Source organism: Cupressus sempervirens, chromosome 4, assembly GCF_028749045.1.
Source record: "Cupressus sempervirens isolate cs-2001-9-10 chromosome 4, ASM2874904v1, whole genome shotgun sequence".
NCBI classification, from domain to species: domain Eukaryota; kingdom Viridiplantae; phylum Streptophyta; class Pinopsida; order Cupressales; family Cupressaceae; genus Cupressus; species Cupressus sempervirens.
The window spans coordinates 145,402,154-145,474,242 of NC_143121.1; the positions used below are offsets into that span (position 1 = coordinate 145,402,154).

General features: G+C 32.4%; 2 protein-coding genes and 1 pseudogene across 2 annotated transcripts; all 3 read right to left on the reverse strand.

Annotated features, from left to right (window-relative positions):
* Nucleotides 1–18,185: 18,185 nt before the first annotated feature.
* On the reverse strand, nucleotides 18,186–18,761 carry LOC149560368 (flavonoid-6-hydroxylase pseudogene; annotated as a pseudogene).
* Nucleotides 18,762–28,121: 9,360 nt separating this feature from the next.
* Nucleotides 28,122–30,842, reverse strand: LOC149560369 (putative disease resistance protein RGA3). The gene has a single exon (XM_089827596.1). It carries the CDS (start codon nucleotides 30,840–30,842, stop codon nucleotides 28,122–28,124), a length of 2,721 nt encoding a protein of 906 aa, XP_089683722.1.
* Nucleotides 30,843–59,252: 28,410 nt separating this feature from the next.
* LOC149560370 (xanthotoxin 5-hydroxylase CYP82C4-like) lies at nucleotides 59,253–61,390 on the reverse strand. The gene is made up of 2 exons (XM_089824661.1): nucleotides 60,337–61,390; nucleotides 59,253–60,203 (listed from the first exon to the last, which is right to left on the reverse strand). The coding sequence occupies exons 1-2, from the start codon at nucleotides 61,264–61,266 to the stop codon at nucleotides 59,580–59,582; spliced, it is 1,554 nt and encodes a 517-aa protein (XP_089680787.1). The 5' UTR covers nucleotides 61,267–61,390; the 3' UTR covers nucleotides 59,253–59,579.
* Nucleotides 61,391–72,089: the final 10,699 nt, after the last annotated feature.

A 72,089-nucleotide genomic window follows, 5' to 3' on the forward strand; every position in this document is an offset into this window, starting at 1 on the left:
AATTTCTCACAGCATGCTGGTAATATTTCTTCTAGCTTGTTATGGGATGGAAGCACAAAACTGTGTCACCCTTTGTGATATCTATAGAGGTTTTAGCTGAAACAGTTTCAGCCATAACTATTCCAGCCAAAACATTTTTGGTCGTACATACGTAGCACTTTCCTGAATCGACGTGGTAGCTAGGGTTCTGGCCAAAAGGGTTTTGGCCGTAACAAGTGCGATTTTATAAATACCTAAAAATTTCTCCTAGTAGTCATTTTCATTGTTGATGTCACTATAGTAGTCACTAGCACAATTAGAGTGTTTCGGCCATAATAGGTAGGTGAATTTTTTATTTTTTATTTTTTTTGTTTTTAAAAATGTTTTTTATTTATTACATGATAATATTAATTAAATGAATTATTTTAAAATATTTTATTAATTAAATTAATTATATTTTAAATGTGTTTTTTAGTAGTTGATAATAGAGCATTAGTCACATTTTACAAAACATTAGCATAGAGTTTAGTAGTTGATAATAAAACAATAGTTACATTTTAGAAAATATTAACATAGTAAACATTAATGTTTAACAAATAGGCATTAGTTATATTTAAATACAAAACATTAACATAGTAAACATTAATGTTTAACAAACCTATTAGTTACATTTTAGAAAACATTAACATAGTAAACATTAGTTCAACAAATCTATTAGTTACATTTTACAAAATATTAAGATAGTAAATCAATATGTCCTAAATAACATTACAGTTTACAAACCTATTAGTTACATTTTAGAAAACATTAAAATAGTAAACCTAGATGTACTAAATAACATACATGCATATTTTTTGTTCACATACATGAGCTAGATGTGCATATTTGAGCTAGATGTTCACATACATGAGCTAGATGTACTAAATAACATGTGCATATTTTTAGTTACGTTCAATTTTGTACATATTTTTATACATACATGTTTTAAAATAAATTTAACTTTCAGTTTCATATGGACTTATGTATGTATATCTTAACTCTAAATTTATAGATATCTAGATCTTTGCATATATATCATTATGGCATTCGATACTGGTGGAGCACCTACATCCTCGGGGGAGGCTAGTGTTCATGGAGGGGGTCCTAGTGCTAAGTCGGGCACAACATGTAGATGGACATCATCTATTGAGGAGAGACAACATTTATTTACAAATACTGTTGCTAGATTATCTCATGCTCTCGAGTATCTTGATTCTACATTGTTAGTTTGTACCACTCTCCCTAATAGGGAGAAGGTTGTATCTATTAGAGATGAGTTGTGCTAGATGATCGAGATGATCTCTAGGTACAACCCATTTTTGATGATATTAGTATTGAGACATTTTACTCTTCCCTTTCTCACAGTGTCAATGGCATTGTGAAGTATTCACATGTTGATGGTTAGGTCTCCACCACTATGGTGAAGACCATGTTTCCCTTTTATATAGATAGGCCTAGGGTTAGAAGTTATTTAGTGATGAAGTGTACAGATCTGCTTGTCACTCCATTTATATATTCTTGGTGGTTAGGCGCACATCAGAGGTGGCCATATAAGGATGAGTTTCCCCTTTATTTTTGCAAAAAATTGTTTGCAAAATTTCATTTACATTAGGATGTCGACTATACAAATTTTATAGGTCATGTTTGATAAGGCCAAGGCTGACTGTTAGAGAGATTTAGACCTACGAACACCCCTGCGCTCATTAATAAATGGGAAATGATGGGTCCAAACCTTTTGGTCATGTCGAGAGGTTCACAGATGACTGTTGCAGGTTTGAGTGTTCCTAATGATACAGTCAGGACTCAGATATATTCTAGCATTTCCACACTTGTCACACAGTTACAGGAGATATCTTCAGATAGATGTGGTAGATACATGTTACGATCTCATGGTCCTATTTTGACAGGTGCATCCTCTAGCATAGGAGTTGATGATCTATATGAGATGGCAGATCTACCATCGCTACTAAAGGTTTTAGCCATATCAGATATGGATCCATTATGGTGTATGGCATCTTATTTAGTATTTGATCTTCTTAGAGCATATCAGGCATTGTTGATAGTCACAGGGATTCCTCTTTGTGACATTGGTGGACACATTAACCATATTTTGTCACGCACAATAGGACCACAACCCTGGACATTCTACAACACCTGCTCCCATAGAGGACCAGACAACTCCTATCCCCACAGTAGTCCCCACACCTACTTGGGATCCTGTAGCACTTGCTCCTGCTTCTGCTCCTACTCCTGCACAGCTTGGCCTTAGAGAACCTAGATTTCATGATTCAAAGATCACTCTATGACTACATAACTCAAATATCAGTCAGATTGGTAGAGCATTACATGATGCTATGGTAAATATTGTAAATTTATATATGTTTATATTTATTTGTTACTATAAAATTTACACATACATATTCTTGAGTTATTCAATTTAACTTGTGTACACGTACATGTGTGTTCTATAAGGTCTTAGTGATAGTATGTTGTGTTTTGGAGATCTTCAAACCCTGACAGATCCTCCATGACATGAGTCACAGGTATGTTATGTATCTTTTATTATATATTTGGTGGATATATATATTATACACATATGATATTTAATACATGCATGTATACACATGAATATGTATAATTTTATAATTTTACAAATTTCTTTCATTTGACACAGGGCGCAAATCTAGATCATAGAGCCTTTTAGGGTCAAGGATTAGGAGGGAGATGTGATTGATGTTAGTTTACATGTATATATGTCTATTTCATTGATGTTTCCAAGATATTATATATATATATATATATATACATGTACATGTCATTTCAGATACTTTTATATCTAGAGATGTATGTTATCTCAAATACATGTGTTATTTTACAAATATTTTTATATGGATGTATATATGTTATTTTAGATACTTTTATATGAATGTACATGTTATTTCAGATACATTTGATGCATGTGGTATTTTAGAGATATTTGATGTCATATTTTGGAGACATTTTATATGACATTTGGATACATTTTACCCATGTATGTATACATTATTTTATAGATGTGTTATTTTACATAGATGTACATATTATGTTCATGTTGAATGTATACATATGCTTTCAATTTAATCACTAAATTTAATACATATTTAAGAATATAACTCAAGAGTATTAGAACTTAATGTCTTCTGTACACACATGTTAAATTGATCTTTTAATGTCTTAATGTTTAATGTTTATGTATGTGTTATTCATGTTTATGTATATGTGTTATTCTTGATATATATATTTCAATAAATTTAATACATAAATTCAATATATTCATGTATATTTTATTCCATAGATGTATGTAACTATGTTCATGTGTTAAATGTAGACATATATGTTTTCAATATTTATGTAAATATGTATATGTTATTGTTTTTAATGCCTTTATCTAAGTATAATTAACTATATTTAATGACATGTCTTAAGGGCAACATATACATGTACATGTGTAACATATAAAGAGTATAACATAGAATATAACATAAATACATAACAACATTAACAATCATATGTAAGAAAACATAAACAATGTATATAAATACATACAAATACTAAAGGTGTTTTCTTAAGGAGATGTGCTAAAAGGTGGTACTAAGGGGATGTCCTAATAGGTGGTCTTAAGGGGAGGTCCTAACAGGTTGTCTTAAGGGGAGGTCCTAATCTAGGTTGTCTTAAATGAGATATCCATGTCTAATTTAAATAAAAATAACAAAACATGTCTAATTTCACATATCCAAGATAAATGATCCAATGTATACAAATTAATAAAACAAATATTTTGTCAATGTTAAACATGAAAGTATAAGAGCTATATAGACATAGCTAAACTAAAGCTCCACAATAAGTACATAGGTAAACTAGAGCTCCACAAATAATGTATTGTTAGGTTCCTCTCTAGTTTTTATTATCTCTAGAAATTTTTCATGTTCTTCAATAGACAGTTTCCACTTTTGATTTCCATGGCATCCTCTTCTTTGTATTGCTTCAAATTGTAACTTGGTTGCTATAACATGGTTACTATAATGTAAAACCTTTCCTCTAGGCTTGTATTCAATAAATTTAATACCACTATCAGTTACCCTTGTTTGCCGATAATATGTTGCTTCAATAACAACTGATCCAATTGGATATGACTATTGATCAACATCTATAGTACCTTCTAGCAACTTGTTTTTTGCTTTTGTGCATCTTAAAAAATAATAGTCCACATTTTCCACATTATCTGGTAAGGCTTGAACTGCAAAAATATCTCCTACATGTATATAAAAATATAGATAAATATAAATTAATTTTAAAATGAATATACATGTATATTAATTTATATATATGTACTATAATATATGCACACAAACCTGCCATAACTAAATTAGAAATACGCTCATAATCAGCTGAATATATAGGATCATGAATGTCAATGTTAATGTCTGCATCTTCAAAAGGAGGCTTTCTAACTATCTGTGAAACATATCTATTCACAATATTTTCACATGCACTCACTAGATTGTCCTTAATGCAATCATCACAAAAACATGTTTTCTCTCTTACTTTAATTACTGGAGGTTTATGGTTTCTTATAGTCATCACTTGATGCAAACTTCTAATACCAAAGATTGTTTGACAATTGTAAGGATTAGATTGATCTATATCTTTTACAAATACATTAAAAATAATTGTCATATTTCAAAATATTTATATTTAATATAAAACTAAACAATTTGAAAAATACATTTAAAAATAAATATAACTTAGAACTCACCTTTCACTTCCCAAAAGTAATGCTTATTGTATTTTGTATCTCAAGTAGCAAAATGAAGTTTACAGCATTCAACAATTTGTTTTGCACTCACTATCCTATTCCCTGTATGTACATACAATATGCATATATATAAAATTTTAAAGTATAGATGCTACTAGTATTAAACATGCACATTAAATCCATATATTTACTTGCAAGTTCATGTTGTCAAAGTGCATGCTTTATACATGCTCCTGCTCCATCAAGCTCCCCTTTTCCATGTCCACTTTCAAAGAAATTCCATAAAAACCTAACATTGGTTCTAGCATGTTGCATTGCTAACCAATTAAATGCTTTTGCAAATTTGAATTGTCTTGTGAACATGAAACATGATAAGTATCTACAATTATCTATGTACATGTATCAAATTGAAATAGGCATGTACAAATAAATATAAGTTGAAATAAAGTTAAATAAATGTGTAAGTTTGTATATACTAACCTGCACATCCATCAGACCAAATCTAGTGCTCTGAAATATTTATTCCACAATTTTTGAGATCTTCAGAGAATATTGCAAAATAATGAGCCACATAACTCCTATCATGAACTCTATCATCACTAATATAGAAATAAACCTCTTTGATGATGATGTGTTCATTTTTATCCAACCTTTCTATTTGATCCACCTCAATTGTGCATGTCTATAGGTCACTTACACAAATATTGCAACTTGTTCAGAATGATAATATTGCCCTTGAAGCTCTGTTTGAGGTGCAAATGTATAATTCTTAGAAAAATCTACAACTAAAAGTATACAACTAGGTGGAAAATAATTTTTGGAATCATGAAACTGTTTAGCTTGCCATCATGCACCATGACAATATTGGATATAGGGATATATCAATGGATGAAACTTGGTCATAAACTCATTACAATGCAATTCACTCTCCTTCAATACAATTTTTTTGAATTCATCTCCTATCTTATTTTGGTATGTCTCATATTCATATCTCATCCATGAGACTGGTGTGGATTCATTAATATTCTCACTTTGCATTTCAGAAAAATTGTGTAAATCTCCACAATCTTCAGACTAATTTTTGATGCATTGCACTTTGAACTCATATGAATCTTCTAATTTATCACATAATATGAACTTCACAAATTGTGTTGTACTACTAGGGATGACCAAATTAGGATCAAGTACTGCCATAACTTTTTTATGTGATTGCAAGTGTAGACCAAATTCAACATGATTTTGACAACAACAAGTTTCATGCATCTTATTTATGCGTACAAAGGAAGGACGCAAACTCTCAAACATTCTCTAACATATTTTGACATTTAAAAATTCTTGCTTGAATGTTTGAAATAATTCACTTTGAGTTATATCTATGAAATGTTTTGGATGTTCAATTTTGGCCTTTGTCTCTTGATCTTTAATTTGTATAGTATCACACTTGTTGGAAGAAACACAAGAATGTGCGGTCCAAAATCTAATAGCTTATCATTTCACATCTTCAAAAATTATGTCTTTTCGAGGAACTCTACAAATATTCACCCAATTATTCTTAATGTTATCATTTAGCATATTTCTCCTCTTGATGTATCTCTGAACAATTCTTCTAGATATATGTAGTACATCAGCAATTGTACATACCTATTTTCTATGTGTCAATTTTCTACTAGATATAGTAGTCATCAATACTCTATTTGCATTACTCAAATCACCTCCTCAAGTTGTGTTGTCAATTTTGTTATAAGCATTTTGCAAGTTTTCAACTATTGTTTTATTAATATTATGCACATGGTTTTTCCTATTATCAACACCCAACAACTCTAAAACAAGTCTCATATCTTTTCGCCTAAATAACTTGACAAATAATTGTGCCCATCCAAATATACTTTTATCTTTGAAATATTCATCCCACATGTTTTAACAATGCTTTCTAATAGTGTTATCATTTATTAGATCTTTAAATGGAATTTGGTTAAAAAGTAGTTCCTTATCCAAATCCATCAAATTTGTTATACCTTCTAATTTGTTTTTATGATTAGAACTGCCAATTTCTTCCTCTTCATTACTTTCATTCTCTTCATGAATCTCATCCTATTTAGGAATTTTAGTAGGTTGGTTTTGGTTATGTTTAGTATGATCTTTCATTTTTTCATGTCTTTTCCTATCATATTTCCTTGATCTTTTCCTTTAACTACCCATTGAATGCTTTTATCTATAGAAAAAGAAAAAATGATTTTGAATAATAAATACCAGCTAATGCTTCAATTTAGAATACATAAAAATAAAAATAAGTAGATGGGAAAAAACACCTTAAAAATATTCAATCCTTTGTGATTCTGAGGATTTCTACGAATTAATTGCTGAAAATGACTTCAAAAATTGTTGTCTTCCAAAAATGCTCTTCTACTTTTTGCTGTTTTCTATATTTATTAAAATAAAGAAAACACAAATCTTGTTTGTTACATGAAACAACTTAGAAACTAACTTATTTTATACATGAAATTATCAAATGAACTGCAAGTGGTTAGTTGGGTTGACAAGAGCTCTGGCCAAAACCTTTTCGGCTAGAACAGTTCTGGCCAAAATGGTTTTGGCTGAAATTACCTATGTGGCATCCTAGGTGGTAGCCACACAACCAAAAATAATAACTTCTGCAAACTTCTCATTTTGAAGGCCAATTTGACCTACTAAATTGAAGTTTTCTTTAAAACTAAAAATATAGTTTTGTAGTCTTGGAGTCAAGATTACGATCATATATATTTTTTATTATTTTGATTATGGATAATATGTTATAATTTGAAAATATTACAAGTAGGTATTTTAAGATTCAAGAAGTTGTCTATTAAAAAATAAGAAAAAAATAGTATATCATGTTAAAAAATTATTATTTTTTAATGCTACACTAGAGGAGAGAGTCTTCTTACAGAATATGTAATTTGTTTAAAAAAATATGTAGATTTGATTAAAAAAGTTTGACGGGAGAAAAAAATTGTCAATTTCTGATAACTTTGACTTTGACCAATTATAACTTGAAAAATATTAACCGAATTTCAATTTTTCTTTTTTGGTACACTAGGTATACATGTTGACTCTAACATATTAAAAAATTAAACCAAAATGTGAACATTGGCATATATTTGTTTGATGGGGAAAAAACTCTATATTTTCAAATTTTTTTAAAAATTAAAAAATAGATAAAATTTTCACTCAATTTTTTAAAAAAAATTACAGACATAAACTTCATCTAATTTTACACATTTCACTAGTTTACATCATCTTCAAATTCTAAGCACGAATGCTACTTTTATGTCATTAAATTTAAAGACTTTAAATTTTGATATCACTTCTCCTTTATAAAAGGTGACATAGGTTTGTGTTTTTACCGTATGGCATGAAAGATTTGGTCACATTAACTATGATAGTATCAAAATTATGAAACAAAATGGAATTCAAGGACTTCCAACTATTCCAAAACAAATTTCTCAATGTGATGCTTGCATTTTAGGCAAACATAGTAAACAACCTTTTCATGATTCTATGTTTAGAGCTTCTAGAAGGTTGGCTCTCTTTCATTCATATTTGTGTGGGCCTATGCCTTTTCATTTAGAAAACAGAAACAAATACATAATGACTTTTATTGATGACTATACCAAGATGTGTTGGGTTTATTTATTAAAAGAGAAATCTCAAGCTTTTGATGCCTTCAAAAATTTCCATTTGTGGATTAAAAATGAGACTCAACTCAATATTAGAACCCTAAGAAGTGATAATGGTGGTGAGTATGTGCACTTCTAAAGATTTTGTGAAATATTTGTAGGAAAATGGTATTAAGCATTAGATAACCATTCCTTATAACTCACAACAGAATGTTTTAGTAGAATATATGAATCAAACACTCTTGAAGATGGTAAGATCTATGATGTTTAAAAAAAATGTTAAATTAATGTTTTTGGTAGAAGCTGTTCTTTGTGTTGTCTACATACAGAATAGAAGTCCTTCTGTTTCCCTAAAAAGAAAAACTCCCTATGAAACATGTCATGGGCATCTTCCAAGTGTCAAGAATTTTAGGGTTTTTGGTTGTACTTTTTATGCTTTAATTCCTGCTCAGCTGAGAAATAAATTGGAAGCTAGGAGTAGAAAATGCATTTTTTGGGGATATTCTACTACTTCAAAAGCTTATCATCTATATGATGAGGAGAATATTTGTTTTTAATTTGTAGAAATGTTATATTTTTTGAATTTGAAAAATATGCACATAGTATTGACAAACAACTTTCTCATCTTGATAGATTTCAATCACAAAAATTCTATCACGAATGGGATAATGAACTTCCAACTCTTGAAGTGTGGATTCCCTTTCTAGATCAATCTTTGGAAGTTACAAAGAATAAAGACAATATGAAAGAGATAAATTCTAAAGAATCTGAAATAGTTTGTGAAGACCCTGTTGAAAGAGAAGAGAATAGTTCTAAAAAATTTGAAATTGTTTGTGAAGAGCTTGTTGGAAAAGATTATGAACTAGCTTGTGAAGAATCTAATTCAAAGGCTCTTGAGATTGATAAAACACTAGAGAAATCAATCCGTAGATCACTGCATACCAAGAAAATTCCAAAAAGGTACGAAGATTTTGAATTAAAATTTTCTATTGTTGATGAACCTTCTTCATTTCTAGAAGCGACAAGTGATGCATGCAACAAGTGATGCATGGAGAAGTGCAATGCAAAAAGAGTATGATGATCTCATAAAAAATGGAACTCGGAGGTTAATGGACCCTCCAATTGGAACCAAACATATTGGTTGCAAGTGGGTATATAAGAACAAATAAAAAGCTGATGGTTTACTTGACAAACACAAAGCAAGACTTGTATCAAAAGGATATGCTCAGAGAGAAGGTGTTGACTACACCAAAACTTTTGCTCCTATAACCAAGTGGGTAACTATTCAAGCATTATTTTCTTTGGTAGAAAAAAAAAGGATCAAATATACATCATATGAATGTTAAAACAACCTTTTTTGAATGAATATTTGAAGGAAGATATCTATATGTTGCAACCTCAAGGTTTTGTTATCAAAGGCTAGGAACAAAAGGTATGTAAATTGGTAAAATCTTTGTATGGTTTGAAGCAAGCACTATGTGCTTGGTATGAAAAATTATCCGAGTAGCTCCTCAAATTAGACTACCAACTTTTTAGTCTAGATGATGCAACTCTCTTTGTCAAGAAAATTGGTAGATCAATTGTGTATCTAGTTATATATGTTGATGACCTTCTCATCATTGGCAATAATGATGATTATATAGAATCCATTAAGAGAGAGCTAAAAAAGTATTTTGATATGATTGACTTGGGATTAATTCATTATTAATTAGGTATTGAAGTCATTCAAAATACCAAGTTTATTGTTATTTCTTAGAAAAAATATATAAGAGAGTTATTATGTAGATTTGGCATGAAAGATTGTAATTATGTTTCCACTCCAATGGAGTAAAATTTGAAGATTTCATCCAATGAAGGAAATGCTTTTGAAGATCCAACCAAGTACAGGTAGCTTGTTGGAAGTTCGATTTATCTCACCACTACTCATCTTCACATTGCCTTTGTAGTAGGAATTTTGTCTAGATTTATGCATAAACCATGTGAAGGGCATTGGTTTGTAGCACAACAAATTTCAAAATATCTGAAAGGAACTCAAACTCTTGGTACAAAATATTCAAAAATTTAAGACTTCCATCTTACTAGCTATTCTAACTTAGATTTTGATGGTGACAAAGAGAATGAGTTATCTACTTCGGGTTATTTAATGACCCTAGGATCAGCTGCTATTACTTGGACATCAAAGAAACAAACAATTCCTATTGACTCTACGACTGAAGCAGAATATGTAGTAGTAGCTCAAGCTATGAAAGAAATTGTGTGGCTTAGACAAATTCTTCATGACTTGCAAGAGAAACAGATAACTTCAAAAACTTTATTTGTTGATAATAATTTTGCAATACAATTGGCCAAGAATCGTAAATTTAATGATCAAACCAGGCATATCAATACCAAATATCACTTGGATTCAACATCATGTTGAGGCCAAAACTATATAGCTGAAACATTGTTCCACTGAAGAACAAATTGCTAATATTTTTACTAAAGTAATGGGATGTGTTTAATTTGAACACCTGAAAATGCTACTTGGCATGACAAACATCCCTTTAGATTAAGGGAAGAATGCTAACTAATCCTTCAAGATATCTTTAGTTTTTTTTTTTTTAGGAAGTAGTTTTCTAACAATATACTTATGTAATGATTTATATAGTTGTAAACAACTACTTGAATAGTTTTTAGGTTGTAGATATTCCCTTATTGTTATAATAAATTTACCCATGTGCATTTCATTTTTACATTCTTTGGGCCTACTATTTTTCACTTTATAGCTAAAATTTATTAAATTGTTGATTGGAAACTTTTTAAATCATTACCAAAAATATATCTAGTTTGAACATCCTGATAATCTCATCATTGAGAAATTCTATGGAATAATTTTGGGCCATGATTTTCCATTTAGATTATAAATAAAAGGGGTTGCCATTAAGTCAATGAAGTAGTGGAGGACAACTCTCTTTTTATAGGAAAAAACCAAACAAATTACAAATATTTAAAAATCAATTATAGTTTTGCTGCAACCATCTTCGGAGTCTATTTCTAATGAGCATAACGGTAAACATTTTTTAATACAATATAGAAGGGTGACACAAAATTGTAGAGTAATATTTGTACTTCTATATGATATGTGCATGTTCAAGAAGGGTTGGGGCTATTCAATCACAAAACATTGGTTGGATGTTGCATGTCATCATGATGCATCCATCCCATCTTGATAGGGGTGGACCAAGATCTTAAATCTACTATGATACCAAACTAATGAGGGTGGATGGATTGGATCCATAATGATAATTAAATGCAAAATACATAGTATAGGCACTTGAAGAAATTATACAATGATTTCATTGCCTGATCAATCAAAAACCATTACATTGTGCCTCTTTTATAGAGGTCTTTGATTGTTTCCAGAAACATCTAAATTAACCAACACAGAATAACTAGACTTTTCTAGAGCTATCTATCTAGAACTTTACAAAATTAAATATTAATTTTACCTAACCCTATTTGATAATCCAACAAATTCTAGAGTCCTCTATTACACCTTTACATTTCCTTTGAGGAGAAATTAAATATTCCAACACTCCCCCCTAATTTCAACCCCAAATGTTATTGCATACGAATCTAAATCCTTTCTTTTCCTTAATGCCAAAATGCTATTTTCCAATAATCTTCATATCTATTAATGAGTTCATGAATAGTGTCTTCCAAGGCCACGACCTTTAATTGAACTATAGACATTTTTTCAACAATTGGCTGAATCCTTTACAAATAATTTCCTCTTTTCCGAGGACCCACTAGTAATCTTGTCTCATCTATCACAAATTTCAGTGATAGGGTTCACTAATAACCTTGATCAAATTCATGTCTTCTTTCAGCTACCCCTTGATTGCTTCATCTTTTACAAATTCTAGTGATAGGGTTTACTAATAACCTTTTGCCTCTTTGATGCCTTGCTGTAATCTATTTCACAATATTGTTGCATTCCTTCTTACACTTGAACATTTGTACCTAAATAAACCTCTAATCATTCTTGAAATTCTTTGCCAATTTGATCCATATCCACAATCCATTTTGATGCAACTTTCCATAAAATCTTTATTGCACTCATTATTCCAACATGTCTTATAACAATGATTTTTCAAGCCACACATATTACAAGGATGTATATCCCAACATCTATCCTTTGTTCGCCCTTTCCTATTACAGTGTGAACATTACACAATCTTTATGCCTTCAATTGATTCTTTGAAACCTTTATTCATCTTTCCACTACCTACATCATATCCAAGACCTGCATATTTTGCCCTAATTGTAATCTCAATCGGGTTCCTTAATCCCTGTTCACCCTTTCCTAGACCTTTACCTTTGAAACCTATTCTTTTCATAATCTTCAAAGAAATATTATTATTATAATAGCTAGAAGTTCTATTAATACAATTTTCATGTTCATCATTACACTTCTTTTTGCAAACAACTTTAGCAAAATCACATTTCTCAATCCCATAATCACTCAAATCATTTGTGTTAAAAGATACATCACATACAAATGGTTTCACATTCTAACATTCTTTCTCTTATTTTAGAGTAGTCAATTCCTTCTTTAACATACTATTTTCCTCTTCCAATTTTTTCACATTTTCTTCTAAAACTTTGTTCTTTTTTTTGGCATCATCGATTAACTTTAACTTTTCTTCTAATTCTTTATTTTTCTCTCTAAGGTTGCATGTTTCTTTCACTTCCCAATTATGTACTTCTTCCACAAATTTTAACCTATTTTCTAGCTCTTCAATTTCCTCTATGTAGACACTAATTTCATTTAACAATTTAGAGTTTTCTTCTCCCATTTCATTTCTTACTTTTGCCAATTCCTTTTGCAAAATATCTTTTTCACACAATAATCTTGCATTTTCTTTCTTCACCATCACTAATTCTTCTTTTAACTTATTTGTCTTCTCTTTTGGAACTCTACCAGTTTTCCCATTGAAATCAACAATTTAACACACCTTGCTCTTTCTTTTAGAAATTTCTAAATGCCTTTTTACTTCCAAAATTAAATCTTCAAACAACTTAAAACAAACCCTTTTGATAGCTAGACTCCTCACAATATTGTTCTACTATTATAATTTCTCAAATGCCATTAAATAATTATAAGAATTCACACCATACCTTTTGTTCTTTCCTCTGTCGTTTCTTCCATGCTTTACAAAAACTTTGGTTCTTTCATAATCTTCATGAAAATTCTTCTTTTTCTCAATAATATGCATTCTTGCCAACTTGCTCTCAATTGCTCAACACTTTCTATGTGGTCTTCTTCAAAACAATTTTCTTTTCTATAACACAAATCAATCCTCTACAATTTATTAAGACCAAAACATCACGTCCTGTTTAATCAATTTTTTTGTCCTTCCTAGCTCTAATACCAAATTGATAGGGGTGGAACAAGATTTTAAATTTTCTCTGATACCAAACTGATGAGAGTGGATGGATTGGATCCACAATGATAATTAAACACAAAATATATAGTATAGGCACTCATAGAAATTATAAAATGATTTCATTTCTTGATCAATCAAAAACCATTACATTGTGCCTCTTTTATAGAGGTCTTTTATTGTTTCCAAAAACATCTAAATTAACCGACATTGAACAAATAGAATTTTCTAGAGCTTTCTATCTAGAACTTTATAGAATTAAATATTAATTTTACATAACCCTATTCGATAATCCAACATATTCTAGAATCCTCTATTATGCCTTTACATTTCGTTTGAGGGGAAATTACATATTCCAACACATCTCAGCCCCTAGTGACACTAAGTTGCTAGCTTTTTTTCTTGCCATGATGAGCTAATAGATATATTATAATAAAGAAATTTTTAAAATATAATTTAATATGAATTAATTAAATTATACATAAAGAATAAATCAAAAAATTCTATCCAAAAAATCAATTATGAGAAGTTTATAAAATATACAAAATAGTGAAATGAAAAAGATAGAATAAAATGAAAATAAAAAATACAAAATTAAATTAATTAAAAAAACCCAATGACATGAAGTAAATAAAATACTAACTACATACAACATGAAGTACACAAAAACAAGATACAATGATGCCAAAAAGTTACAAGTGTCATTCAATGAGATTAGATAGAACACTAACTACATACAATATATTGTTGTTAAATCATACTCATTATAATGATTAACCTTCACCGTACTTCTGATAATGTAGTGTCATTCACATTTTGTTATATTAGTAGTAAAATCAAGCATTTTAAGTTCATTAAACTTAGTCCACTAAAATTTTCAATCTCTTTTATTAGTCCTACCTATGTATAGGCAGAGACTAAAGTTTTCATCTACTTCTTTCCAATTAATCTATGCTAGCAAGTTGTGCCAAAAACTTTTAAGCTATGGTACTCTCAAATAATTTAATTAAAACACAATTTTCTATTTTTATTGCTATTTTATGATTCGTTCCACCTAATTATGCCGATAGTATTTTTAATTATTTAGTTAAAAATTGGGAAAAGAAGAAGAAGGAAAGTCCACCTATTTGAGTAGCACAAATAGATAGGTTCATAACAATAGTTCACATGGTTGTATGCATGCTACTGTTATGTGACCCAATATAGGTGTCTTGCCTTGATTTTTTTCGCAACATACTATGGAGCTTGAAATTTTTATGTTATTAAAAAATTTCTATCTTTACAATATTTATCACTCATCTAATATAGAGCTGTATGATGCAGAGTTTTACAGTGAGAGAATATCTAGAGACAAAAAAATTCTAAATTGGTTGAGTGGATTTATCTTGTATAGAAAAAGTGGGGCTCTGATGTTTTGTCTCTCTAATAAGCTCTCCCTTTCCATGGTTGAATGTGCTATGTTTCTATTCTTTCCTTTCAAAAAAATGGCTACCTCTCTTTGCCATCTAGATTTTAGTAGGAATAGGAAAAGGGGGTTTTCAAAAAATATTGCTATCTCGTGCTATAGGTTTTCAAAAAATTGCATATGTTGGATCTCAACAGTTGTGCACTTTTGGGTAATATTTTTTAATTCATAATATTTTCCTCAACTTGACTTTTCCCCAACAATCTAAGGGAGGATATTTATTTTTATTTTTTTACAATTAGTCATTTCTCTCTTACATGTGTCTTGTGCATTTCACAGTCTCTTCTAAATGTGACAGCTCCATTAATTGAAAGCATGGATTCCTTCTCTCCATATTTGTTGAGCTACAAAAAACAATGTATATTTTAGGGTTGCAACAATTGTTCTTTCTTTTTCTTTTTGTTTACTCAGTGCTATAGATTTCATGTTGTTGGCTGAGAAATGAATTATAAATGATAATTTTAAATATTGTTCATTTTTCTGTTACATTTCCTCTTGGCTACTACTCTCCATCATACAAATCTTCCTTTCCTTTATTTCCATAGATGAACAACAAGAATATGATCATTGTGGTTTGTCATAGCTAGTTTGGTAGGTAGTTTGGTCAAGACGAATAGGCAATCTTCATCTCTCCAAAAATGCACAAAAAGCATCGCTATTAACAATAGTGTTTAAGTATTGATTCCTTGATTGTGCAAGGATATATAATCATCATTATAAAAAGCTATTCAATTCAAATAAAATGACACTAAAATATTACCTTAAAGATCACCACAATATACTTGTCCCCCCTTTAGATTTGACTTTGAAAATAGTAGAAGAAAAGAGGGTATTAAAGAACATAATATCAACCAATAGACTTTAACAATGCAAAGGTATGGATTCTAAATCTTTAGTCATTGTATATGTTTGGCTGCTTCATCTAGATATTCATGCAAACATCAAATTTTGAAGCTCAATAGTTTTAAGTTTTTCTACCATAGCACTAGGTAACATTTAAAATTATAACTTGCTAAACTAGAGACTATGCATGTAGATGAGATTCTATAGCACATAGATTCATTGATGAAATCATAGGTCTATTGAATTTTTTGTTACAACTGCTTCCCTCTAAGTAAAATAAGAAAACCAACATCCAAGTCCTCTATTATGACAACATATGCCAAAATTGTAAATTTATATATAAAAAATTATATGAGGAAAATAATCCATGTCATTGTTACAATTTCTATGCCATAATTGCAAAGCAATAAATCAAGAAAATTATTGGAGGACAGTGATCTTTTTCTTATTGTGTTATAATTGCATATTTTGAATATTAGAAGGATAATAATAATTTTTTAATAATATATCTTCTAAAATTTCATACCATTATATCTACCATTTTCAACTAATACATATGAAATATACCTTTTCTTCTACTATGTGCCATTTATTTAAAAAAAAATCATTTTTTCTCTGTTGATTCACATTTAAGTTCATTTAGGATTCATCCTAAAACCAATTTACTAGTAAAGTTTAATAATTTAACAAAATTAGTTTTATGCATCCATTCTTCCTTATTTTTCTAGATTCTAAATTAATTACTTATGATTATCCTATTCTTATTAGTGGTTTTCTTTGTTTTTTCTTTAATTCAAATTTTCTTTCATCTAGCCAGTAAAAAATGAGCATATAAAAAATATTTCAATGAATTTCTAATGTTTTTGATTTTTTTAAAATTTCACAAGGAAATGTGTTTATCCATGAATTTTTTTGAAAGCTAGTTCATCAAAGTGATAACTTGAAAATTCTATCTTTTTTTCCACCAGGTGCCTTCAAAATTACTTAGTATTAGACTTAGTATTATATTTAATTAACATATGTGTGAATTATTTGATGAATATTTTATTGTGTAAAATATGATTAAATTAAGTTAGAATTAAAATTAGATACTTATTTATGTTATAATTATTTAATTGAAATATTTAATATATAAAAACTAATTTTACAAAATTGTTTATTTTCAAAAATAAATAAATCATCTACCTATTTTTTCCTACCTTACCTCTTTCCATTTAATTTCCTCTTTACTTATTTGGGCATTTCCCAGTTTTCACCTCTACCTAGCTCTCTATCTTCATGTGTTTATTGGTGTAGAATGATACACCAAATTAAATATTTGTATTAAACAATCCTGCATGTTGTTGTTGCAATGGAAGAGAACACAAGATATAGGAAAACAATTGAGCACAATATGATGCTTTTGTTTTAGAATATCAAGCTTAAATTGTAGACATCGTTACATGATTAAGAATGAAGAAGAACTATTACTATAAATTATATGTCATACATATGTTCTTTAACTCACATTTATCATATTTTTTAAACAATGGATCATTTTATCTCCAATTATATTTAGTCAATTCCATATAGAGTTTAAATCCCAAACATGTAGTTGTATGTTTAAGATATTATTAGTCTCCTCTATTGTAGATTGTATAATATAAAAAGTTAACACGAGCTTGACCACCAGTTGTATGTTTACTCTAGCTTGAACACTATTAACTATAGAGAACTAGAGAGAAGGCTTGGTGCTTCACCTTTGTGTATGAGTCAATAAATTTGACTAAAAACTGCACAGTTACAAAAATTATTAAATATCCAAGGACTATAAACCTTATGACCTATTCCTAGTAAAGTAAATGATTGCAGACAGACGCTGTGATCAGATCTAAAATTCCTCAGTAAGTACAGATATCATGAGTAGAGATGGAAGGGTAGGGGAGGTTTGATAACAACCTCCAATGGAATTGATTTGGGCATTGTGAAACCAAACCCCTCTATCATGTCAATTTCAGTACCCTTTTAAATAAACCACTCAAAGCTTTGAAGTAGCCAACCAACGCTAGAGGCATGCCCGGGCATATTCTCCTCCCCGAACCGAATGGAATCAATTCAAAGTCCTGCCCTTTCACATCAATCTCTTTGCCGCCCTTGAGAAAAAGCTCAGGGTAGAACTCAGTGGGCCGCTCCCACAGGGCTGCATCCCTCTGAATTGCCCAAACATTCACCCACAGCTGAGTTTCTACGGGAACACTGTATCCTCCTACACCGCACGCCTCGGTAGATTCATGAGGGACCAGAAGCGGTTCAGCTGGAAAAAGCCTTAGAGTTTCCTTTACAATTGCTTCCAAATATTTCAGCTTGGGTAGATCTGATTCCTCCATTAATCTATCCCGACCGACATGCGTGTCGAGCTCTTGTTCGGCTTTATGCAAATTATGAGGGCGCTGCATCAGAGCTGACAGTGCCCACTTAATGGTCACAGAAGATGTTTCAGTACCCTCCTGCCAATAAATGAGGTTGGCAAAAAGAACAGAGATTTGTATGAACACGGCTTCGATATATGGGTGTGTCATGGTCACTCGGAGTCTCATCATTTTGAAATTCGATTTAGAAATAGATATCATGTGAACTGTCACCAGAAGGATTTTATTTGTATGAAATGGAGAAGATGATAATGTTGAGCCATGATATTCAATTTTGGATAAGAAATATATTACGTCAATTGACTAGTAGAGGACAGCTCTTTGTGTTAAATTGTATATTAAAACATTTTATAATTAGAAAGTGATCAGTAGAGGACGGCTCTTTGTGCTTAATTGTATATTAAAACATTTTAAAACTATGAATGGTATTTTAGTGGGCAATGTATATTTGGAAGGGTCATGGAAGTTCAATTAAAAAACAATTGGTATAATTTTACTTTTTTTGTGTAGTACATGTGGTGAGCTTTTAGACTATTTAGTAAATGAATGTGTTTGTTTAAAGAAAGTCTTAATAAAAAAAGTTGTAAATTTGAATCAATTGTGTCTCATTCATGATTAAAAATAAAAGGTTTCAATAAAAAAAATTTCGTTCTTTATTATCAAAAGGGAGAGATAGAGAAAGACGAGGATAAGGATATAAAAAGTATTATAAAATTAATTTTAAATATAAATAATAATAATAATAATAATAAGTCCCCATCTTCTAAAGGCAGGGATTATAGTTTTCAATTCTCAATTTTGTATTAATTCATATCTTGATAATTGTGCAGAGTTTTATATTTTCCCTTTTGCCTATAGTTTGTGGAAAATCTGTCATTAAATGAAATTATTATTTTTTATTTCAAATTTTTTGATTGGTTGCATTACTTTTTCTAGTGAGTCTTTTTATTTTCAAGCAAGAGAAAATAGAGAATTTTAGGCATTATTCTCCAAGAATTTTCCCCTTCCACATGTTTTGTCCATGCCTTGTATAAATGACATCATGCCTTGTATAAATGACATTATTTACAACAAACAAGTGTCTGAAATTGAGTTTGGCTACTATTTTTTTAATGGGAGGATGCCAAAGTAGCCTCCTTACTTTCTTCCTCCCCATTTTGTTTCTAACTTTTTGTTTGATTTATATGATCTACAAATTTGCGATGAAGCGATACCTTCTGCATTACCAGGCTTCAGTGTTGTACATATCTTACCTTTGGAAAGTTATTTCTTACATCATTGTAGACCCTCTACTTGAAAGGGTTTTCCAAGAGCATCAAATATCCTCTTAACCTATTCCAAAATGGGTGTTTTAGAATAGGATATGCACATCCATCATAATTTGAAATATAATTTTGCTAGATCTTATACTTTGCGATGGAGAATTGTTTGACAATATATCCCAAATAAATGTGAGATTCATTGACTGCAATAAATCCAAGATATGTAATTCTTGTTCTATGGTCAACTCATTATATGTCATACTTTTCTTAATTGTCTCGATTCAACATTTCTTTACATTTATTTGTTTTATATTTTGCCTCTGTATTTCAGAATTCATTAAATTGTTCTTGATTACTTTTGTTGATTTTCTTTGGATTTTCATTATGCAACATACTTCTCTTGGTATGATGGGCATCTACCCTGCATCCTTAATTCTACAATAGCTACATTATGAGTGCTAGATCTAATCTAAAGAGGATTTGCACCTTAGAAAGTGCATTTCTAAGAAAGCACATTTGCACATTATGATTAATGTGTGGTGGATTGACAAGTACCATCCACCACCGCTCCTAAAAATCCTTTGATATCTAAGGGTGTGTACACCATCTAATAGATACAGAGGGATTCTTGTCACTTATCTCTTCACTCATCTTCAAGTTCTTAAAATATCTTTGTAAATGATCTTTATTTATTTTGAAGTCATGGACTTGTTTATAAGACGTGTTGTCAAAATAAAATGCAAGTATGTCTTCTCTCCATGCTCAAAAGCTATCTATCTCATAGTCTAAGCTTTGTACAAAATGTACAATGTCTTGCATGCTATGTACAAGGTGAAGTAGCTAGGGGAGGACATGTCTCGTACCTAATGGTCTCAATGTCTTGCATGAGGTCGTGGATGTTGTGCTTCATGCTCTCCCAGAACTTATTGGGGGTCATTGGAGGAGGAGGACTAGGTGGTCGTGGAGGTGTGGGTGGAGATGGAGGGGGCAGGGGTGGGTCCTCATCAAATATATAATCCATGAAATATAATATGCATATATATATATATATATATATATATATATATATATATATATATATATATAGAACATAAAAATTCACAAAATTACTTTTTAACTAAAAAAAGCTAAAACATAAATCTAATTACATGTCTTTCAAACTATTTAAACATCTTAATATAGGAAAGAAAAAGAGGGAGGAGAGAGAAATCTAGAATCTCACTAATTTAAAAAAGGGAGGAGAGAGAAATCTAGGTTCAAACTCTAGTAATGTGACTCTAGTTAGATTAGATTATGGTCAAGGTTCAAACTAGGAATTGAATCTAAAACATATAATTATATTCTTAAAACCATTTAAATATCTAATATGTCTTTAAGTACAAATATATCAAAAAGGCGAGGAGAGAGACTAAACTATAATTCACTATATAATTAAATGAACATCCAAAACATTAATTCAAATGAACATCAATCTTATATGCTTATCGATCTATATTGTTTAAAGAAACACTAATATATTATTTAATTTAAAATGAAAGATATTGTAAGATAAATTTATCTTAAAAGGGGTTACGAAAATTGAATTTACTCATTTCTATACATGGACTTATATGAGAAGTTCATGGCTAATAATAGGTCTTAGGTAGGATAGAGAGGGAAAGAGAGATTCAGGGGAGATGAGAAAAAGAGGGAGTAGAGAGAAAGATGATAGTAGGAGAGAGAAAAGTGAGGTAGGAGAGAGAAAGAGGAAGGGAGAAGTGAGAAAGATGATGGTAGGAGAGAGAAATGGAGGAGAGACAAAGATGGAGGATAGAGAAAAATGATGGTAGGAGAGAGAAAGAGGAAGGGAGAATTGAGAAAGATGATGGTAGGAGAGAGAAAGAGGAAGTGAGGAGAGAGAAATATGATGGTACAAGAAACAAATAGAGTAGAGAGAAATAGGAAGAGAAGAGTGAGAAAGATGATGGTAGGATTATTATCTAGTTCACATTTGAGGTTTAGGGTTAGTTTTAGAATTAGGGTAAGGTTTGGGATTATGTATTATTTAGGGTTCAAAAGTTATTAATGTAACTCTAGTTAGGATTAGATTATGGTTAGGGTTCAAACTAGGATTTAAAGTTATATATTTAAATCATCTTTAAATCTAAAACATAAATATAATTGCATATTTAAAGCCATCTAAACATCTAATACATCTTTAACTACAAATATATCAAAAAGGGGAGGAGAGAGATTAAACTATAATTAATTATATAATTAAATGATCATATAAAACATAAATTTAAATGAATATCAATCTTATATGCTTATTTATCTATATCATTTTAAAAAAACATTAATATATTGTTTAATTTAAATAAAAGAGATTGTATCATAAATTTATCTTAATAATGGTTATGATAAATGAATTTATTTATTTCTATACATTGACTTATATGAGAATCTCATCGCTAATAATAGGTCCTAGGTAGTGAGGAGAGAAACAAAGAATGGTGAGAGAGATAGGGAGGAGAGAGAAAGTGGGGAGAGAGAAAGATGATGGTAGGATAGAGAAAGTGGAAGGGAGGAGAGAGAGAGAGAGAGGGAGGAGAGAGATAAAAGATGGAAAGTAGAGAGAATGGGAGTCCCTCCCTTTTTTCTTGCTCCTTCCTTTCTCTCTTTTCCCCCTCTTTATTCTCTCTCCTCTTCATTTTTCTCTCTTTCCTCCCCCCCCCTCTCTCTCTCTAAAATTATGAATGCAGATGAAAAGATGAAAAGAGAGAGAAAGGGAGGAGCACAAGGATATCATGATATGAACATGAGTTTTTGAATTTTTTTGGTTTTCTAAGTTTAGAATTTTCAAATTTAGATTGGTTTTGCACGATGAAGTTCTGTCTTTAATTATTTTACCTAATGTTAATGTGTTTAATATTTATTGTTTTACCTAATGCTAGTGTTTATGTTTTCTTTTTAAATTATATATTTTTCTATTGAAACTGAACCTATAGTTTATGTTTTTAGTATCAATTGAGCCTATCATTTCTATTTTTTTTTTTGATAGTTTATGTATTCTACGTTTAATACACTAATTTAAAAAAAAAAAATCAAATTTAAATTAAATACAATAAAAATATAATTATAGATATAAAATTAATAATGATGAAATAAAAAGAAATAAGATTAACCTAATGTTTAAGAAGAAGGTAGAAAATAGTGAAATAAAATAAAAGAAAAAAATAGATATACCTAGAAGGGTGAAAAAATAAATGTGGGGGTAAGTAGGGCTCTCCAAACTAGGCTCCCATCTCCAAATATTTCTATCTTGTAGTTCAAACAGTGAAAATGACAAAAATGCTAAAAATCAAGTTATAAGACTTTACAAATTGGGTGCCTAATTTGGTTTTGGTACCCTGATCCATACTCATAAAGTGGGTGCCCAATTTTTGAAAATGAATTGGGCTACCGAACCTAATCGGGTGCTCAATTAAGAAGAAGTTTCAATCCACACAAAGGACTTCTACAGAATTGAGACTCATCTTCTTGCTCTTACCCATGTATGGAAGTTGTCACATTAATTGATATAGAAAGATCATGCATACATAATCCTAAAAGAAGAAGAGACAACAAATGGGAGCCAAGGAAAACAAGAAACAATCACTAGATTGTTTCCTAGATTTGTAGCTATTTCTTCACATGAGTCAGGTAAATGGGTTGACTTTTTATATATATTAGAGTTGTTTCTCTAACAATCATTCCATGGTATAGAATGATATATTGTTCACAATGATGACTCCTTCATAGAAAATTAGGAGACATTTACCTACAATACTTGACATGTTGAACATATAGTGGCTAAAGATAATAATGAAAACCCAAGTGACAATGATTTAAAAATGATAATTGTTTTCATAGAAATACAATAAAACATGAATGGGAGATTATATCTAGGTTGAATGATGACAAAAATATAGAGTGCTTAGAAATAGACATGTTGGGGAGAAGAGACATTGGCAAACATACAAATTGGTCTACTAATTTTAAGGGAGAAGAGTACAGTACTATAAAAATTAATTTTATAAGTAACATGAAGAATCATGGTTATCTAATATATAATCAAATTCCCCAATGCATCAACTACATGACCCTTGGTGACAAATAAAAAGAGTCAATTGACATATTCATGATACAATGTCATAGAAATAAAAAAATAGAGCCATTACTCATGATAATTTAAAGAATGACAGGAACTGAAAGGTCATATGTAATTGGTGTCATTAGTCAATCTCTTGAAAATGTAGCAATACCCTTTGAATATCTTGTTCTATTATTGGCACCAATAGGAGTCTCAATAATCAATACAGGATCTTCTCTGGTTCATTCAAAATCTAAAATACCGATACAAAATTTTTATTAGGTGGAAGGAACAAGACTAGCCAGGTTTCAAGAAGATATGGCATATATCAAGTAAATTTTGATTGATGAAATGATCCTCATTGAGAAGTAGGAGATGATATAAAATATAGACTAATAATTTACTAAAATACTAATAGAAATTATTTCTTATGAAATAATTATTTTCATGCTTATTTTCAGGTGTATCTTTTAATTTGATAGGAGTTTGGGTTCAACCTTCTCCGGTTAAGGATAAACCAACATATGATAGTAATAGAAGAAAAAAATTACTATGGTACGAATTTAAGAAAGTTGTTATTTTGGATAAGATATTCAAAAAATATGGATAAAATCACAATCGACAAATATTTTGTCAACTTTTGATGAATGTAAGATATGCAAACTGATAGATTGATGATTGGAGGTTTCTAATAATGATAACCTCTATGAACATAGATGTTGCTACAATTTTAGAGTTTGAAGATGATGTCTATTTGTTCTCAACAAATGAAAATGTTCATAGTCATAGTAAAAAAATGCTACCTTCATTGAATTATCCTAGTGCATGTAGTGTTGCAACAAAAAGATAAAATGTTAATGCATTAGAAGATTATTCAAATGATGTGCTTGATCTTGGGTTGGTAATCTATAAGGATTTAAGGGTCATGAAAACTTCAAATCTATGGGTAAAAGTAGGTCTTGTAAATGGATCTCTAGTATATTTTCAAAAAATAGTCTTAAAATAAAGTAGTGCTCTATCTGAACCTCTAACATATGTGATGGCTGAGTTTAATTATTATTCTAGACAACCATTTGAAGATCATCATCTGAAAACAATTCCAATAACACCAATACAAAAGGGTAGAACACTTAAATTTCCTTTTAGATTGGTATGAACATTGAGTATACATAAACCTCAGCATTTGACTCTTCTAAAAGTGACAAATGACATTTGTGGCAATTCATTGTGTAAAATCATTACATTATATAAGAATAATACCTCTATTCACATATGAACTCTTTGAGAAAATAAAAAATGGTAGGCAAGTTGCCAAGTGCAGGATGAAAGAACTAGACTTAAGTTCTTGGAAGATAATTGATGTCATATGTTGTGTTTGAATTTTTTCCCAATGCATGAACAATTTTTTTTGGCCACTTCAATAATTTGTAATTTTTACTCAAGTATTGTTTACTTTGGCAATGTCTACATTGAAAAACTATAACTAACAAAAATATGTAATTATTTAAGTAGATCAATTTTTTTCATTTACTTGGATACTACCATAATATAAAAATAGATATTTAATATATCCTTGTAAATTACTTTTAGTATTCCTACATAAAGTAATGATCACTTATTTTCTTATAATCTGTAAATTTGTATCAGTTTATGTCGAATATAAAATTTTCAAACATTAAATATACTAACCTTTAAACAACGTGTTGTGAAATATTGAGTTGATAAAATATGTTTTATGTTTATTTCATATGATTCATTGTTTTAATGGTTACTATCTTTATGAAACAATTCTTTCATTTAAAAAAGTAATATTCTTTATCATGTTTCAAAATGATATAAAAGTTTTTAATAATCTTCATGCAACTAAATAGGATGTAGACAAATTACATTTAGAATGGGTTTACATTTGGTTGCAAGACTTCCATCCCAATCTTCCACAAAATGTCATCCTTCTTATAGAGGAGCTGAGTATATAGTATTGGATAAGGAATAGAATTGTTAGATGAATTAAAAACAAAGGACAAAGGAACATTCAAATAATTTTTTCTATGTTGTTTACTTCAACTTCTATCACAAAACAAAAGAGAAGATGAACTTAGATGTCAATTTTCACCACCTTTAGATTGAGATTGTAGATTTATGTGAATGACTAGATACATTGTACTATGAGATTCATGATCCTTATCTTGCAAGATCCATTTAAAAATTATTCATCAAGCCAACAATAAATGCCAAAAAGCATACTCTTTGATGAGCCTAGTCTAAAGTTTCTAAAATTTCTCAAAGGAAAATCTAAAATTACCTATCACAAAGACCCACTTGAGGAATGGTTGCTTGCTACCCTTAGGTTTGATTAAACTCTCACATTCACACTGCACAAAGTCATTCCATCTTTCAGGTTGTTGCTCCCACATTATGTGGTACCTACATTACTTGGTGTGAAGTCAACTCTATCAATTAAAGTTTGAAAAGTTCTTCTTGGAAATGTAGAGTTATTACCAATCCATCCATGGTTAAAAAATTGAAGTATTCTACATATTATTTGATAATGTATTGACAACATTTGAAACAATAGTATTTTTTGATTGTACCCAATTTTTAATTAACTAATAATAACTACACTATTAATTTTTGTGATGCATTATGTTCAAATTTATTTGAATAAATATTTTATGTATGAAATTATTAGATGATGTTTACAAATTCCCTACACTATTGCTTTAATGTGTACTAACTGTTTGACGATAAAATGTATAATATTTCTTTTAATTACTATAACATTAAATAATTGTCTATATAATTTTAAAATTTCCTTTCAAAATGACAAGTTATTTCTTTCACCCATATTTTAATTAATTAATATAATATTTATCTATTTTTAATTTGATTTACTTCAATTCTTTCTTTTTCAACAAATTTTAAATATTTGAATATCTTGATGATATTAATTATCAGATTTATTAGATATACTAATTTTTAAAACATTATATTGTATAAGGAGTTTCGAAAGTAGACTAATACATGATTTTAGAAGAAAGTTAAGCCCAAAATAGTGTTCAATGTCCATTAAAAAGAATTAAACAACCTATAATTGTAAAATATTGATAAAATTTATTTTGTTAATTAACTATTTAGAACACATAAAATATATCTTTTAATTCTTCAAAACTTATAAATCTCTGTATCTCCATTATGCATGTGGAAATTTATAACTGGCTCCTATGCTGCCGAAACTACAAATGAGAGCACATTATCTCAACCTGTAGTATAAAGCTATCATATTTACATCTCAGGCAACTCTAAAAGGGAGGTGATTTTATTAGAGCCCTTTGGCAATTTCTAAGTTCATTCTATTTCTTGGGGATTTAAGAGTTCAATCTGTTACTTAGGCATAGCTAGCAGGCATGTAAAATTGTCAAAAACCATTATGACATAGTAGCGTTTCAGGCATAAAATGCTCCAAAGAAAATATTAGTAGCAGATTTTTTGAGTGATGTCCTAACATGCAATCAATTGATAGCCACTTTCGGGCATGAATGAAGATAGTACTTGAACTTTTAGAAGGTGGTAACTTTATTTTACTTAGGAACAATAGGAGGTTTTTCTTTGAAATAAATAAATAAAATTCTTGGTGGTGGCTAATAGTTAGGGAAATGTTTCTACCCTTTATTTAGAATTTTTAAATTAGAAATTCAATTTTAATTTAGAATTTTTTTTATGTATCTTGTTATGTGAGTCAAAAATTTAAAGGTAAGATTTCAACTTGTAGATATTCATGGATATTCATGGATCTCTCTTTATTGATTGGTGAACATAACTAGTCAAAAAAATGACATTTTGAAAGTGTCTTCTCATATTGCTATGTTTTATATCAATAACCATTCACAAAAAAACGTCTTAATTTATTGTCAAATGTCCTCAGTTTCCATTAAATATCTCAATAATAGTGTACAAATGAACCACTTACCAAAAAAAAACCTAAAATATTAAACTATCAATAACTTGTGTCACAACTTCATATAATGTAATATTAATAATTAGAACTAAACCTAACAAAAACATCGCTCTTATTAGAACCCCTAAAAAAAATTGAACTAGATATTTATATTTAAACTATATAGCCATAAAGACAAACTATTATATGGACAAATCATACCCTTTTATGACCACACGCTGATTGTTAGCTTTGATATTTTCCCAGACTTCACCGCCCTCAGACAATTTCTCAGCGAACTCATTGGTTCCCGTGCCTGTGTACTCAAACCATTGTAGTCTTTTGAAATGTTCCAATCCACCTGGAACCTTCCTCACGCTCGGACACTCGCATAAACACAATTTCTCCAAATTCGCCATACCTCCCTCCTCCAAATCCGGAAATTCCTCTAAAACGGGGAAGTACTCAATATGCAAATACCGCAGCTTGGGAAACATGGACGCCTTTCCAAAATTCTTTGGTATTTCTCTGCATCTCTCATTACCCATTAATCTCAACACTACCAAGTTAGGCATTGATTCTAAATCTGGATAATTCCTACAACTACAATTCAATAACGTGAGATGCTTCAGATCTGTTAGCGCACAAACCCAATTTGGCACCACAAAATTGGCCAATTCAAGTCTTTGGAGTTCCATCAGAGCAATGAAGTTCTGTGGTAGATTCCATTCTGTTGAAGAGGAGCTTGATATAGACAAATGACGCATATTGAGTAAGTGAGCAAGGGTTCCTTCTTCGATACACTTCAACTGCTGTTCGTGCTGAACACACAAGCTTAGTTCTTGGAGGCGGTTTAGTTTGGCCACATCCTCCAACTTTAGCAACCCATCTTCTTCAACAGAAAACCTTAAAAGATCTGATCTGAGTACCCTCAAAGACACCAGCTCTGATATTCCTTTGGGTATTTGATTCCCCAGTTGATTATAGCAATCTTTTATACCGAGATGCTCGAGAGATTTCATTTCATTTATCCAGTCTGGCAGCCTTTGCAGCTGTCGGCACCAAGATAGATCGAGCATGATAAGACTCGAAAGTCTTCTCACACAGATTGGTACCTCCTTAATACTTGTCCATGATAAGTTTAAAAGTTTGAGAAGGTTTTGGTTACCAACACATGGTGGCAACGTAGAGATCTGAGTACGGCTCAAATCAAGAACCCTGAGCAATCTTATAGGGCTAAACAAATTTGCCTCAAATTTTTCAATTGGATTACTGTAAAGTGATAGAGTGCGAAGAGTATTGGGACAACAAACCATGTCTTTTGCAATGACTTTATCATCTATCTCCTTTTTTGCCAGTAGAACTCTATGCCAAACATCACTTTTTGTTCCAGATGTCAAGACGTCGTCAACAGAAAATGTACATCTGTTTGCTTTAGATATATCAATTGCGAGATCAAGCAGCAAGTCATGGATCTTGCAATACTTGATTAGATTCCAGTCCTCCCATACTTCAAGCAAGCACAGATTGGCTAACTTGTATAAATATTTCCAACCCAAATCCCACTTATCTCCTTCTTGGGGAATGAGTCCTTCCGCTATCCACAAATTTATGAGATAGTCACAATGTATTTTCTCATCCTCGGGAAAGAATGACAAAAAAGAAAAACAAGGCTTTAGAGCTGTGGGCAGGGAATCATAACTCAATCTCAGAATCTCTATGATGTGGTAGTCAGGATTACTGACCTCTTCACGTTGATGCAACTCAGACTCTCTGAGTTGATGCAATTTAGTCATCCACATTTTAATATCGGTGCAGTCTGAGAGAGAAGCGCCCAATGTCTTCAGAGCCAATGGTAATCTTCCACATTCCTTTTCAACTTGCTGAGCCACTTCTTCAAGGTACTCTGGTGGCAGATTTTGGGCATAGTATGAAAAGGCATAAGCACAAAACAACTGCCAACTCTCTTGCTCTGATAAAAGCTCCATGCGGTAAGCTAAAGCGCTGAGCTTCTCAGAAACCTCCATGCTTCTAGTTGTAACCAAGATTTTACATTGGGTATTGCTGCCAATTGGAAGACCAAGGCTCGTAATTATGTTTTCTTCTCTGGTTGCCCTCCAGACATCGTCGAGAACAATGAGAGACTCTTTTCCTTGTAGACCGGCATGAATCAGCTCTGCCGCTCGCTCCTCACTTACATCCTTTACTCTACCCTCTAAATCTCCCACATGGGACGCTAAATCACACTGTAATTTATGAAGAGAATACGACTGTGAAATGGGGAGCCAGATTGAAAGTTCATACCTTTCTTTGATCCTCTCAAAAAGGTTTTGGAGGAGAAATGTCTTTCCTGCACCGCCCATGCCCACCACGGCAATGACTGGAACAGTGGATTCATCGATCAAGGAGATGAGGTGTTGAAGCCTGGGCTCAATTGCCACAGGGTGCGAATCACCCGAGATGAGACTATTTCCCTTCCACGCTGCACTGCTTGATGGTTGTTCAGAGTTGGGTGGCACTAAGTCCCTGAAAAGCTTCAGCTGCTCTCCATCTATCATTATGGATCTGATTCGCTTTCTCACGTGTTCAATTCTTTTTCCCATTCTGTAACGGAAAATAATTTCATCCAGATTGCACAAACAAGAGTGATTTACACATCCATTACGGCGAGCGACACACTCTTCCACAATGTCTTCTGCATCCCACGCAATGTCTCTGACGTTGTGCAGCCATTCTTTCACGTCCTCATCTTGTGTAGCAACTGAATCCGCATATCTCAGACCGCTGCTTATTGTTCTGAGCTTTTTTCTCAACCAATCAAAGTCTCGGGTGAAGTTGCAGACCAGCGCCGCCTCTTCAGCGGCTTGTTGGATTATCATCTCAGTAATCTTGCTAATAACACCTTCTGCAATTGCACCCGCCATCCTTATTCTGTTATTATGAATACAAAATTTGGAGGTAAAAGATCTCTTGAATTCTTATACACGCCAAATCGAAATTGCTCACCAATGCAGCAAAGCAACCTCAACTTTGGATCAAAAGGTCTATGGGAAAATAACCCTGAAACATTCAACAGAAAAAAGTCTAGTTTCCGCGTGGAACGCGTTGAACAGAATGTAGCGACGAAATATTACAACGTATTACATTTTTACATTTGTTTTTAACTTCCTAATTATACCTAGAACACTGTCTTCATAAGCGACTTCTTAAGTTGTCCTCATTTCCTTAATCCTTGGGGCCTAAGATTTATATGAATCACTCCATTTTCCATAATGATAATTACGAGGATGGAGATAATGATAATTTTCCATCTCAACTATTAAATTACTCCAATTTTAAAGTCTTGAAGTTTCAGTAAATTAAAACTTCCTACACAGACCGTTCGCTTGAGTTTTATGTAAAAAAGACCAATTCCACGCGGTGCCTCAGTCTTAATCACTTACAAATGAACATATGCGATAAACAGATTCTTGAGCATGCTTCTTATGGAAAGAAAAAGCAAAGTTATCTCCAACAAGTGATCCTGAAATCAACTAATTGCAGAAAAAAACAAATTTACTGAAAAGTGTCCATTATCGAATAAAACTCAACCGTAAATAGCCAAAGATGGCAATTTGCACCAAAAGCACCGCCTTCTGATTTCCTTATAAGGCTTTAAAAGAAAAAATCAGGTACCGGCTTCTTTCAAATTACTACTGTGTTTTGTATAGTTCATATTTTCTAGTTGATTACTTTTTGAATTTTTGCAATTCGTAGATATGAGTACCAGATGTTCGAGATATTGTTGTTTTTCTTTCCATCTATAATCTCTGCTACAGTCTTTTTCTGAGATTCATGTTAACTATAAATGTCACTGTTGAGGAAGTCAAGGATAAGGTTAGGTTTAATTATGTCAAGGGTTACTTATATGAAATGCACAACCGACGTTGTGTAATGAGCGGTGATTATTAAGGAGAAGTACTGCAAAAAGACTGCGCATTTTTCTCATTCATTGCTTATTGTTTCTTAGTATATGTGAGTCTTGCCTATTGCATTATTTTCTACCTGTCGTTTTATATATTATTCTGAATCTTACAATGCAAATTTATTTATTGGATCTAAACCCTACTTTAATTCTGGCAACAGTGGCAAACATTATTCCGTTTAAGTTTGACAGAAAATATATTAATAAAAATGATAATGTTAGAAATTAATAAATATGTTTTTAGATTACACTGAATGTCTAATCTAATGGAATTTTAAGGACATCAAAATGACGAGGAGTAGATCATTCCTCCTATTCTTTTTCTTAGTCTTTTTCACTCTTAAATTATTCACTTTATAATTATCATTACAATTTAAATAAACATCTAATTTCACTATATGTTTTAAATAGAAAGAAGATTATTATTATTGTAAACAAAATAATACAAATTCACATTGAATATCTTAGAACACTTTAGAAATAACTATCAATTTATAATGAAAATACCAAAACAAATAATCATAATCAAATGAAAGATTTTATTTTTTTAAAAATTCCTATCACTAATGACCCAATTTACTTATATTATTCAACATAATTAAAGAACTACTAATTTTAAGTTTGAAAGGATCTATATATTTATTTCTTAGTATGATTTCCTAATAAAGATATAATGTCAAATATATATCAAACAAAGAAAATGAGAAATTGTTTCATACTAAGAATAAATTTAATGACATTGAAGAGAACTTAGAATTCTAAACATATTCAAATAAAATAAAAGATTTTGTAAATTAATTTATAATCTAAGTCATTTGAGGAAGGAATATTTAGTTCAAAATTCATTGAATATCTAACCTATATTGTTATAAGCTAAGATGGAAGTTGTGAAAGAGTGAACAATAATTACTAGGTAGAGAATGACAATGCCAAGAATAGTTTAGGAAATAAATTCAGATTTCACATTCAAGTATGGAAAGGTAGTCAACCTTACCTCCAATTGGTCTAGTCATTAATTGTAATTGGACATTTTGATTCATAAGCCTTAGAGTTTGCACTAGAAAAGCATAAATATAGTTCTAAAAAAATGGGAAACAAAATCTTCTAAATCAATAAGAATAAATAATTTTAAGAAAGAAAAAGAAAATTCAAATATTTTTATTAAAATAAAATCTATAATAAAAAAAATTAAAATTTTTAAATTATAATAAAGTCAAGTAAATTCTTTTGAAAAAATGTAAAGACTATTAAAAAAAAAAATTCTAAATACAAAAGGCAAATCATATATATTTTTTAAATAAAAAAATTGCAATAGAAAAGAAGATATTTTTTTATTAATTCTTAATACAAGTCTCAAATCTTATACTTTCTTAATACAAGTTTCAAATATTATATATTTTTAACCAATACAATCCTTGGAATGAATTCACAATCTTACTTTTCAGTTTCTAATTTTATTGTATTTAATCTCTCTAACTTTATTTTGGAAAAAAATAAAAATAAAAAATAACAACATACACAATCCTTAATTATTTAAAGAAATATTTCTATTTTATAAAGAACTGCAAAATAAAATATTTTTGAATTTTGTAATGTCTAACTTCCTTTGTGCAGACTCAGAATCAAACAACTTCCTAAGCATATCTAATTCCTCTATTGTAGGAGGATATTTCTTTCTCCATAATTTGATGGATTCATTAATACATTTATTTTCCTCACAATGAATACTTGCCTTCATAATTGAGGGAACAAAGATATTAGGAAACTCAATTTCATTGTCAAGCGATAAATAAACTATTAATATAACTATTGAGTAATCGAAATATGTTTTATTTAAAAGTAATTTTTAAAAATTGAAGACGTTGTTAGGGTTTTTTTTCATGGCTCAAGGCACTTTCATAGGGGGAAAATGATGCTAATGGTTCATAGAATTTAAAATAAAGGAAATAAATATGTTTTTACTAATTGATATATGAGATCCCAAGGCCTACAAAATAAAGATGCCATTTTTATAGTGCTATGTTTGAACGTAGACTCAAGGTGTGGTCCCATGAGGGGGGTCGCAAGATCAATTTTTATGGAGTGGGTGGTCCTATGAAACCAAAAAATAATTTTCTATAGGATTGATCGGAATCTTCTCCTAAATAATAGCAGCCCCTACTTTTTAGAGAGTAAATTTGAGCGGGTAGAAATGGTGGGGGCTAGAAATTGCTACACTAGCTCAGGCTTTTCTTTGCCACTTGTCAATCACATACAAATTTCTATTTCTTTATCAATAATCTTTCTAAAAAATTTTATTTATTTAGTAAGTGAATAAAATATGTTAAGTAAAATTTATTCATGAGACCACATGCTTCCATTAATTATGGAGCTCAAACTTTTCAAGAATTACGTCACTACAAAATTCATGGGACCTCCTACTTTAAAATAATCCTAAAAAGTCTCTAGAACACCCGTTGAACTTTTTTGGGAAGCCCTCATCCATGGGACTGCACCCTCAGCCATTCCTTGACATTGCTTTCAATTTCTATGACGTATGATTCACTTTTTTTGGTAATTCCCAAAAATCATTTGCGGCATTGATATCTCTTTCTCAGGCGTCCAACAACACCAAAAAGTCAAAACATTCTGATGCAAGTCTCCTAGGAAATAAGCCTATGGGCGTAATGAAGAAAAAGGAAAGTCAATGGGCCCTTGGTCTACTAGTGAAGTTGAATGGCTCACAAAGAGCCCACTAGGGATCAAGTCTTGCTAAGTGCAAGGTCTAAAGACATCATAAAAGATGAGGTTGGGATTGTGTCCCAAGTGAATTTGGCAGCATGGATGCTCCTTAGTCCTTAGCTCTTAGCCGAAAAGATTTCAGGCATGCGTGGGCCCGAAAAACAGAGAAAAAAGTAAAATACAAGAGAACACAGATTATACCGACTATCTAAATAAGCTTTTAACAAAATATTTATTATAAGAGAACGTCACATACCCATTTTTGGAGCATAGATCTCTAAACAGACATATAATATAGATGAAGGGGAAGCTGAGGATTGAAATTACGCTTTGTCACGAGCAGGTTAAACTTTAAGAAAGCTGCCTCCAAAAAAAGATATAAAATATTGGCAAATCTTTCATTATTTTGAAAAAATAAAATTATTTCTATTGGCGAATTTCTCAATTTTTTATTCTAAATATGATTAATATTGACAATTATTTTTGAATCATAATTTTTTTTGTATAAAATATTGACGAATCTCAATAATAATAGGAAGTTCATTAATCACCATAGAATATTACAAATAAAAATTGAACATTTTTTTACCTCGTGGAATATTATGAGAATCATTACATATACTTCAAATCCATAGTGAAAAATAAATATTGGTGATATATACCTAAAGTAACTAATAATTATGATAATTATTGGTCAGTTCAATTTAATTTCTTCAATAATATATTATATTTTGGTAACTCAAATCTATTCATGTAATGAATATTATGGCCAATATTTGAGGTTAAATTTTTTAATAAAATAAATTATTGAGCGATTTTAAATATTCTAGAACTGAATTTTATATAATTACAGCAATTTAGGTTGTATCAAATCTTAAATTATTAGCCAAATTACTAGCCAAAAAATTCTAAAATTAGCCAATTTATGAATATCAGCCACTAAATTATACCCTAGTCACGAGGACTAAGCAGACATATTATTAGTAGAGATAGAGATGGAGTGGAAGACGAGGTTTAATAACGAGCTTCAAAGGAACTGATTTGGGCATCGGGAAACCGATTCCCTCTGTCATGTCAATTTCAGTCCCAGAGACAAGCCCGCGCATATTCAAAGTTATGTCCTTTCACATCGGTCTCTTTCCCGCTACTGTTGAGAAAACGTTGAGGAACGAATTCCGTGGGGCGCTCTCACACAGAGGGATCCCGTTGAGTTCCTACAGGAACATGATATCCTCCAACAGTGCATGCCTCCATAGATTCGTGGGGGCCAAAAGAGGCGCCGGTGGATAGAGCCTGAAAGTTTCTTTTACAATTGCCTGCAAATATTTGAGATCATGGATATCTGATTCCTCCATTAATCTGTCGTGTCCAACATGTACATCAATCTCTTGCTGGGCTTTACCCAAAATGTTGGGGTGGTTCATTAGAGCTGACATTGCCGAGTCAATGGTCACAGAGGACGTTTCAGTACCTGCGGCTATCAAGCCCTGCAATAAAAAAAACAAAAAAAAATCTTAATTATTGTTGAGAGCTTTTCGATTTAGGGTCTTAAAATGATTCCCACTCAAAAGTATTCTTTCTAAAAGTGATAAACAATTGACTACTTATGACCAAATAGAAACAATGCTTGTAAAGTCGCATTGAGTGTTGGACACGCAGAGGAGATCTGGTTGCAGTACATGCCCTGCTAGTGATATGATTTTAAGGCCCTGAGTTTATAGAACAAGATTTGAGGGATGTACATACCTAGAACATTCTGGAAAATTGGATTTTGTTAGAAAAGTGATAAAAGAACATACCAAGGCGTTGGCTTTCACCACATCGTCGTTACTGTCAGATTCAATTTCATGGTTGTCTGTGACCGATATGAGAAAATCAATCAAGTCGCGAGTACGCGCACCTTTCTTCTCTCGGTGATCCTGCAACAATTTTTTCATGAACCCCCCGTCTTCTTCCTTAGATCGTTCATAGAAACCACTAAGCCCTGTGGATCAACCCACTTGAGAAAGGCCAGGTAATATGCGATATCCTCGTGAATATGTGAGATGAGATAGCCTCGACTTCATTTCCATTGGATTCCTCTGATCTCGCTCCCAACTCTCGAACAACAATTTGATTAGAGTGGAAATCTCCTCTGTGCGGACGTGCCGGAAGGATTCGACTCTGTGTGCAGAAAAGAAATGGACGCTGCAATTTTTTCTAATGTTTCTACTTATTAGAGGCAGATGCCAATTATCTGCGCTGCGGTGGCTTTACCTTAACACGTCTGAGAGTGTCTAGAATTATGAAAAGAGAAGCCACTGCTAGAATGAGAACAAAGAAAGCCTCCACTGATGCCATAATTGATGATCTTATCTTCCTCTATCATTAGTTGAGATCACGGGACAGAACCACCAGAGCTTTGCATGAGCGCGGCTTTGAGATTAAGTGCACTCCGTTTTCTGTGCTAAAAATTTGTCATCCATGACCACAGAAATATTTTCATTTTTCGTTTAAAATACCGAGGGAGCGGATTGACCTTTATGAAAGTATCGTTGACAAAGAGAGGTAGAATCATTTACTTATGTACTTTTCGATACTGAAAGCCACGTGGAAGAAAAATAAGCTAACAAAAACAATTTGTCAAAGAAAAACTCAAAAATTGGTTTGACATTTTTTTTAGTTACATTTCCCTCTCGTTAAGGAAGAGTCAATTTTGTAACACTCAAGGTTATTATTATGTGTTGAGATTAATTATTATTGTTATTTATTAAAACTGAGTAGACTCAAAACTAATGTCTCTCATATAAGAAATTCACAATTTATCTTTGAGTTGTAGACTCTTGTCTTTCTTGGTGTTCTTTGTTATTTAGTCATTCAATTTTATTTTATACTATTTTTTTCCTTAATAAACTTGTTCAATAATATTCTAATTTTGTGAGTTCACATGTGGACATTAATTATGTTAGGATTTATTGTTTATGTTGTACTATTAAATGGTGAAGTTTTCAATGCGGAGAGTTTAATGTCAAGTGTTCATTGGGAAGAATAAATTTGAACTACTAAAGATCAAGATATGTGATTTGTCAAGTCAAAAAGGATTACAAAGCATTTGAAAGATGGTTGACAATGACTAAGAGGGTCTAGATACAAGAGTTCTTAGCACAAGATGATTGTATTTTGGATAGAAAATAACACAAGGCTTATGAAGGTTAATGAAGTCTTTACATCAAAAAATAATGAACAAATTAAATGTACTTAAAGAGGTAGTAGAATGGTTCCCAAATGAAAAAAGGGTGCAAAAATTTGTACTCATTTCAATGTTTTCACGCTTTTAGGTTTCGTCATGTTATTATTATTATTTTGGATCCATAGTTGATGTGTTTCATCATGTTATTTCTATTCAATTATCATTACCATGTGTGTTATATTGGTAAACTAAGGGTGCATTCTAAGGGAGCTCATTGTTATTGTATGTAGATTCATAATCCCCCTAGTTGTGATAACACCTTTACCATCATGTGCATATTTATACATAAAGTTAATTTTACCAAAAAAAGAAAAAAATGGTCTTTTATCCAATTTTTATCTAGTTAAGGCATGTTTACTCCCTTTTTGAGACATTTGTATAATCTTGGATCACCACTTATATGATTACATGCCAATTTCTTAGAAGTATCATAGCTTTGTTAAGGTAGGTAGTAATTTTTTTCTACCTTATCTATCAACTTTATTCTTAAACAGGAAAACATTTGACATGCATTTTAGTCAGTTCTCCTAGCAATAAAATTTGATGACTATGAACATTTAGTTGTCTATTAGATCTTAAAAATTCTACAATAGTATGATACCCATGTATTTAAAAACTTCTACATAACTTGTCATAGAATTTCTCATAGACCTATTTTGTGAGCAATTGAGATACTTGTTAAAGATCAATTTTTTTAATTATTATTCTATTAAAATATTTGTACTTTCTTGTGTAATACTAATGCTATTTTGGCATGTTTGATTCAAAAACAAGAAAGTTGCATTCTTCTCCTCTTTATTATTTTGTCTCTTCTTTTTTATTTATTTTAAAATTTTATATAATTACTACTATGGGATGATCTATTCCAAATATATTTGGTTCAAAATGAAGGCATTACTCATCAAATCTATTGCCTCATTAAGAAGTTTCTTAAAGGATCTCCTTGGGATTCCATGAATAAAATTTTATTATTTATTGATACAAATACAAAAGTGGTTATCCTATTACCTAATCAACAAATTATCTTTGGTTGGTTTAAACGATCTCTACCGTACTCCAACTATAACTTTCTATATGTGCTCCTATTTACTTAGCCAACAAAATAGTACTTTACATGAACAACTTCTCAACAACATGCTACATTTTTTGTACTTCATTTTTCAAATTAGACATTTTAATTCACTGGGTTATTTTCTAGGAATATTCCTATGAAAATAATTATAATAGAAAAAAAAGACTAATAAGCTATAAAACCACTTGCATAAACTTTCATACAACCTTCAACATGCAACTTCAACATATCAAATCCAATCAATGGCTAATGGAGAGTAACATTAATAATTGTTGACATTCACTTGTATATCTATTTCAACAAGGGAGGTCTTCCATACACGATTATTTGGAATCAAAACATTTAAATCAATAATTTGAGTATATTATTTGAATATGTCAAATTTCAAAATAGTGATTTATAGTCATTTTTTTTTTTTTTGTAAAAGGATCCATTTCATTATATTTTGCCTTCACTTACACCGACTAAGAAAAATTTAAATGGTCTTATAATGACTAGAAAGCATTTTTTATGATGTTTCCAATGAGTATTCAAACATAAAGGTTTGTTCGCATGTTAGAGATTACCCTATTTTTAATTTTAAGACAAATACAATTGAAAATAGAACATTTAGTGATAAAGTGATTGTCAAGTAATTTTCAAATGTGTAGACTAGGGGATTCAATAACCCTAGGATATGAATATTGGAAAGAGAAAGTGTACCTTATGCTACTTTACTAAACTAGAAGTTCTAGGAGATAGGAAGATGAACTAATCAAGGAATGTTATCTGTTAGAAATATTTAGAATAACTGAGAGGAGGGGCAGGGTGAATCAATTACTCAATGTCCATAAGTAGTATTTAAAAAACTAAACATAAAGCATTCATTGGTCTAGTTATCTTGTTGTTGCTTGACACTTACTACGGCTTGGTTGATGCTAGCATCACTCAACATTCCTTAACCTTTTACTATATTCCTTAGCTTAGCTTAAATTTCTTGATATAAACAATCACTTGGTCTTGTTATAGTCTAACTAATCAAATTTCTATTGTAGCTTCCTTTTCACAACTCAACGATTCCTCTAGGTGCTATTGTTATGAGAAATTCCTCAAGTCCTCTTCATCAATAAAATAGACATGGCATTTAGATTAGGTAGAAATATGTATTATCAATACTTTTGACGTCAATGACAAAACAACAATTTTTCTAATTGTAAGTTTCGAACAATCTCCCTCTTTAGCATTGATGAAAACATCTCAATATTGAGAATATCTTAATATCTCAATGTATCTAACTTTGTTACTATCTGATCCAAAAAGATCTCACTATCATGAGTGATCAATGGTTGTAGTTTCATTTTGATTCTCTTTACTAATTTTGTCCCTATGAAATAACAGATCTCCCTAATGGATACATCTTTTCTTTTTTTCATATTCTCCCTCTCTGAATTTTGTATGTCTCTCCCTCTTTGTATATTTATTTTGTATATTCTATTTCTTTGACAACACCGCCAAAGACACATAGCTTTCTTGGCTTCAATTTCTTCATACATTTGAATTATGTAGATTTTGCACGTCTGGCTGATTTCTATCATCTATCTATGACTGATATGTTATGTTATACTTTCTATCTACCATTTCCCAAAGTAAAACTAATTTTCATCAATGTGTAAGATATTCTAATTAGCACATTTGATGCAATGCATATTTTCTCCTTAAGTATCTTCGTTTAGGTGAATCACCCCTAACTTACCTCTAAAATATTCATGAATATCTTTAGGTAAGGTATTTATTAAAAATGTGAATAATTTGTTCTTTGGTATGCACATATTCTAACCTCACTTATTTGTCTTGGACTAGTTCCCTTAAGTAGTGATACTTGATAGAAATATGCTTTGTCTTAGTGTGCATCACTAGATTCTTTGAATTATTAATAGCACTTGTATTATCATGATAGATAACTACTAGATCTATAATCTTCTTTTTTCATACCTTTTAGTAATTTCTTGATCCACTTAAATTTTCAACAGTTCACTATAGTTGCCACATACTTGACTTCGGTTGTTGATTCAGAAATTCAATTTTTTTTCTAGCTTGTCCATGACACCAATCTCTTTCCTATAAAGAATGCACCTCCACTAGTTCTTTTTCTATTAGTAAACTAAAAAATCCTAATGTATAGATCATGGACTTGGAGAGAAGAATAAGAAAAAATTATGATTAATACTTGGCTATTAGAACTAAAGAAGGAAAGAATATTGAAAATATTTTCAATATTAAGAGAGAAAGTCTTACGTTACAGTTAGATCATGTGCAAAGACAATTGGATGAATGCCTTTTAGCCAAGGCATCATATGAGAAATTTTCATATATAGATTTGAATGTAGTAGAGATTACATTATATGGATTATGTGCATTAATAAGCATATTAGATGTAAGAAAGGAAAATTTTGAAAAGGAATTCTCTTTGTTGAAGAAACAATTTATGGACTACATTACACAGATATCCACCCTATAGTTTGAAAGGTAGAAATTAAAAATATGGGTTTCTATATAAGTTTTGACACCACTTTTGTCATTGATGTCAAAGGGGGAGTAAAGTAAGAAAAATTTGTACATATTTAAAGGGGAATGTAGTAAAGAATTGTATAAGGGAAATATAAGTATAATGGAATTGTATTTTTGTCAAAGTTGATGAAAGATCAACCCCACAACTCCCAAGAATGACCTACATGCAAAGACCTATCACAGAAAGAGAGAAGCAAAAGCTATGGAGGTTGCAATTCCTATATCCATAGTTGAGACATTCTTGATGAGAAAAAGGAGAGATTGCCATTATCAGAAGTAAAATGAATAAATTATAAAGAGATAAATCCTTATAAAACGTGATCAAAACACTAATGGGTAACTAAATTAAGTTGCATGATAATAATTAATTATTACATGCCCAAAGATTAGCTTAAGTAAGCTAGAGATAATAAGTGACTTAATAATTAAATAAATATTATTTAATTAATAAGAAAATATTTCATTACTTTGACACCTCCCTAAAGATAAACTTAGGGAGTAGCTAAAAACCTAGAAACTACCACTGAAAGTAAATTTGGGTCCTACCAACAAAGCTCAATGAGGTACCCAAGCACAACCAAATATTTGAAAAGAGAAGAAATAGAGTAAACCACATGTGAAAAATCATACTCATAAAAGAGTTGAAGAAATGTTCCATAACATGGGAGCAACAGATGATTATGAAGAACACCATGAAGGATGAAGCTACAAACATTTCCAAACAGTTGATTTGAAGAACCTCAACTATATACAACATGAATAGGTAAAGAAGACTAAGTTTGAAGAGATGATCAATGAAAGATGGAAGATATCTTCAATGACTCCAAAAATATGAATGAAAGAATGTCTATATGGTAAATGATCCATCTCATCAAAATACATAGGTAGCCAGCCACTGCAATCGATTAGTACATAGGATCAAATACTTAATACATAGCTCACTCCATCAAACCAAGAAAGAAATAGAACCAATAAAATCCCCCTATTATAAATGTGGTCTATGTGGATCCCTTAGCATCCCTCCATCAACTTGTGGATTTAATCAGTAATCACTTTAATCGACTAGCTATTCCAACCTTCACCTTTAACAATTTCAATAATTAAAATTGAATACTCCTCTATAAGTAACCTATTAATTCATCATGTCCTAGCAATTTTCATTCACCATAGAAATGCCAAGGCTTCCACTTCATTGTTTGAGCCTCCTCCGTAATTCCTAGTATAGACAACCACTATATTCCCCATACAATTGTAGAGGATACCCCAAGTAGCAGTGCTACCCACCATGGTTGAAACATCAAAATTGAGTTTTATCCAAGACTCAGGGAGGGTGCCACGCTATTATGCTTCTAGCCATAGCTTTAGAATTGTCAAATTGTGCCAACTTTGGGCGTAAGTCCCAAGTAGAAGCCCACTTCATATCATATTTTCCTGATAGATTCGAGGGGGGAGGTGGGTGGGTGGGTGGGGCTTTCACTGCTATATCTTACTACATTCTTTTAGAAGTTTGATAACCTGTTGGGTCACCACTAAACTAGTAGTGGCTTTGTCTTTAAAGATTTTGTTATTATGCTCCTGCCAGATTTTCCAAGAAACATACGGTGGAATTATTTGCCATAGAATTTTTAGGTATGGGTGGAAAGATGGACTATCCGAATGAAAAAATTGCTTCAAGCTTTCATTAGCACACCAATGGACCTCCCATAAGGCAAGGATCCCCCTCCACACATTTGAGTTAAAAGGGAAGTGTATAAGAAGGCGTGAGATAGATTTTGCATCCTGATAACAAAAGACACAACAATCAGCTAGCTGACATCCTTTCCTATGGTAGGTTATCCACCATGAAGATGGACCCACATAAGACCATACAATAGAAATTTTTTTTCGTTGGAAGGATAAAAGTGTGCTAGACCTTTCTCCAATCTCCCTAGGCCACCCCCCCGCTGCTGCCAAAAAAGACAACAAAGGTAAGCCGACTTCACCATGAAATCACTTGAGGGGGTAAGTTTCCAAACCAAGGAGTCATCCACCAGGGTGAAAGGGATCCTATAAATTTGAAGGAGGTTTTAAAGTTCTAAGGAAAGGCCCATCCTAGTAAGCTCTTGAATCTGAATTTTAATCCATTGACAACTCGAGGTTATATAGCTTCGAGTTAGAGAACCATAATTGTGAGTACAAGTCTCATGCAAGGGTAGGAACCTACTATGCATGGGGGGTTATCTTGGAGTCATTTTTATTCCCAAAAATCAATTGTGTTTCTATTGCCCACAATCTAGTGACAACCCATCTTCAAAAGTTTTTGGGTGTGCACCACATTGTTCCAAATTTTAGAACCTAGGGGGAGAGCATAGGTCCATAGGAAGTGATGGAACTGTTCCCCTCCTAGGTACTTGGACTTCGCAATGTTGCACCAACTTCCCTGGGAATTGAATAATCTCCAGCCAATATTATTTAGGAGGCCTTTATTCATATATCCTATCCTTCTTGTATTCAAACCTCCAAGGGCCTTAGGGTGATAGACTTTTTCGCAACTCACCAAGATCATTAGAGACTTCACTTCAATGCAAGACCATAAGAAATTATGTTGATTTTTTTTTTAAATGTCTCTAAATCTACCATGGATTTTAAAGATAGAGAGGAAGTACATTGAGATGCCCTACAAAGAAGCTGAGTGAAGCCAAAGTTTCCCCGCACTACTAAAAATCTTTCCTTTCCAACCCACTAGTTTTTTTTGGAAGTGTTCATCCAGAACATTCTAGTACTAAATAGAGACCTCTTTAATTGTGAGTGGTAGACTAGGATACGTATTTAGGAGGAACACCTCTTGGAATTCCAAAATTTTGCTCACCTTTTCTCTTAGACTAGCAAGAGTGTTGGAAAAATACACTTTTCTTTTTTGCTTTTTTGCCTAGAAACCATTGCATACTGATTCAAGATAGCTTTCTACTCCCTTAGTTCATGAATAGAAGAGATTACAAATAAGAAGGTTTCATCAATAAATTATTGGATAGTTTGTGGTGGGCAGATGGATGTAGGTTTAACTCCTTTAATTCTACCAGAGTTAGTCATGGAAACTAATTTTTTTCTTATAACTTCTACCACAATGATGAATAGGTAAGGTGATAGGGTGTCACCTTGACAAAGACCTTGGCAAGAAGCGAAGAAATTGCCTAGAGCCTCATTAACAAGCACCAAAAATGTGACAATATTCACCACTTTTTTGATAATTATGATAACATTCTCATTGAAGCCAAGTTTAGAGAGAATAGGAAAAAGAAAATCCCTCTTGACCTTATCATAAGCTTTGGAAATGTCCATTTTAGGGTCCATGCCTTGGTTCTTTCTCCTTTCCATAGAATGAATTACCTCATGTGTGGTTATGACCACATCAAGAATCTACCTCTGTGGTGCAAAACATTCTGGTTGGGTCCTATAAACTTATCAAGAAGGGGATTGAGATGATTTACGATGATCTTGGTGAGGAATTTACAAATTGTGTTGTAGAGACTAATGGGCCTAAAATCTTCTAGATAACTAAGGTTATCCTTCATAGGGACCCAAACAATGAAAGTTTGATTGAGTTCCTTTAAAAGTTTTCCTATTCTAACAAAGTCCCTAGTAGCATGGACCACATTGTACTTAACAATATCCTAGATTTCCTAAAAAAAGCAAAGGGAAACCCCTTAGGACAAGGGCTTTGTATTGATTCATGTTGAACATTGACTTTTTGACTTCCTCCTCCTTAACCTTACTAGTCATGTCCTCAATCATTTGGTTATTCACCACTAGATTAAACAACCTCAAAATATCATTTTGCAAATTACTAAAGACCTAGAAAGTAGGGGGATGTATATTTCCTAGAAGTAGTTATCGGGTTTATCTACTATCTTCTCAACTTCTTTTATCTCATGACCACTATTGTCCACAAATAGGTTGATAGTGTTTCTCTTTTTTCTCCTTGATGTTGATCTATGGAAGAAGGCCATATTTTGGTCACCCTCCTCTAACCATTACACCATAGATCTCTATTTCCTAAAGATTTCCTCTTGATTCAGGAGGATCTTCCACCTATCCTGACACTCCCTCTCCTCCTGTTGGTGGTCAATATTAATATTGCCTTATGCAATTTGATTTTGGAGAGATTCCAAATCCCAAAAAAATATTTAGTCCATCCATTCACCTGCTTTCAGATTCTACCAAGTTTTTTGGTAATACAAAATATAGCTATTCCTTCAACGAGATCCTTCCACCACCACTCAATATGGTTCATGAACTTTGTGTGTGAGTGCCACTTGATGTCATACCTAAAGGGCCTTCTTTTGGTAAGTTGTGTTTGTGTCTATGAGAAAAACATCATATAGTGATTTGATATGGTCCTCAAATTTTCCATTAAGGATGCATGTTGTAGGATGTCCTAGCCAGAAGAGATAACGGCCTTGTCAAGCCCTACTTTAATCAAAATTTTGGACAATCTATTGTTGGACTCAGTGAAAGTAGAACTTTGAAGGCCAATATCGATCAAGTCATTCCTTCTAAGGAAGCCCTCCAAGTCTTGCATGTTATTAGAAAAGTCCTCCAAGCCCCTCATTTTCTCCAAAGGGTAGAATGGGGTATTGAAGTCCCCATGCATATAATATTTTCCCATCTCAAAGTATCAACCACTTTGGTAGCCTCATCCTAGACATCTAGTCTACCATTTCTAGTGTTGGGAGCATAGAAATTAAATAGGTTCCAACTAGCAGCATGGGAGGTGAAACTTGTGACCATTAAATGTGTATTAAGGAGGATAACCAACCCCATCACCGTATTAGGGTTCTACATCATAGCAATGCCACCAAAATATCCATTCACATTACTATAAGAAAATTTAGCACCTGGCCAAATGTAAGTAGCCACTGTAGAGAAAACTTGCTCTGTCATTTTCACTTCCCTGCAAAAGAATCATATCAGTATTACGTTCAAAGATCTTTTGTTTAGTTTCATATTGCTTCCTGCAGCAATTAATCCCCCTCACATTCTAGGATATGATCTTCATCTCTTATTATTTTAGGTTTCCCTTAGGGTTTCTTGTTTCCCCAATGCTATATCCTTTTCTATTTCCATTTGGTGGATGTTCCTTATCATAGGTCTCCCAACCCTCATGGTTAACCCAACATTAGCCCTATTTCCTCCTTTGGGCTTTCTCTTCAAGACTGTCCATTCAACATCATTTCTAAGGAAGTCAAGACAAGGAACCTTTGAGGTGGGGGAAATTATTTCAACAATACCTAGGAGTGAGACCATCAAGGTTCCATTTGTGAGTGGTGAGTCATTCCCCATGTTTAGGGATGAGTTATGAGGGTTAAGAACACCATTTGACTCCATCTCTTGGCTCATCAGATCTCCACTAGATTGAGCCAATTGTAGGGCTTGCATGTCAACAATCTTGCCCTCTTCCTGCTTATCTACATCCTTTTTGTCAGTTTAATCACATAAACTCTCCTCACCTTGCCCATCAACATCCTCCTTCACAAGGGTTCTAAGCTTCTCAACTTCTTTGCTAGTGGCTTTATTTAGATCATGCAGATCCACCATGCAAGTTTCCATCAAACTTATCGGTTCCATATTCTCTTGTCTGTTGGAATTGTTAGCCATTTCATCTATTTTCAATCTTTCAACCATCACTATGTGTGGTGAGGACACTTTTCTTGAGTTTCTCACCCTTCAAGAAATCTACAAACAAATGAGCAAGCATGTTGTATTTTTGACAAAAGGGAGTAGCATTCTCATAAACTAATAGTGCGACCAGGTGTCCCATTTAGATTTCACATCCACCATGGTTGACAAGGGTTTGTTCACACCTACATTCACACAAAACCTAGAAAAGCCTAGTTTAGTCTTAGAGCTAGTCATTATATCTATTTTTATGAATTTTCCAAAGGAGTTTCCAATCCATGTAATCACATGCTCATCCCAGAACTCCAAGGGGAGTCCAAGCAATCTTATCTAGATTGGGGCATATCTGAAGAGATCACTCTCTAGGTTGAACCCTAGTTTCCATTTTGCTAGAAACAAGTAGTGCTTGCCAAAGTGCCAAGAGCCTGCCATGATCGAATCAAAGTCTCTTTTCACAGTAAATCTAAACAAAAAGAGGGAGCCAGTATTGCAGAGATGGAAATTGAACCCATAAGTTTCCACCTCGTTGAGCACCATTTTCTCACCATATCCATCATAGGTCAAAATGAGACAAACTTTCCAACAAGGAAAAGTGTAAAACGTAAGGAAATCAAATCAACCAATGAGTTTGGTAGTGAAATTAGAGTTCCAATGGCTCCTAAGGAAAACATGGGTTTCTCTCTAGAGTCCATAGGGATCTTGGATCCGATAATAGCCCCAAGTCAATAGTTTGACTTTGGGGTCACCACCACTTCTACTGCCACCGTGGGACCACCTAAGGGATTGGGACCCAAATAGGCACAATCATCAGGAATGACATATGGTTCCATTAGGTGAGGATTTTTCTGCTTGATGTAGGATGTGAGCATTCTAGGACTAAGTGAATAAAACTAGTTCTAGATTCAGACACACAGTGGCCAAATTTACCTGGGGGGGCAGGGGCAGTTAACAGTGGAAGGATACATTTCCCCAAAGACTGAGAGGGCATGCTACCAAGATGAAGGCCAAGAGGGAAAAAAGTTGCAGAGCCTCCTCTTCCAAAAAAGTGGAAAGTATGTTTTTGTTAGTAAGAAGTCCTATGTAGAATCCCACTTCATATCATATCTTTGTGGGGGATTCGATGGGGGCTTCCACCGTCAGATCCTACTACATTCTTTTAAGATTCTAATACTACATTCCTTTAGTAGCTTCTATTAAAACAATTTGACAACTATATTGTTTTAACATAAGCTTCTAATGTTAAAACAACATAGCTATCACATTCATGAATGGAATTAATGCAGTCATAAAATTCAACTATACCAATGCAAAAACATGATACTTCTTAAATCAACTTATTCAATCTTGGTATGGTAGATAACTATTGCTCGTAGAGAAATATTGTAGAGGGGACCAACTTTATAGTATGAATAATTCACCTCAACATAACGTATCGAATTTTAGCCTTTTTAAATATTTATAATACATTTGATTCTTCCTATAATAATGTTATAAGATTTTGAAGGCCTATAATAATATAATTTTTTTTAGCATATTACCATAGTCAAATCTATAGCTACAAGATGTCTAGGAATCTTTATATGTTCTAGATGTAGGAGAACCCACTTGCCTCAAGGAATTAATTTCAAATTTGTACAATTGGGCTCTTCAGTGCATGATCACCCATATGAATATTTTAAAAAGAATCATTTAAAAATATTGGTGCCCTATTAAAATAGTTCATTTTTTAATCTTTCTATTCTCTTAGGTCCCATTTGGTTGGGGAAGAGGAATAAGGCTCAAAACCTTATTATCTCATAACCAAGTTTTCGTAAACTTGGTTTTCCATTTGGGAAGATAGTTGGACCATTTGGTTGACATGGAAGATGAATATACAAATCCATATTCTATGCTTAGTTTCAAATTTAGAAATTGGAATAGGAATCATTTTCCAAGCTCCTTGTTGTGCAAAATAGAGAAACCCATAGTCGTTGACCAAGAACTAAGTCACAAGATTCGAGTTTGAGTTTGAGTTCGACTCCTATTAAGTTTAGATGAAGTTCAACAATGTTAATAAATTCACAAAAAAATTGACATTAAATTCATTTTATATAATTTATTAAAATATTTGAAAAATATAATTATATCCAATTTTTCAAAAAAGTAGATTAACATTACAACATAGATTTGAAATTTTTATAGAAGAATATCAAATTTAAAAAATAAATACAAATCAAACTGATTTTTAATTTTAAAAATATTAAATTTATAAAATAAAAAATATTAATTTAACCACATCATTTAAAAAACATAAAATGAAATGTATTGGTAATTTAGTTTAACTTAACAAAGAAAATTTTAATGAGTTGAAGAGTTAGAGATTTTGAGGGTAAGACTATTTCTTTATGTTGTGTGAATGATTGCATGCATTTGTAAATCATTGGCTATTAAAAAGATTGTTGTGAAATTACACTGTATAGTTTTTATTCCAAATTTAAATATTTCATTTGAGTAATTGATTTGTGTTGTTTTTTGATATTTGAAAGTGGTAAAGTATAAAAAATATTAATATTATGTATTCATATTTTCATTGGATACAATCAGATGCAAACTAAAATAATACATTGATATCTGAATAGTTTTATACAACCATATTTTCCACTCAATTAATATAATAAATCCAACATTCCTCCCTTATGACATTAATCCAACAATAGTGAAAATTGCAAAGGTTTTAAAAAACCCTCTGAAAACTTTGATGAAGCTCCTTCACCAATATTCTTCCCTAGAAACTTTTTTTGAAATGTTTTTCCTAATCTTTGCTTATTGAAGTATATTTTTTCTCTGCAACTTTAGATTGCAAATCCTAAAGTTTTCCTCTTAAGTAGATTCCATATCTTAACTTTAGATTGCAAATCCTGAAGTTGTCCTCATAATATGATTGTTCCCAACTCCTTTGCACAATGAGACATAGTTCATTCAAAATTTCACATCTCCTTAGAGTGTGTCTAATGTCTCCTTTAGTGTAGTAGGAACAACAGTCACAAATATTACTATACATGAGATGTCTTTTCTCCTCTCTCCTTGGAAGGGCAATCATGTTGCCAATCCCCCTCTTCTCTTCAGAGACACATATAGGTGCTTCTCATGCAGTAATCATCTATAAGCAAGAAGCTAGGTTGAGATGATAGATGTCCTCCTGCCTCCAATGTCTCCAACCTCCTATAATTTCTTTCATAATCTTTAAAGAAAAAATCTTGTATCATTTTCATGTGGATTATCCTAGTCATCATTATTTGTATGTATTGAAAAATCACAAAAGTGTGTCTCACCTTCAATTGCGACAAAAGCTATATTTTTCTTCAATTTCCCATCGATGAAATATTTGGTCCACTGAATATAATTCATTTGTACATGTCTATTTATCTAACAGTAAAAACATTTCAATTCTCTTTTGGCAAGAACACTAGATTTATTTCTAGCAAATAAAGCACATCCATTAGTAATTTGATGACTCTTATGAACTCTACTTCCTTCACCAATTAAAGAAGAAATTATTATTTCCAGACTAGGATTCATTTTGTTCAAAACAATATGATGAAATCTTGAAGGCATGCTACTAAGTAGGATTGCTTTGGCATCATCATCATCTATAATTAATGCATATTTCATTCCTGATAGAAAATAAATCACAACATATTCATGGACTCATAGGCTAGAAAATATAGCATCTACACAATAAATCTCAAACCTCTCTTCAATTAAAAAAAAAATGTAGAAGATCTCATTCACAAACGTTAGGGACTGGTCATCGAAAATCCATTAAAAGCACTCTTCTCCCCATTGATCAACCTACTCTAATACCAAATGAAAGTGTTCAAGTATAAAAAAGATTGATATTATAGATTTAGATTTTCATTGGATACATTTAGATACAAACTCAAATAATACATTGATATTTGAATAGCTTTATATAGGCTTATTTTCCCTTAAAAAGACTACTTACAGGAATAACTTACCATTAACTAAATATTGAAATAATTTATTTATTTAATCTAACCTTAGAAACTAACCTAATTAATGTAATAAATCCAATAATATCAAGGGATTAGATGACTAATGTAGGGATGACAATAGATCAAAGAATTGTGTACATTCTCATGCTCCTGATTATGCTTTGCTGTAGAGAAAAAATAGAGCATGCAAAGAATACAACTGTGAAATTGATATCCATTCTATCATAAACTATTGCTTACAACATGCAACTAGTGCAATGTTTATATAATATAGAATGAATGAATTTAGAAAGTTGATTCCATTATAAAATATTGCTCACAATATGCAACTTGTGCATTGTTTATACAATAAAGAAATGCATGAATTTAGAAAGTCGAGTCCATTATAAAATATTGCTTACAATATGCAACTAGTGCATTGTTTATATAATATAGAAATACATATATTTAGAAAGCTGAAACTAGTGCTCAAATAGTAAATCATAGTGAAATTAATGATTAAAATCCAAAATTAAAACAAGAGTTCTCCTTCTTACCCTTGAGCAATGTAAACTAAGTCATCCATAACTAACAGATCAGAATAGGACATTATAATTAATGAACACTAACATGCTTCTCATCTATTTCTTGCACTGATGATACACAAAATAGTCCATTATTTTTTCACCTTTTTTGAATTAAAGAGTGTTTTTTGCTTATGTAAATTTTGAATTTTCATTTAATGAATTGGATCACCTTTGATAAGTGCCACAAAGAGTGATATTCAATTCTTTATTCATTATCAACCCTCTTTCTTTGTTGAGCATAATTGTTAAACATGTCTCATTAGGATAATTTTTTAGTTCTTTGACTGTAGCATGACACTATAGCATTCTTCTTTTGTTAACTAGCAGATTAAGATCACTATCATCATGCACTACTTATAAAATTAAGGATGGAAAAGTAAGTCAGTTTTGACTATTTAATAATTTTACTTAAAAATCAAGGTAATATAAACAATCCATAGATTAATGGTTACTAGCCAATACACAATATAAATATTTATATTTTCCAATGTCAAATGTGTAACACAGTCTTCATGTTTGTTAAGAAATAGAATACTATGTTAAACTGATTTCCCTAACTATCAAGTTTATTTGTACTGTATATTCATATTAATTGATTCCTACTTTTCTTTTGGCATGATTATTTTTAAAATATAATTGACTCAAGAGTTTAATCCTATTTTGGAGGTCTTCTTGTTTGTGAAGAAAGTGAGTACTTTGCTGAATTAATTTCCCCAGATACCAAGTTTGCATTGATTCCTACTGTTCTTTTCACATGATCATTTTCAGTTTAATTAAAAAATGTAAATAAAATAAATTTGTCAGTACTATTTAGTTTATTGCATACACTATTGAATAAAGGCATACTCAACAACATGCAACATTTTGCCCACTTTGTCCCAAAATAGGGCTTCTGAAAAGAAATATTGAAATCCACAAAAGCATAATGAATAGTTTCAAATTTAAGTTTTTTATTGTCATCCTTCCTAAATCCTTCCTTAATCTCACATAATAATTGCAATTTGGTGCACTGATTAGTTTCAGTTACAGAAGCATGAATAGGCCTTGTATTTGGACTATATAATCTATAGGTTATAAATAGAAATAATATCTTTGGACTTTATAATTTATCAGTTATAGATAGAAATAATATCTTTGTGATATTATTTTTCAAAGCTGCACTGTGACAACTCTTGACAATCAACATCAATTTATATCTTTACAACTAGCTTTTAATAGTGCAACTCTCATTTTGTAATCTTTCACTGTGACTTCTAATTCCCAACTGGGTACCAGAATAGTGGAGGCATCTAACTATATATATTAAAGTTCAACACAGATAGTATAGAATAACTAGCAATCGCACCTTGGTGTGCAATAGGTACGCCGCAGAATTATGGAAGGTTATCTAAGTATTTGTCTTATTGTTTGTCTCTTCCCCTCATCCTCTTTTTATCTATTCATCTCTCTATTAGTCTATCTCACCATTTATATCTCTTTCTATACCCTCTTCGACATTATCTCTTCTGATTTCTTTCTATTTGTACCTTTTGATTGATCTTTATCTCTCTATCTATTTTTCTCTCACCCTCTCACTCTATGTCCACATCTCCATATTTCTTCTCCCATCTCTCTCTATATCCTCCCTCTATCTCTATATCTATCTAGATATGTATATGTTTACCTTATTATCTTTCCATGACTCTCTATCCCTATATATTTCCCCATCTCTACCTTGGTCTCTAAATATATGTTTGTGCCTCTATCTTTATCTTTATATATATTGCTTACTCCTTTTCTCTTCTTTATATGTTAATATCTTCCATCTCCATTCTCTCCCTCTATATTTCCTTCTCCTCTTTTTTCCATTTTCTTCTCAATCTCCATTTAGATATACGTCTCTCTCTTTTTCTTCCCTCTACACCTCTCCCTATCTCGACATATCTCTCCCTTTCTCTCCACCTCTCTCTCTTCTTTGATATATCTCTTTGTCTTCTCATCTCCATCTATTTCTCTCTCTATCTCTATCTTAGTATCAGTCACATTCAGTATCTCTCGTATCTTCCCTCTCTCCCTTCCCACTTAACTCCATTTCTATCTCTCCATCTCTATCCTAGTACCTCTAGTTTCTCCCTTTATGTATCTATCCTTTTCTATCTCTTACCACAAATTTCAGAAATCTAAGATCAATAAAAACAAAAAAAAAAATATTTTCTACCATATACATGTAGGGTTCCTAACTATTTTCTAACTATGCCCTTCCTCTATCTCTTTTTAAAGTATTGAAAAAGCATATGGTAATAGAAATTGATGATATTTCTTAAACTCTCCAATCCAATATCTACCTTAAAATTTATAACAAGTGGATTTCCAAATCTGAAATAGTCAAATATTCCTCATTTCATGGCTGAATTTATTCAAATATTCTTCATCTTCCAGCTGAATTCAAACATTCTTTAGAATATACATTTCACAAGACAATTTTATGTGTAGATTTGGCTGAGTTCAAAGTTTAAAGTAAACAAAAATTAATGGCAGTTGTCTTACATTGAGCTTCTCCATTCAATATTTCAGTCCCTGAATCTTAAAGTTCAAAGCATGCAAGTTTATAGATCCAATCAAAGACAGAGTGAGATTGTTTTATAATTTCTAAAAACATCGAGCCATTTTCTGATTTGGGCGTTTATGTTAAATATAGATATTCATACAACTACCTATAAAATCTAACTAAAATTCACCTCAAACTAATGCAGCAGAGTCCTTGATCCAAGACATGTTCAAAAGATTTGCACAGTGGAGATCTTCACAGCCAACAAAACCAATTCAATCAGATGCCTAAAATATAGGAACTTTATGCTCTCATCAATTCTCTTTTGAGAGTTGTTCAAAGCTGATAAACATGAAATCCAAGCCTCCTAATCTCTCACCCAATATACTTGTGCGGGTGCTTGTGAACAAGAGAATCTTTGGAGGACCTAATAATTCAAAGGATTTACATTAATGTGAAAATGAAAGGAGTGCCCATGAGGCTAGTAAGAAAGAAATGGTTTTTCCCTTCAACCTCTCTCCATGGCTTTCCACAAAGTTAATTACTTCGTCAACATGCCTGAGGTATGCTCATGTGCCCACTCCCACCCAATTCTTTATGCAAAAATAACCATTAATCATGATCAATACTTGAGTGATTATTTTTTTCAAGACATCCTAGTAATGGTAATCAAAATTGTGTAGGAATTGAAACAACAAGGACTCATAGGAAACCGACTTTAGTCACTGCATGATGTGAGCATGAGGACATTCAGGCCAAGTGTGTTGACATGTTTGATGGGGGAGAGTGGGGTAGAGAAGACAACATTGATGGATGCTCATCTATATTATGAATTTTTTATCGAATAAGAATTTAGATTTGTGGAGAATAATGATGAAGAGACATGGATTTCGTCTTTAACTTGCATACATGTCTATGATCCTCAACAACGAAAGATTAATCTAGCAATTGGAATCAGGGCTTTCTTGGAGATTTGAATCTGAAACACTACAAGCACTATTTGATGTTGTGATTGTTTCTGTTTATGCAAATGAGGCTTTTCAACTCAAGCAAAAGCATCTCCAGTAGGTTCACTCAATTGGATTCACTAACTCCATCGATACCAAGTTTTGTTGGGACGGAAGGCCTTGGAAAAGAAACCTATTTTGGACATTTTAGCAGAATGAACAAAGCAATCCACAAAATATTGATGCAGGCCATGAACGATGAAGGTCTCATGACATAATAGAAGATTGAAGTTTTGAATGAGAGTGGAAACAGGAGAATCAAGAGTGGAGTTTCATATGGAGTTTTCTACGCACAATCATACATCTTTCCACCTACTGCATTTGAGTTGAGGACAAAATTCTATCCTAGATCACGTGTTACAGTTTCATGCTTCAAACCTAAAAAAATATTGATCTGTCAGACTAATTGTGACTCTTTGTAGCTATGTTCCCACTTAATTAGTGTCCATTTACTCTTCTTCCTCTACTCCTCTCATCACATCTTTGCAACAGAGTTCTCATTATGTGATTGAAATCAGCTTTCTTTCCATTCTTTTTCCTTTTGCCCAAATAATTCATCCTTGTGCAATGAGTTGGGCTACAAGAAAGAGATCTTCTTATGCCATGTTAGAGAGATCAAGTAGCATTGGAGCCAGAGATGTTTTGAGGCTCTTGTTCTTCTTTGACGAGAAAGCATCCAAATATAGCCTCTCCAAGAGTGCGAAATCCACAATCTCAATCTGTGCTCCAATCTTTCTCTTCATGATCTTGCTTGTCATGCTCTCCACATTTGACTCCGGCAAGGTTAATTCTTCATAGCCATCTTTGCCAATGGTAGGGCCTCAGATTGAGATCAGCTTCAGCAAAAGATGGAGGGTTTTGTAGAGCACTGTGAGTGAGAAAAAACTAATGCCCAAGAAAGAATGGAGTAGAAGCAGGAGCAAACTTGCTCTTCATGGAATGGGAAACTGGTGGAACACTTCGATGGAAGCTACTATGATGTGGACATCTCTCACCCGGGCTCAAGACGTGAATAAATTTTTGCATTTTCTTTATGATGGTTGAATGACTGAGATTTCTTTGATGGTCATCCAACCTTTTTAAAAAAATTCAATGCCTCGATGCATCTCGGGGTATTTTACATATAGAGTATATATTAGCTAGTTATATGATCATGATTAAGGCTGAAATTTGATTACGTTGGTCTTTTTCTTTATTATGTCACCGTGTGAGTAATTTTCGTTTAGTCTTCTGTAGCTTACGCTATCAAATTCCTCCTATCATTTTTCTTGAAAGAATCCATTTTCCTTGTTTTCCATATAGAAATGAATGTTATGCTTTAACAGTATTAGATCTTTGAAATGTGGGTTATGATCCATTCAGTATTTAATGGTTTTCCTGTTCCTTTTAATCTTCTGCTCACACTTCCAAAAAAAGTCTTCTTGGAACAATATATAGATCTCATTTGTTTTGTGTCGAGTGCAAGGTAAATTATCTTGCTTGATCTTGAAAAGAAAGAATGAAGTTTATACTACAGGCCAGTTCCTAGATATATAGATTTCAATTGGTTTGTCTCCGAGTGTAAAGTAAATTATCTTACTTGATCTTGAAAACAAAGAATGGATTTTATAACAGAGAAGAGTTCCTTTTATGGAATTCTGTAACGTCAGACAATGCATCTGGTACAAAGCACAAAACCCAAACAAAAATTTGCTTTTTAAAGCACAGCGCAGTGTGTGGAGAACTCCAAAATTTTACAAATAAGTTCAATCCATTCTTCATGACCCAAAAATAAAATTTCACATACCAAAAACCCTGCAAGCCCCAAGTTTGGAATTTTACAGTGTCATATAATCAGGCCGATGATTTTCAACCTTGATCCCCAACAGATGAATACTTTATGCAGCAGCTGAAGTATTTATCCAGCGAAGTCCTCTTGTGCAATGGAAAACAGAAAATTCAACATCAATCAACAGAAATTAGGAAATTCAACATTATCCAAATATACTGAGAAGGAAAAAAGAAAAAAAACTGAAAAGGGAAAAGTTATCTTCCGCAACAATTAAAAGCAAATTCAGCATTATCCGACTGTAAGAAAGAAAGAAATTCAGCAACACCCAACTGCAATGAGAAAGCAAGAGAGATCAATAGAAAACTATAAATTCAATATTTCCCAACTTACTGAGCCGAATAGAACTTATTACTACTGTCTACAATTAACCCAAAAGATAACAGGACTATCAAGTCTATATAATAAGCCAATAGTAATTACTGGTTTTCTAAATAAAACAGAAATAAAAAGATAAATTCAATTAATTATCAAGAAATCTGCAATAAGCCAATAGTCCTTTGAACTTTCTGGCTGTCTATATAAAACAAAAATAAAAAGACAAATTCAATATAAAAAATCTCAATCAAGTGTGAGAAAGATCTGTAATACGCATTTTTCTATGGGCATATACTTTCCTGCATGCCTCGGCCTCCTAGATTTTTCAACAAGTGGAATGGAGAAGCAGAAGATAGGTAGAAATACCGAGCTTGATTATTTTAATATTGTGTCTAAACATATTTGTAATGTCTAGTCCTTTTGATCCTGACATAAACAATTAGTTTGCAGAAACTGAGAATGTGCATCTGCAAATAAAAACAATCCTTATTCAGTTGTCCTCGGGATAACAAAGTTGAAATTTTTTTACTATCTTAAATTATGGCAGTCTGTCTCAATTCTCAATAATCTCACAAGCATTCTTGATAGATTAGATGTATTTGGAGCAAACATAACCCTTTTCAATTGATCTCCCAAAAATAAAGTTGACAATTTCATTTCTGTAAAAGTGAACAATTTCATTTCTGTAAAAGTGAACAAATTCATTCCTCCTGAATAAAAAAATTGACAAATTCATTCCCCTCTGAAAAAGGAAGTTATTAAATCCTTCATCTATCTCAATCCTCAAAAATCCCATACAGTTGACAAATTCATTTTGACTCATTCATCGCTGTCTTGAAAACCCAATACAGTTGACAAATTCATTATTCTCATAAAGTTGACTCATTCATTCCTGTCCTAAAATATTGAGAGTCTGTCTCAATCCTAAAAAATTCCACACAACCCACCTGACAGAAAATATGTATTTGAAAATTTAAAAACTCCTCCCTCAAATAATCTCTCAAAAACAAAGTTGGCACCCTATCTGAATCCATAGGAATCCCACAAACCATCTATTCTCTGTAATCTAAAAATTTAGAAGTTCCTCACTCAATTGATCTCTCAAAAACAGAACTGACACATTCATTCTTCTGTTCTGTCTGCATCCTCAAAAATCTCGCAAACAAGGAAAATAACTCCAAATCCATACAACCAAAATTATGAAATTCTAGAACATTAAAACTGAAATACCCAAAAAACCCAAATCTGAGAGGCTAAGGCCATGATCTTACATGAGCATATCTATTATGAGATTGATAAAGCGGAAAGAAAAGGGAGAAAAAACCTAAAACCCCAAATCTCCGTTTAATAAAATTTCCTCTGGTTTCTAAGAAGGTTGAGGAGCAATATGAAGAAATGTAATCTGTGGTGAAGGGGGAAATGAGGAAAATAAAGAAATGGGAGGGAGAGAGGATAGTGCAGAAAACAATGGACAGCTAAGTGAGTGGTTAGAGCACGTAAAACACAGCAGCTGACAGCGAAGCAGCACAAAAGCTTATCACACTCTCCAACCTGCTCCCTATGCCTTTTCCTGTGTATTTCCCCTGTTGTCTCCTTGTCTGCCTTTACCGTGTGGTGAACAGTGAAAAACTAAAAAGATCTCAAAGCATTCCAATGGTAGTCATTTGCTCTCCATGGAGGTAGTCATTTGCTCTCCATGGCTGTCAACCGTTGGATGTCAAAGTGAGCTCCTTACATTCAATAGGGAACGCCTACGGCGTAATTATCATTTTCTCAGAAGTAATTCCATGAATATAAAAACTTCAAGTTTGTTTATAAAACCGGTAGCAGCAACAAGATTATCATTCCAATTGCAAGTTGTAGACAGAATCAGAATTTCATAAGTGCTCAAGTAGTAGCCTCTAATGAAGACAAAACAATACAATTCCTCTTTTCCATTCTTATATTTATGCTTTTCCAAACCAAATTGGACACGCTAGCTTGTTTAGCCATTTGAATCTACTACAGAAACACTGCTATCTATCTAATAATCACAACCCATTTGAATCAGATTTGTTGAGCTCCAAATTGAGAGAAGCTGCTATAAAGAAACACGCGAAAATCCTAATTTTAATACTATACAATCAACCATTTTTTACATTAATAATGCTAAGGTAATTAAACTTTATGACCTATTCCTAGTAAAGTACATCAGTGCGAACAAACATTGTGTTGACTAGACCTGAAAACTCTTCAATAGAGATCGAGGGGTAGGCGAGGTTTGATAATGGCCTCCAATGGAATTGATTTGGGCATTGTGAGACCAAACCCCTCTGTCATATCAATTTCAGTGCCCTCTGGAACAAACCACTCGAAGCTCTGAAGCAGCCGCCCCAATGTATGACTGACAACAATCAACGCCAAAGACATACCGGGGCATATTCTCCTTCCTGAGCCAAATGGAAACAATTCAAAGTCCTGCCCTTTTACATCAATTTCTCGGCTGCTCTTAATTAGAAATCGTTCAGGCTCAAATTCCGTTGGGCGTTCCCACACAGCTGCATCCCTCTGAATTGCCCAAACATTCACCCACAGTTGAGTTCCTGCGGGAACACTGTATCCTCCTACACTGCACGCCTCGGTAGATTCATGAGGGACCAGAAGCGGTCCAGCTGGAAAAAGCCTTAGAGTTTCCTTTACAATTGCTTCCAAATATTTCAGCTTGGGCAGATCTGATTCCTCCATTAATCTGTCCTGACCGACATGTGAGTCGAGCTCTTGCTGGGCTTTATGCAAAATATGAGGGTTCTGCAGCAGAGCTGACAGTGCCCACTCAATGGTCACAGAAGATGTTTCAGTACCTGCGCTTATCAAGCTCTGCAAAATCGAAAAGAAAATATCTTAAAGGTAAGAAATGAAAAAGCACGTGGGTTGTCATTAATTTTTTGGTTCTTTTAATGTTATCTGTGCAGGGAAATAATTACATTCAAAATTATGTAACACAGCATACCAAGGCGTTGGCTTTGACCACATCGTCCTTATTGTCAGACTGAATTTCGTCGTTGTCTGTTGCAGAGATGAGAACATCGATTAAGTCTCGAGCATGGTCCCCTCTCTTCTCTCGGTGATCCTGCAACAACTTATTCATACACACGTCTATTCTCTTCGTTAGATTCTTCATAGAAAACACTATTCCCTGTAGATCGAACCACTTAAGAACGGGCAGGTAATCAGCGATATCAAACAACCCAAGTAGCAAAACATATTTCTCCAACAACATCTTAAAGTGCTGCGCTTCACGGAGATCTTCAGAAGTGAGATCCGACGAGATCCCTTTGCTAGCAACTATTCGCATCATGATATTATATGTGAGATCAGAGAGCCTCGACTTCATGTTCACTGGGTTCATCTGATCTTGCTCCCAACTCTCGAACAGGGAACGGATGAGGGTGGAAATCTCCTCTGTGCGGACTTCCTTGAATGATTCAATTCTGTTTGACGTAAACAGTTGGACGTTGCAAATTTTCCTGATGTTCCGCCAGTATGAGTCATAAGGAGCCAAGCCGAAGTTTTTGAAATCATACCCAATATGCTTTCCTGCAGACAGGAGTGGGCGCGAAGCAAAAGCTTTGTCATTAGTTGTGAAGCATTCTTTTGCAAGATCTGAAGAACTGATGACCAACACCGAGCGGAATCCAAGTCGGAGATGAATGATGGGGCCATACGTTTCTGAAAGAGATGAGAGCAGTCTGTGAAGTGGCTGTTTGCTTCTACTTAGTACAAGAAGATGCCCAAGTATTGGCCACGATGGAGGCTGGGGTAGGTTTACCTTTGCCCTAGTGTTACTGTTTCTTGTCCTGATAGAATTTGTAAGAAGCCAAAGTGAAGGCAGTGCTAGCAGAGCAAGAAGAATAATGGAAGCTGCCAATTCTAAAGCCATAATAATTCAGGACTTAGCACGCCTCACATATGATGAAGCACTCGGCCTTAATTCGCGGCCGACCCTTGTGCCAATAATTGAGATTGGCAGAGTTTTGAATGACCACGGCTTTCAGATTTGGATGCAAGACCGCCTTTCGTTGAAAATATTGTCATTGAAAATGCAATCCGTGACAACGTGTAGCAGTACTATTTTTCACTTTACACCTAATATTTATTAAATTGTTCATTGGACACTTTTCAAATCATTACCGAAAATATATCCATTTTGAACGTGCCGGTAATCTCATCGTTGACAAATTTAATTTTAATATCAGAAATATCCCGTGAACTGTCACTGTGGAATAATTTCGAGCCATGATTTTGAACTTAGATTAGAAATAAAGGGGGCTGCCATTTAGTCAATGAAGTAGTGGAGGACAGCTCTCTTTTTATTAGAAAAATCCAAACAAAAAAAACATCAATTATAGTTTTGCTGCAACCATCTTTGGAGTCTATTTCTAATGAGCATAACGTTAAACATTTTTTTATACAGTATAAAAAGGCGACACAAAATTGTATAGTAACATTTGTACTTTGGTATGGAATGGGCAGGTTCAAGAAAGGCTGGGGCTATTCAGTCACGAAACATTGGTGAGATGTTGCATGTCATCATGATGTATCCATCACATCTCAGCCCCTAGTGACACTAAATTGCTAGTTTATTTGCTTGTAACAATAAATTCATAGATATATAATAATCAAATTATTAGTCCCTCTCTTGCATAAGGCAGGGTACTAATGTTTTCAGTGGTGGGCACAATTAATGTCTATAATAAAAACTAATGATAAATTCCTAAGGTCAAAAGGTAGTTTATTTTTTAATTAATTTTAAATTACTAATTTCTAATTTTTGATTAGATGGTGGCAATTCTAGTAGGGGTAAAATTTAATTTTTGCACCAAAAATTGAAGATAAATAGTTTATGGAAAGTTCTCCATTCTAAAACATTGTCGAAATCCATTGTCATGGAGTGCAAAGCCACTGTAATAGGCAGGTATGGTGGAGGAGAATTTTCTATAAGTTATCCGCTAGCAAAAGTCCTAGCGGAAATTCAAGATGAGTGCCTAGACAGGTATTCATCATTGTACTTTCATGATTGAATTACTATTTGCATTTTCCCCCTATTAACTCTCTTAGTGTAATAGTGCCAGAATCTTGTCTTACTCATTTTTACTGTGACCTGTTTGCGTTGATGGTGGTAAAATCTTGTTCCCCTAATTTTTTCATTAGTGTTGAAACTTAGTTGTAGCAGGATCTTCTCTGCTGCTTTTTTTCCATTAATTGTTAGGGGTAAAGATACAAATTTTTTCTGCCACAATCAACAACTAGATAACTCCATTATTATTGATGCTTTTGAAAACTGTTACATGAGCATAAATTTAAAAAAATAGAACACAAATTTCGTACAATCATAGACTAATAACTCCATTTAGTACTGATCCATTTGAATATTATTAGAGATACTTTTAAAGAAAAAACAAAAACAATCTAGTACGATCAGAGATTGTATGACTCCATTATTGCTAATGCTTCTAACCGTGAGATTCCGACCATTAATCTAGGTAACATTTTTTTGATAGATGCTTGAAAACAATCATTCTTTTATCTTTTATATAGAAGTTTTTATCCCCTTGTCACCCCTTTGATTCTCCTTGGTTCTGGCGTTGCCCTTCTTTCTAAGCAATTGATAGGCTCCAACTGAGCCTTCTCATGCTTTCCAACTCCATATTATTTGTCTACAAATTATATGGGATGAAAAGACATGCTTTCTAATTATATATTAAAAAATTCTAAAAAAAAATGATAAGATTGTGAGTGAAGATGAATGAAACCGAAGTGTGTTGCCTATTGCAAAATCAAATTTTATCCAAATCCAATGGACACATCCAACATAATTATAAAAAATTGAATTACAAATCTATTTCCCAGGAGAAAAATTGCAATCTGTTCCTACTTAATTTTCTTAAAACTATAGTCTTCTTCTACATTGCACGTGTCAAAACACGAAACTATACAAAAGTAGAAGCAAAAATAGCTCCCTGTGGATCAGTCAAATCATTCCTGAGTTTTGTCTATAGCTAGTTAGGTAGTTTTCAGATTTTATTGCACCTTTGCCTATTTAAGACCACATCTGGTTGGACTACGATATTTTTATAGTTTTTCTTATGTTTCTAGGAGTTTGTATTATTCTTGAACTTTTTAATGTCTAATTCAACTAGATCTGTATATTGAAAGCAAATCATTCCTGAGTTTCATCTACAACCAGCTAGGTAGTTTTTAGATTTTATTGCACCTTTGCCTATTTAAGAGCTCATTTGGTTGGACTATGATATTTTTATAGTTTTTTTTATGTTTCTAGGAGTTTGTACTATTCTTGAACTTTTCAATGTCTAATTCAACTAGATCTAAATATTGAAAGCACAACCTCTTTGTTTCAATATTGCCAACTACTTTTATATTACCTTCTAACCCTAGCACAAGGCAGGGACTCAAGCTCCCTCATAGCTCTTGTTTTTAAAATATAATTTGATATGAATTAATTAAAAATCTATTCAAAAAATCAATTATGAAAAGTTTATAAAATATAGAAAATAGAATGAGATAAGATAGAATAAAACTCATACAAAATAAAAAACTAAATTAATTAAAAAACCCAATGAGATGAAGTACACAAAACACTAACTACATACAATGACATAGTACACAAAATAAGATACAATGATGCCAAAAAGTTACAAGTGTCATTTAATGAGAGTGGATAGAACACTAACTACATACAATACATTATTTTTAAGTCACACTCATTATAATGATCAACCTTCCCCATACTTATGATTATGATAATGTAGTTTCATTCACATTTTGTTATATTATTAGTTTGTTAAACTTGGTCAACTAAATTTTCATTCTAACAGGTGAATTAGTCTAAATCTTTTAACAAGGTAGACTTAATAGTCTTTCTCAAAATCTCTTTACCAAGTGCATACTTTATTGTGTGTTTGTAAATCCTTTATCAAGGTGGACCTAGCAGTCCTAATTGCTCCTAATAGGGTAGATCATCATAAGTGATCATTGTAAGCCTTAATAGGCCAACTTTATGTTGCAGTATTGAAGTTCTGTGGCTATCATCTCCACCCAGTTTTACTTTCTATTTAGTAGGTTTTTGGGTCACCGAATTATTGTGTTCAAGTGTTGTGAATGCTTTTATGTTTTTCAGTTTCTCATGCATGCAATTAGATCAATAAAGAATAATTGGTATATAGCTATAAATTGCTAAAATTGATAAAGTTTTAGAGGTTACTGATTCACCTCTCCCCTCTCAGTAACCTAGCATAGTCTTGAATACTTCCAACAATTGGTATTAGAGCTTTGTGGTTCTCAGGAAAAAGTTTAACATCTTGAGCAAAGATCAAGGATATGGAGATATTTAGACTTGATAAGGCAATTGACATTGAAAATTTTGATATAGAAATGGCCATTGCACAACTTAAGAAAGCTAAGGAGCAACTTTTCGAATCCCTAAAAGGAAGGAAGGAACTTGCAAGTCAAATGAATGATCATTAGTACATTGAAGAAAGAATTGAAGATTTTTTCCCTTCAAGTAGTTTAGATGAAGCAAATGATGCAATCAAAGAACTCTTGGAGAAAAATGGTTCCCTATAGGAAGAAGTAAGAAAACTCAAAAGAGAACAAGAAATTCACTCAGTAAGGCTATGTGAAATCATGGAACAAAGGAACAAGATAAAAGAAGAAATGAATGGAAGAAACAATGAAATCCAAAACTGATCCCTTCAACATGCAGATCTTATGGATTGAATCTCCAATGCAAATGAGGAAATCATGAGCCAAAGACAAATCAATGAAAGATTAAGAAATGATCTAAATCTGGAAAGACAAATCAATGAAAGAATAAGAAATGAGCTGAGATCTAAAAAGTAAATTAGTGAAAGATTGAAAAATGATGTAAGCACTGAAAAGGAAACCAATGAAAGAATGATGAAATCCCAAGAAAAAATGAATCAATTAAATCAACTGAATGAGCAGAATCTCTATGGACAAATGGGTAAAGCAGGAATTGGATACAAAGAAGAAGATGAATCCTTTGAACAACATGCTCAAATGAATCAAAAACCTACTTGCAATCACTGTGGTTAGATAGGTCATACATCAAACAAATGTTGGAGTACTGGTAAAGCAAAATTTAATGGAAAATGCTACAATTGCAATTAGCATGGTCATAGGGCTAATAAATGCAAAGAGAAACTAAAATTTGTGGGCAAGTGTCACAAATCTAAGAAACAAGGCCACAAGGCATCAAAATGTAGAACCAAGTCATTCAACCTAGCAGAGAAAATTGTGAAAGCAATATTTGGTTGGGACTACAACACCTAGTGTAGATGTCATTACTATGGACAATTTGGACACATTGGCATGAATTGTGTTAAACATCACACAAGGAAGAGAGGGACCACCATAAGATGTTTCACTTGTATCGACCTTGGTCATCTAGCCAAGAATTGCATGAATATAGGTCGAGTTGAAGATGAAATGAAAGAAAAAGAAGATAACATTCAAAAGAAAATGAGGCAACAATGGATTCCTAAATCTACCGAGGAAGCTAGTTCAAGTAATGATGGTCATGTTACTCAAGAAGTGGGTGACTTCACCATTTCCAACTAAGTTTCCAAAAGGAAAGCTGGAACTACATTATCAAGATCACAACCAAATAGTTCCAATTGAAAGGTGACAAAGATCCAAATTAGTATTCAAGATACAAAAGGATCATTGAGAAAGATTGGTATCAGTTATCACTGAGTTACCTTCTCTACCAAGTAAGGTCGAGTCATGGACTCTATTGAGCAAGGTCGGGAGTAACAAGTCACACATGGTTATCGAGTCACGAAGCCTTCACCTAGTAATTAATTTAATAGTGGATCACAAGCTATCAAGCATAATGTCAAGCATGATGTAAATCTAGCTACCTTCATATTGAGCATTTTCAAAAAAAGTTTTAACAAAAGGAATGAAATCAAATACATTTTTTTTCACGGTGACATCTAAGTTCTATTACAAAGAAGTGAATTCCAGTGCGATCAAGCGACTCCAAACGAATTTGTAGCAAGGTTTTTAAGGTTTCAATAATTTACCGAGTTATCATGACATCAAGTAGTAGCAACAACAAGGTGAAGAAAGAGTCTATGATGTTGGTCTGAGGAGTCAAATGCAAAGAACTAGACTTCAAACTTGTGCCTATGATCATAGAAACCCTTGATCCAAGCAGAGCTCAATCACAAATCCCACCTAAGGTGCCCCTTATTAAAAATATTTGTACTCATTTCAAGTGTTCTATTTAGGAAATTAGAACCCTAGAAATGGATGATGCCCTAGGTGAATTGTGTGTTAATGGAATTCTCAAACCTGAGCAGAAACATTTCAAAGACAAAGGTTTGACCCACATTCATCACATGCCTTGAGGTTTTCAAATCAAATGGATCAAATACATTCTAAGCCACATGCATAATGGTCAGCTATGGCTTGAGCAACCAACTGTATCACAAAGAAAATAATTCATCGCATTACCAACCTCCTCATCCTCACCAAACCTAAAACCACCAAAACCCTAGGTCAGGCTAAGCTAGAAAAGAAAACCCTAGCCAAGTGGGATGGTAGAGGCATGAAAATTAGTAGTGTAACTGATGAAGAACTAAAATTTGGGATACATGTGATAGCTCACAAGATATATAGTTCGAGCTGCCTTAATAGTGTATCATGTGAAGCTATGGACTTAGCTTATAAAGTTGTGAAGAACAATTTGTCTTATGATTTGGCAGATCTATTGTTGAAGAAAATCATCAAGAATATGGAAAGTATTCATACATCAAAGAATAACCCCTACAAATTTGGCTCTCTTTTGACTTGTTTGTTCTTCTATGCTCAAAACTTCTTCCCTTCCAAAGGCACAATAGTATGGAGAAAAGATGTGCTTCTATTATACCAAATAAATAAATACATTGTAGAAATGGGAGAGAATTTTGTTAGCATTATGGATAACTACTTTGAAGTATTCAAAGAGAAAATGAATAATAGATTTAGAATACCTAAGAAGCTAGTAGAAGATTACAAAGATGATGTTTGTTTCATGGTAGATAGTGATAGAGTCTACATATAGGCTGTAAAACCTAGAATTGTATTGGTAAAACCTCTTCCCTATGAGGTAAACATTGATGAAAAAAATGACATTATTGAAGTTCTAATTAATGAACCTATTGATCTAAAGGCACCACATTTTGGAACATATGATGAAGCAAAGAAAAGGATAGAGCTAGAGATAAAGCTCCTACAAGAGGTTAACAAAGGTAAGAGGAGGATAGAAAAACTAAAATCAAGCATACCTCTAATGTTAACCGAGGGAAAAAGAGAAGATATAGATGAAGAGGTCAAGGTTGCATCTAAAAAGGAAGAAGAACCCTTGAAGAAGAAAGGCAAAGTGATCATCACCAAGCCATCCACTACAGTCTTCACAAGGAGGTCTAGGCAGAAAGGTAGTGAAATTGTCCTTTGCAAACCTCCTCCCACCTTCTAGGAAAAGTTGAAACATATGGAAGAAGGTGCAAGCATAACCAACTTCAAATCCTTGAAGTATGAAACTAGGAAAGAGGCTAAGAAAAAGAAAATTGAAGACCTGGTGCTGAATAAAATCGTAGGTGGAAGTATTCACCAAACCATATTGCTTATCAAATTTCCAAAGAATTATTAGAGAAGTTGAAGCCAAGATGGGAATTTGATACTCAAATAGTCAAAGACATATATGAACAAACCTTGAGGCAGTTGCTACCTAGCATGACATATGTTGAGGTAAGAGAGGCTTTGAAGAAAAATGAAGATAAAATGACTCTTAGGTTTAACACATGTTTAGTTCTAGTCAAAGATATTGAGTGTATTGTCAAGAGTGCCACTAAAACTTGGAAGAATGTTTATCACTTGCACAATCCAAGTGACTTCCTTGTTACTATAATTGATGATGATGATGAAGAAGAGAAGAAAGACGATGAAGAAATCTTTAAAGAAACCACACATTTTGATAATGAGGAAGTTGAAGAAGATAAAGAGGAGGAAACTACCAAGGAAGAAAAAGAAGATGATGAGACTGACCCTATGAAGATAGCAGCCATAGTCATTGCCTCACTTCCTCACTCTCCAAGCAAACCAACAACTACATCAAGCTCGGAGACAGCTTTAGAAAGTTTGATTGTGACAACTATAGGTACTTCAAATGTCCAATCACTCTTCACCCCCATACAACTCAGCATATCATTGATAGAAGTGTCTACCACTTCATCTACTGAGCTACAACCTCCCTCTTCTTCACCTCCCAAGTTGTAGTCATTAGCAATGAATACAATAGTTTCTACAATTTTGAGCTCTTTAGTAGTAAGTACTTCAATTTTGGATTCTACAATTTTGTCTACTTTAGTAATGGATACTTTATTTATGGATTCTTCAGTTTTGGGTTCAGCAAGCATTTCTATTAGTATTCCATTAGTTAGTACTATATCAATTTTCATAGCAAGTCCTAGTATATCTACAATTGTTTCCATCCTAGATACAAAGGCATTAAGTACAAGGACAATTGAACCTAAGGCTCAACCGAGTACAAGATTTTTAAGTAGAGGCAAGGAGATAGAAGAGGATATTGACCTAGATGAGGAAATATAATTTTCCAAATGGGACTTTTATAATCTTACTATGGATCAAATACATATAGTTGGTGAACTCCTCCAAAAGAAGGCAAAGCAGAGGAAATTAAGAGAGGAGAGAGATAGGGAATATAAGATTATAGATGATGTCAAGAAAATTTTGTCAAAGGCTATAAGTATTGAGGTTGATACTTCTCAACCTATTTTATTGCAATTAGCAAAGGCAATCCAAAATTTTAATGAGGACACTAGTGGTCAAGATAAGTTAATTGAGAAAGTAGAAAAGAAACTTGATAATAAAGTTCTTGAGCACATTGCTCAACAAATTTCTATTCAACAAGTTGAGCTTTCCTCAATTTTGACCAATATTAAAACCTCTTGCAACAATGTGACATCACTTTTTGTGAAGTTATGTAATGTTACCGAGTTCACAAAGGAGATAGAGAGAAAACTGACAAAGATTGATGAGGATCTAAAAACCAGTGCACATCATATGAAGATTAAATTTCTGTCAGACATGCATACAGAGTTGTTGAGAGAAGAAGCAAGGATCTGGTCTACATTGATAGATATTCAAACTATGATCCTTCCTATCATGGATACAATGTAGAAACATATTGTTTATTCAAAAAACCTGATCTAGGACACTAACTTTTCTATTGTAGATCACATGATAGAACTCTCTGTTGAAGTTCAAATTGCTCTCCATAAATGCAAGATTTTGCTAGAAAATTAGGATAAAACTCTAACACTTATTCTTAAGGTACATCCTTAGTTTCTATCTCATTTTGATGTCTCCATGTAAATAAGTTTTGAATAAATCTCTGGCATTATTGAGAGACTATGTATATTATATGGGGGAGAATCATGCAAAGAGAGAAAATGTATATATTAGAGGAGAATTTTGCAGATATGTTGTATAGTATACTGTATATACTTACAAAGACAAATTTTGAAAAATCCCAAAACAATATACCCTTTCAAGCCAGTATCACATGATGATGTATATAAGTTTTGGCTAATAAGTGTTTTTGTTACTAATGCCAAAGGGGGAGATTATTGACATATCAATCAAGTTTGTTATTAGTGACAAGACTTATTTAAATTTTGTATGGCTACTGAGCTCATTGAACAATCTTTAGTGCTTGCAATGCAATTTAGTAGCCACCGAGCTCTACAGTTGTTACCGAGTCTTCTAGACTAATTGCAATGGCCATTGAGCATTCCAATGGTTACCAAGGTCTAGTTCAAACTGAGTAGAATCAGGCAATGTGAAGTCTAGTAGTTCAACTCGAGCACTCTAGTGGTTACCAAGCCTTGCAGTTTCTACCGAGCTAGCAATTCATGTGACGTAAGGCTAGCGTTAACCAAGCCATATATAGAGTTTGTGTTTACTGAGTGAAGTCATGATAAACTAATGATTCAGTTTATGACAAGTAGCACAATATCTACCGAGTCACTAGTGCAGACTGAGTTCAAGACTACTCTGAGGTGATTAGTATGGACCGAGCTTCTACTTCTATTGAGTGCATGATGATGCTGAGTAATGATAGTGGACACCGAGTATCAGAACTTCACCAAGTTAGTCTTCAAAACCCAAGTGTCTTCATATGGGTCGACTTTGTTATATTGGTGTTAACTTGTATAATGACCAACTTTGTAATTATGTAAATTGGATTGGTGTATATATGTAATATATTATATCATATCCAAGTGTGTGTGTAAGTATGTGATTCATGAACATAAGTGTGTAAGAATGTGATCGAGTAGCAGATAAAGTATATGTTGAAGGCAATATTAGAAATGGAGTAGCAAAGACATATCCATGACAAAAGATGATCAATACTTCAAGGAATCCTATTAGCAATTCAGTTTCAAGTCAGAGATCTACTATTTCATTCTAACAGGTGAATTAGTCTAAATCCTTTAACAAGGTAGACTTAACAGTCTTTATCAAAATCTCTTTATCGAGTACATATTTTATTGTGTGTTTGTAAATCCTTTATCAAGGTGGACCTAGTTGTCCTAATTGCTCCTAACTAGGCAGATCATCAGAAGCGATCATTGTAAGCCTTAATAGGTCAACTTTATGATGCAGTATTGAAGTTTTGTGGGTATCATCCCCACCCCAGTTTTACTTTCTATTTGGAAGGTTTCTGGGTCACCAATTTATCGTATTCAAGTGTAGTGAATCTTTTTATGTTTTTAGTTTGTCATGCATGCAATTAATTCAATAAAGAATAATTGGTATATTGCTATAAAGTGTTGAAATTGATAAAGTTTGAGGTTACTAATTCACCCCTCCCCTCTCAATAACCTAGCATAGTCTTGAATATTTTCAACAATGTTTCATAATGATGTAATTTTTTTAAAATAATATTCATGCATCTTAGGAGGACATCAGACAAATTACATTTAGAATGGGTTTACATTTGGTTCTGGGACTTCCACCCTTATCTTTCACAGAATGTCATCCTTCATATAGAGGAGTTGAGTGTTTGCTATTGGATAAATGATAGATTGGTCAGATGAATTAAAAATAAAGGACCGAGGAACAATCAAATCAAATTTTCTAACTATACTCTATACTTCAACTTCCATCATAAAACAAAAGTGAAGATGAACTTAGAAGTAAAATTTCAACACCTTCAGATTGAGATTGTAGATTTATGTATGTGATCATATACTTTATACCATGAGATTCTAAATCTTTATCTTAAAGGATGCATTTTAAAAATAATTATCAAGAGAAAAATACATATTAGCAAGCATATTCTCTCTAATGAGCTCCATTGAAAGTTTCCAAAATTTCTAAAGGAGAATCTAAAATTAGCTATCACAAGGGCCCACTTGAGGAATGGTCTCTTTCTACTCTTAAGTTTGATTACACTCTCACATTCATGGTACACCAAGTTATTCCATATTTTAGGTTGTTGCTTGCACATTATGGAGGGTGCCTACATTATTTGTTGTGAATTCAACTTTGTCAATTAAATTTCAAAAAATTATCCTTGGAAATGTAGAATTATTACAAATCCATCCATGGTTGAAAAATTGAGAGTATTATACATATTATTTCATAGTG

Bases quoted from the DNA above. Each gene is read 5' to 3' on its own strand.
- LOC149560369 (XM_089827596.1), bottom strand. From the start codon at position 30,842: ATGGCGGGTGCAATTGCAGAAGGTGTTATTAGCAAGATTACTGAGATG.
- LOC149560370 (XM_089824661.1), bottom strand. From the start codon at position 61,266: ATGGCTTTAGAATTGGCAGCTTCCATTATTCTTCTTGCTCTGCTAGCA. The intron at 60,204-60,336 runs GTATGCTGTGTT...TCGATTTTGCAG, and splicing joins TGGTCAAAGCCAACGCCTTG to AGCTTGATAAGCGCAGGTAC.